This window comes from Hordeum vulgare, chromosome 7H (assembly GCF_904849725.1).
Source record: "Hordeum vulgare subsp. vulgare chromosome 7H, MorexV3_pseudomolecules_assembly, whole genome shotgun sequence".
In the NCBI taxonomy this organism is placed as follows: domain Eukaryota; kingdom Viridiplantae; phylum Streptophyta; class Magnoliopsida; order Poales; family Poaceae; genus Hordeum; species Hordeum vulgare.
The window spans coordinates 130,566,946-130,639,034 of record NC_058524.1 but is presented as its reverse complement, the minus strand read 5'-3'; positions in this window follow the sequence as shown (position 1 = coordinate 130,639,034).

The following is a 72,089-nucleotide window of genomic DNA, read 5'->3' as shown; positions in this document are numbered from 1 at the left end:
TCAATTGTGGGTCGCCGGGTGACCAAGTTTGTGAGGGTTTGGAAGTTTGCCCTGAAGACTTACCACGAGTGTTGGGCGAGGACTGTGTGTCCTTAGCTCAAGGAGAATACGGTAGGGACTGTGTGTCCCGGGACTGGGTGTCCTTTGGTTTCAATACCAAGCCGCTCCAAACCAGATGTACAACTGTCACAGCAGTTGGAACTGGGTCATCAACAACAGTCTTCACTGAGAAACGGGTTCTATCCTCAACTCTTTACTTTTCTTGTATTGTGTGTTGATGACTTTCACTGTGACTGTTTGAAGAATTTGCTGAAGACTTTCTCTGAATTTCCTCAACCCCAAATTCTTCATGATAGTTAATCTTCATCTGTATTCTGCGTGCCTACTTACTGTGCAATCTGTTTTCACATTCTTCACTCTGAAATACTGCTGTTGTGAACGTTTGCACGTCTGATCCTTTACTGTTTTCACTGTAAGTTAGTCATCAGTGAGGAATTTCCTCAAAAGGAATTTCCTCAGTGATGAAATTCTAAAAATCTCCTATTCACCCCCCTCTAGTCGATATAACGTACTTTCAGTAAACCTTGGCTAGAGTATCAAGATAAGTAAGTTTGAGCGTCTCAAAATTCTTTGTAAGAAGAATGAGCTCCTCTTCCTTAGCCTTGAGGGACACGGATAAAAGCTCACGATCCTTGGAGAGAGAAGCATGAGATTTCATAATCTTACTTTTATCATTCATCAACGCCTTGCACGAGTTCTTAGCCTTTTCCAAGGAGGCAAGATTGTTTGCATGATTATCAAGGTTTGCACCAATTTTTAACCATAGTTCATCATTTTGTGCTTCCTCATATTGGACTTTTCGCTCAAGGATTTTGTTGTTTTCCTTTTCCTCAGTGACAACGGTTTCGAGTTCCTTAATGGTATTGGTGTGTTTACTCACCATCTCCATAAGCATATGAAACATAGTGAGCTTCATTCCTTTAGGGAGCACATGAACTTATTTATTTTAGCAAGCATAGGATCATCTATATCGTCATCATCATAGTTATCCTCCGCATCAAGATACTCATCACAAGGAGTAGTCAATGAAAGGGGGGAATTTGAGCGTGGAGTTACCTTAACCTTGTCAGGAGAGTTTTGGTCCTCTCCATCTTCTATGACGTCCTTTGCCATCAAGCACTTGTGAGCGTTGCCCTTGTAGTCTTTCATATAGTTGTAGGCGACAACATCACCACTCTTGTTGACTAACCTCAAGGCGTTTTGTGAATCTTGAGCTACTCCGGAAACCCCACCAACATCTTCTAGATTGGATTCTTCATGAGCAACCATTGCTTTCCCATCTCTCCTCTTGAGCTTGGAGTTCATAGGGTTTGGCAACTTCTTCTTTGCAAAGGTCTTGGGAAACCTTGGTTTATCTTCTCTCTTCTCATAAGGGCAGTCGTTGGGGAAGTGGTTGGTTTCCTCATAGTTGTAGCATTTTCTCACCTTCTTCTGAAATCTTCCTTTGAATTTTCCTGCACTAAACTTCCTTACAAATAGGGCAATGTCTTCATATGATGGGCTCTCATCGGAGTCAATCTCATCACCATCTTAATCATCATCATCATCTTCTTCTTCTTCACTTTGCTCTTCCTCATATACATGCTTGGCCCTCAAAGCAAGATTGATCTTTGATGTTGAGGTACCATGCATGGTGATCAGTCCATTTTGTATCATGCTTTCATCTTGATATTTATCGCTTTATGGGCTGTTATTACACTTCACGGTACAATAATTATGCCTTTTCTCTCTTATTTTGCAAGGTTTACATGAAGAGGGAGAATGCCAACAGTTGGAATTCTGGCCTGAAAAAGGAGAAAGTTTGAGATACCTATTCTGCGCAACTCCAAAAGCCGTGAAAATAAACGAGGAATTATTTTGGAATTTATAAAAAATACTAGGCCGAAGAAGTACCAGAGGGGAGCCACCAGGAGGCCACAAGTCTGCTAGGCACGGCCTACCCCCCTGGCCGCGCCTAGGGGGCTTGTGGGCTCCCAGCTGTCCCTCTGGCTTCCTCTTTTGCTATAAGAAGGGTTTCGTTCCAGAAAAAATCAAGAGGAGGCTTTCGGGAGGAATTGCCGGCGCCACGAAGCGGAACTTGCGCAGAACCAATCTAGAGCTCCGGCAGGGTCGTCCTGCCGGGGAAACTTCCCTCCCGGAGGGGGAAATCTCCGCCATCGTCATCACCAACACTCCTCTCATCGGAGGGAACTCATCACCATCAACATCTTCATCAGCACCATCTCATCTCCAAACCCTAGTTCATCTCTTGTAACCAATCTCCGTCTCGCGAATCCGATTGGTACTTGTAAGGTTGCTAGTAGTGTTAATTACTCTTTGTAGTTGATGCTAGTTGGATTACTCGGTGGAAGATTATATGTTCAGATCCTTGATGCTATTCAATACCTCTCTGGTGATGAATATTATTATGCTTTGTGAGTAGTCTCTTTTGTTCCTGAGGACATGGGATAAATCATGCTATAAGTAGTCATGTGAATTTGGTATTCGTTCGATATTTTGATGTGTTGTATGTTGTTTTTCCTCTAGTGGTGTTATGCGAACGTTGACTACATAACACTTCACCATTATTTGGGCCTAGAGGAATGCATTGGGAAGTAGTAGGTAGATGATGGGTTGCTAGAGTGACAGAAGCTTAAACCCTAGTTTATGCGTTGCTTCGTAAGGGGCTGATTTGGATCCACTAGTTTAATGCTATGGTTAGACTTTCTCTTAATTCTTCTTTCGTAGTTGCAGATGCTTGCGAGAGGGGTTAATCATAAGTGGGATGTTTGTACAATTAAGGGAAGCACCCAAGCACCGGTCCACCCACATATCAAACTATCAAAGTAGCGAACGCGAATCATATGAACTTGATGAAAACTAGCTTGACAGAAATTCCCATGTGTCCTCGGGAGCACTTTACCTCCTATAAGAGTTTGTCCAGGCTTGTCCCTCGCTACAAAAGGGATTGGGCCACTTTTCTGCACCTTTCTTACTATTGTTACTTTCTACTTGCTACGAATCATCTTTCCACACAACTTTCTGTTACTGATAATTTCAGTGCTTGCAGAGAATACCTTGCTGAAAACCACTTGTCAGATCCTTCTACTCCTCGTTGGGTTCGACACTCTTACTTATCGAAAGGACTACGATAGATCCCCTACACTTGTGGGTCATCAATACTCTTTTCTGGCGCCGTTGCCGGGGAGTGAAGCGCCTTTGGTAAGTGGAATTTGGTAAGGAAACATTTATATAGTGTGCTGAAATTTATTGTCACTTGTCACTATGGAAACTAATCCTTTGAGGACCTTGCTCGGGGTATCTTCACCTCGAACGGAAGCACAAGGAGTTGCTCCTCAACCTGCTGCACCTACTGAAAATAATTGCTATGAATTTCCTTCGGGTATGCTTGAGAAACTGCAGGCTAATCCTTTTACAGGAGATGGAACATCACATCCCGACTTGCATCTAATCTATGTAGATGAAGTTTGTGGTTTATTTAAGCTTGCAGGTTTGCCCGAGGATGAGGTCAAGAAGAAGATATTTCCCTTATCTTTGAGGGATAAAGCATTGACATGGTATAGGCTATGTGATGATACTAGATCATGGCACTACAACCAATTGAAATTGGAATTTCATCAAAGGTTTTATCCTATGCATTTGGTACATCGTGATCGTAATTATATTTATAATTTTTGGCCTCGTGACAGAGAAAGTATAGCTCAATCTTGGGGGAGGCTTAAATCGATGTTATATTCATGCCCCAACCATGAGCTCTCGAGATAAATTATCATTCAGAACTTCTACGCTCGGCTTTCTCATGATAATCGCACCATGCTTGACACTTCTTATACCTGTTCTTTTATGAAGAGCGATATTGACTTCAAATGGAATTTATTGGAAACAATTAAACACAACCCTAAAGAGAAGTGGTTTAAATATCATCCTCCCTTAGAAGTCAATGTACTTAAACCCAATCCAGTTGAAGAGAAAGTCATTGCCTATAATGATCCTATTGTTCCTATTGCTTACATTGAGAGACCACCTTTTCCTGTTAGAATAAAGGATCATTCTAAAGCTTCAACTGTGATACGTAGAGGCTACATTAGAACATCTACACCCCCTGAGAAAATTAGAGTTGAACCTAGCTTTGCCTTTATCAAAGATCTCCTGTCTGACAATGTTGATGGCCATGATATTCACTTCTGTGAAGAGGCTGCTAGAATTGCTAAACCTCATGCTAGAGACAAACTTATGCCTGTTGTTGGCATGCCTGTTGTTTCTGTTAAGATAAGAGATCATTGTTATCATGGCTTATGTGACGTGGGTGCTAGTGTTAGTGCAATACCTCAATCTTTATATGATGAAATTAAAGACGAGATTGCACCTGTCGAGATGGAACCTATTGATGTCACTATTCAGCTTGCCAATAGAGATACTATCTGCCCTTTGGGAATACTATCTGCCCTTTGGGAATTGTTAGAGATGTTGAAGTCTTGTGTGGTAAAACTAAATATCCTGCTGATTTCATCGTTCTTGCTACCACACAAGATAGCTTTTGTCCCATCATATTTGGCAGACCTTTTCTCAATACTGTCAATGCTCATATTGACTGTGAGAAGTAAACTGTCACTGTTGGCTTTGTAGGTGTGTCACATGAGTTCAATTTCTCCAAGTTTGGTAGACAACCTCATGAAAAAGAGTTGTTTAGTAAGGATGAAATTATTTCTCTAGCTTCTATTGCTGTGCCTCCTACTGATCCTTTAGAGCAATATTTGCTTGAGCATCAAAATGATATGCATATGGATGAAAGGAATGAGATAGATAGAGTTATCTTTGAACAACATCCTATCCTTAAGAATAATTTGCCTGTTGAACTGCTTGGAGATCCACACCCACCAAAGGGAGATCCTGTGTTCGAGCTTAAACAGTTGTGTGATACTCTTAAGTATGGTTATCTTGATGAAAAAGAGATATATACTGTTATTATTAGTGCTAGCCTCAGAGCATGTAGAAAAGAAGTTACTAAAAACTCTGAGGAAGCACCGTGCTGCTATTGGATATACTCTTGATGATCTTAAGGGCATTAGTCCCACTCTATGCAAGCACAAGATTAAAACCGATCCTGATTCCAAACCAGTTGCCGATCATCAATGCAGATCAAATCCTAAGATGAAAGAGGTAGTAAGAAAAGAAATACTAAAGCTCCTGGAAGTAGGTATTATCTATCATGTTGCTCATAGTGATTGGGTGAGTCTGGTGCATTGCGTCCCTAAGAAGGGAGGTATTACCGTTGTCCCTAATGATAAAGATGAATTGATCCCACAGAGGATTATTACTGGATATAGGATGGTGATTGATTTCGGGAAATTGAATAAAGCCACTAGGAAAGATCATTACCCTTTGACTTTTATCGACCAAATGCTAGAAAGACTATTTAAACACACACACTTCTGGTTTCTAGATGGTTATTCTGGTTTCTCCCAAATATCAGTTGCACAATCTGATCAGGAGAAAACCACTTTCATCTGCCCTTTCGGTACCTTTGCTTACAGGCGTATGCCTTTTGGCTTATGTAATGCACCTGCTACCTGTCAAAGATGTATGGTGGCTATATTCTGTTACTTTTGTGAAAAGATTGTTCAGGTTTTCATGGATGACTTCTCCGTTTACGGGTCTTCTTTTGATGATTGCCTCAGCAACCTTGACCGAGTCTTGTAGAGATGTAAAGACACCAATCTTGTCTTGAATTGGTAGAAGTGCCACTTTATGGTTAACGAAGGCATCGTCTTAGGACATAAAATTTCTGAAAGAGGTATTGAAGTTGATAAGGCTAAGGTTGATGCGATCGAGAAAATGTCATGCCCCATAGATATCAAAGGTATAAGAAGTTTCCTTGGTCATGCTCGTTTCTATAGAAGGTTCATTAAAGACTTCTCTAAGATTTCTAGGCCTCTTACCAATCTCTTGCAAAAGGATATTCCTTTTGTTTTTGACGATGATTGTGAGGAAGCCTTCAAAATACTTAAGAAGGCTTTGATAACTGCGCCTATTGTTCAACCACCTGATTGGAACTTACCTTTTGAAATCATGTGTGATACTAGTGATTATGTTGTTGGTGCTGTTCTAGGACAAAGAGTTGATAAGAAGTTGAATGTCATTCACTATGCTAGTAAAACTCTAGACAGTGCCCAAAGAGACTATGCTACTACGGAAAAGGAATTTTTAGCAGTCGTGTTTGCATGTGAAAAGTTTAGATCTTACATAGTTGATTCCAAAGTCACTATTCACATTTATCACGCTTCTATTAAGTACCACATGGAGAAGAAAGATGCTAAACCTAGACTTATCAGATGGGTTCTCTTGCTACAAGAATTTGATTTGCATGTTGTTGATAGGAAGGGTGCTGAGAACCCCGTAGCAGATAACTTGTCTAGGTTGGAGAATGTTCTTGATGACCCACAACCTATTGATGATAGCTTTCCTTATGAGCAATTGAATGGCATCAATGCTTCATGTAGTACACCATGGTATGCTGATTATGCAAATTATATCGTTGCCAAATATATACCACCCAGTTTCACATACCAGCAAAAGAAGAAATTCTTCTTTGATTTGAGACATTACTTTTGGGATGATCCTCACCTTTATAAAGAAGGAGTAGATGGTGTTATTAGATGTTGTGTACCTGAGCATGAACAGGGACAAATCCTAAAAAAGTGTCACTCCGAGGCTTACGGAGGACACCATGCGGGAGATAGAACTGCACACAAGGTATTGCAATCAGGTTTCTATTGGCCCACTCTCGATCTTCAAGGATGCTCGTAAGTTTGTCTTGTCTTGTGACGAATGTCAAAGAATAGGTAATATCAGTAAACATCAGGAAATGCCTATGAATTATTCACTTGTCATTGAACCATTTGATGTTCGGGGTTTTGATTATATGGGACCTTTTCCAAAATCCAACGGGTATACTCATATCCTAGTTGATGTTGATTACGTTACTAAGTGGGTATAAGCTATCCCAACTAGTAGTGCTGATCACAACACCTCTATCAAGATGCTTAAAGAAGTTATTTTCCCTAGATTTGGAGTCCCTAGATATCTAATGACTGATGGTGGTTCACATTTTATTCATGGTGCTTTTAGTAAAAAGGCTTGCTAAGAATGATGTCAACCATAGAGTTGCATCTCCATATCATCCCCAGTCGAGTGGTCAAGTAGAGCTAAGCAATAGAGAGATTAAACTAATTCTGCAAAAGAATGTTAATAGGTTGCTACTGCGACAACATACCTTCCCTGGTACGGCGCCAGGAATCCTGCTGCTACGGCCACGCCTTTAGGGACTTCCTTGGCAAATATGCAAAGGATTTCCCCGCGGCCTTGGAGCCTTGCTTTAGTGTTCCCTTGAAGAGGAAAGGGTGATGTAGCACAACGGCGGTAAGTATTTCCCTCAGTTTTGAGAACCAAGGTATCGAACCAGTGGAAGATCTCGTCAAGTCACAAGTACGTGCACAAACACAAAGAGCTTGCACCCAACGCTACGAAGGGGTTGTCAATCCCTTATAGATTGTTTGCAAAGTGAGAACTGAAAGCAAAGAGTAAACAGAGCAAAGTAAAAGTGAAAGTGGAAACGATAGTTGTGAATAGACCCGGGCGCCGTAGTGTTCACAAGTGGCTTCTCTCATGAAAGCAAGTAGACGGTGGGTGAACGAATTAGTGTCGAGCAATTGATAGAACCGCGCAAATCGTGATGTTATCTAAGGCAATGATTATATCTATAGGCATCACGTCCAAAACAAGTAGACTGATACTTTCTGCATCTACTACTATTACTACACACGTCGACCGCTATCCAGCATGCATCTAGTGTATTAAGTCCAAAAGAACAGAGTAACGCCTTAAGCAAGATGACATGATGTAGATGGAAAATCTCATATCTACGATAGAAGCCCATCTTGTTACCCTTGATGGCAACAACATGATGCGTGCCTTGCTGCCCCTTCTGTCACTGGGAAAGGTCACCACACGGTATGAACCCAAAACCAAGCACTTCTCCCATTGCAAGAATCATAGATCTAGTTGGCCAAACAAAACCCAAGACTCGGAGAGACTTACAAGGATATCAAATCATGCATATAAGAAATCAGCAAAGACTCTAATATAATTCATAGATAATCTCATCACAAATACACAATTCATTGGATCTCGACAAACACACCGCCAAAGAGGATTACATCGGATAAATCTCCATGAAGATCATGGAGAACTTTGTATTGAAGATCCAAGAGAGAGAAGAAGCCATCTAGCTACTAACTATGGACCCGTAGGTCTGAAGTAGATTACTCACGAGTCATTGGAGAGGCGATGATGTTGATGTAGAAGCCCTCCAACTCCAAAGTCCCTTCCGGCAGGGCACCAGGAAGGGTCTCCAGATGAGATCTTGCGGAAACGGAAGCTTGTGGCGACGGAAAAGTGTTTTCGTGGATGCCCTGATTTTTTTCTGGATTTTAGGGAATATATAGGCGAAAGAGCTAGGACAGGGGGGCTCGAGGGAGGCCACAAGCCTGGTAGCCGCCGCCCCCCTGGTGGCGGCTACAGGGCTTGTGGCCCCCCTGTGGCTCTCCTGCCTTGGCCCTCAAGTCCCCTGATCTTCTTCCGTTCTGGAAAAATTTATTTCGGGGATTTTATTCTGTTTGGACTCCGTTCCAAAATCATATCTAAAAAGAGTCAAAAACACAGAAAAAACAGGAACTGGCACTTGGCACTGAATTAATAAGTTTGGCCCCAAAAGACATAAAAGGTACATAAAACATCCAAAGTTGACAAGATAACAGCATGAAACCATCAAAAATTATAGATACGTTTGAGACGTATCATAGGTCTAGAAAGAATTGGTCTAAGAAGCTCGATGATGCACTGTGGGCTTATAGAATTTCCTGTAAGAATCCCATGGGCATGTCTCCGTACAAAATGGTTTACCATAAAGCATGCCATTTACCTCTTGAGCTAGAGCATAAGGCTTATTGGGCAATCAAAGAGCTCAACTTTGATTTCAAACTTGCTGGTGAGAAGAGGTTATTTGATATTAGCTCACTTGATGAATGGAGAGCTCAGGCATATGAAAATGCCAAGTTGTTTAAAGAAAAGGCTAAGAGGTGGCATGATAAAAGGATACAAAAGCGTGAGTTGAATGTAGGTGATTATGTCTTGCTATATAATTCTCATTTAAGATGTTTTGCAGGCAAGCTTCTCTGTAAATGGGAAGGTCCTTCGATTGTTGAGGAAGTATATCGTTCTGGTGCCATCAAGATGAACAACACAGAAGGTAATTTTTCGAGAGTGGTGAATGGGCAAAGAATCAAGCATTATATCTCAGGTACTCCTATAAATGTTGAAAGCAATATTACCAATACCATAACTCCGGAGGAGTACATAAGGGATATTTACCAGCCTGTTTCAGACTCCAAAAACAAAGAAATATGTGATTCGGTAAGTAAACAGACTCCAAAACTTTTCCAGTAGTTATTTTTCTCCGTTTTGGAATTTTTAGAAAAATAGAAAAATTTAAAGTAGTCCGGAAAGCGCACGAGGAGGCGACAAGCCTGCCAGGCGCGGGCGACCCCTGGTCGTGCCTGGGGGGCTTGTCACCACCTCGTGTGCCTCCCGAACTCCGTTTTCTTGCGTAGTACTCCTTCTGGTCAGAAAAGGTCTGACCCTCGTATCACGCAATTTTCCTCTGTTTTCGTTTCGAGTCTGTTTCTGCCGCAGATTTAGAGCAATATGTCATCTCAGGAATCTGTAGGGGAGACCTATGTGGCCGATTACCTTGCTAACGCCGAGGTCTATGGGGACTTGGATCGTTATGGTTGGACCACTGATGAGGAAGAAGATTATGATCCCAAGGGGAAGGAAGGAACAAGTTCCGATGAAGAGGAGGCTCCTCTACCCCCACCTGGAGACACACATGTGGAGTTCAAGAAGTCGAGCCTCCCCGACTAAAGGAAGAAGCCTAAGATTTTGTTTATCCCTTCTCGTCTTTTGCAGGAGAGTAAGCAAGAATTATGCCAAAGGGTGTTGAGGCTTGAACAAGAAATTAATGATCTGAAGGAGCAGAATTTTATGCTCAAGAGGAAATTAAACAAGTTCAAGACCTCTGTAACAACTCCACCACCATCACCTCCAAAGGAAAACAACTAAGCACGGGTATGGGCAATCCCCTTGGCTTGTGCCAAGCTTGGGGGAGTTGCCCCGGTATCGTATCACCATCACATCTTTTGCCTTTACCTTTTCTTAGTTCGATCCTTTTGGGTTTTATCTTCCTCTAGTAGATTAAAGTCCTTAGTGTTTTAGGCTTGAGTTTTGCTTTGTGTCACCCCCCATGTATTCGAGTTCGTGAGTCATATAATAAAGAGTGTTTTAGTTAAGGGCCTTGCTTCGTGCTATTATCTGAAAGAAAAGCATGATAAAAGAACAAAAGCATGAAAGATCATGTAATGATATTTTGGGAAGTGATGCCTTCACATATAAAAATAATGTTGATTGAAAATTGTTGTGGGTGGACAAACGTAGACCTTGGTCATTGTTGCAATTAATAGGAAGTAATAAAGAAGGAGAGGTTCACATATAAATATATCATCTTGGACACCATCTATGATTGTGCACACTCATTAAACTATTACATGCTTAAAAGTAGATGTTGGACAAGGAAGACAACATAATGAATTATGTTCGCTTGGTTCCGAACAATGATTATATGACTAGAGATCCTTAGCATGTGACGATTGCTTCCACCTCATATCAGCCAAAAGTTCCGCACTAAGTATAGATACTACTTGTGCATCCATAAACCCTCAACCCAGTTTTGCCTTGAGAGTCCACCATACCTACCTATGGATTGAATAAGATCCCTCAAGTAAGTTGTCATCGGTGCAAGCAATAAAAATTGCTCCCTAAATATGTATGATTTATTAGTGTGTGGAAAATAAGCTTTGTACGAACCTATGATGAGGAAGACATAAAACCGACAGACTGCATAATAAAGTTCTTTATCACATGAGGCAATATAAAGTGACGTTCCTTCACACTAAGAGGACACACATCCAAACCTCAAAAGCGCATGACAACCTCTCCTTCCCTCTGCGAAGGGCCTATCTTGTACCTTTAGTTTTTGTCCTTAAAGGTGTCATGGTGATCAACACCAATTCCTTATCTCGCATTTATCTTGGCTAACGTCATATGCTAGGGAAAGATCTATATTCATATGTCAACTTGGAAGTAAGTATTCATGGATTATTATTGTTGACATTACTCGTGAGGTAAGTAGTTGGGAGGCAAAACTATAAGCCCTTATCTTTCTCTGTATCCAACTGAAACTTTGATCTCATGAGTACCCTGTGAGTTGTAGCAATTGTAGAAGACGAAAGGATGATTGAGTATGTGGATTTGCTTTACAAGCTCTTATTTGACTCTTTCCGATGTTATGATAAATTCCAATTGCTTCAATGACTAAAGGCTATCGGTTGTTAATTCTCATTAAGCTTCTTGATCCTTACTTTACTTTGTGAAGGAAATATCACTTTAGCATGAGAGATTATATGATGATATTGCTGTTCTGATTATGATCATGATGCCTGCGTGTCCGTATCTTGTTTTGTCGACACCTCTATCTCTAAACATGTGGGCATATTTATTGATCTCGGCTTTCGATTGAGGACAAGCGAGGTCTAAGCTTGGGGGAGTTGATACGTCCATTTTGCATCATGCTTTCATGTTGATATTTATCGCTTTATGGGCTGTTATTACACTTCATGGTACAATACTTATGCCTTTTCTCTCTTATTTTGCAAGATTTACATGAAGAGGGAGAATGCTGGCAACTGAAATTCTGGCCTGAAAAAGGAGCAAGTTTGAGGTACCTATTCTGCGCAACTCCAAAAGCCATGCAAATCAACAAGGAATTATTTTGGAATTTATAAAAAATACTGGGCCGAGGAAGTACCAGAGGGGAGCCACCAGGAGGCCACCAGCCTGCTAGGCGCGGCCTACCCCCTGGCCGCGCCTAGGGGGCTTGTGGGCTCCCAGTTGTCCCTCTGGCTCCCCTCTTTTGCTATAAGAAGGGTTTCATTCCAGAAAAAAATCAAGAGGAGGCTTTCGGGAGGAGTCGCCGCTGCCACGAGGTGGAACTTGAGTAGAACCAATCTAGAGCTCCGGCAGGGTCGTCCTGCCGAGGAAACTTCTCTCCCGGAGGGGGAAATCATCGCCATCGTCATCACCAACACTCCTCTCATCGGAGTGGACTCATCACCATCAACATCTTCATCAGCACCATCTCACCTCCAAACCCTAGTTCATCTCTTGTAACCAATCTCCGTCTCGCGACTCCGATTGGTACTTGTAAGGTTGCTAGTAGTGTTAATTACTCTTTGTAGTTGATGCTAGTTGGATTACTCGGTGGAAGATTATATGTTCAGATCCTTTATGCTATGCAATACCTCTCTGGGCATGAATATTATTATGCTTTGTGAGTAGTCACTTTTGTTCCTGAGGACATGGGATAAGTCATGTTATAAGTAGTCATGTGAATTTGGTATTCGTTCAATATTTTGATGCGTTGTATGTTGTTTTTCCTCTAGTGGTGTTATGTGAACGTCGACTACATAACACTTCACCATTATTTGGGCCTAGAGGAAGGCATTGGGAAGTAGTAAGTAGATGATGGGTTGCTAGAGTGACAGAAGCTTATACCCTAGTTTATGCGTTGCTTCGTAAGGGGCTGATTTGGATCCACTAGTTTAATGCTATGGTTAGACTTTCTCTTAATTCTTCTTTCGTAGTTGCGGATGCTTGCGAGAGGGGTTAATCATAAGTGGGATGTTTGTACAATTAAGGTCAGCACCCAAGCACCGGTCCACCCACATATCAAACTATCAAAGTAGCGAACGCGAATCATATGAACTTGATGAAAACTAGCTTGATAGAAATTCCCATGTGTCCTCGGGAGCGCTTTACCTCCTATAAGAGTTTGTCCAGGCTTGTCGCTTGCTACAAAAGGGATTGGGCCACTTTGTTCTACCTTTGTTACTATTGTTACTTGCTACTTGCTACGAATCATCTTTCCACACAACTTTCTGTTACCGATAATTCCAGTGCTTGCAGAGAATACCTTGCTCAAAACCACTTGTCAGATCCTTCTGCTCCTCGTTGGGTACAACACTCTTACTCATCGAAAGGACTATGATAGATCCTCTACACTTGTGGGTCATCACATGGCAAGATGTTTTGTAGCATTTGCCTTTGACTCTTCAAATAGTTGGAAAGTGGATATGATGTCATATGGAGTCATTTCCTTGAACCCATGATGTTGTATTATATCCCACACCATTTGGTGATGATATGGAGCAAGGGCATGAAATAGTTTGTCCACGAGAAATCTCTTGGTCAAGTTGAATCCATCTTGTGTCTTGTTACAGTCACAAGACTCAATGTCGGCGGTGAGAGTCATGATCCGCTCTAGAAGCTGCTTGGGGGATTCACCCTTTTCCATACAAAAGTTTTGCAATATCCCCTTGGCAATTTCATACAGAGCAAGCTGGAGGGTCGAGGTACCGGTCTTGGTCCTTACAATGATGTCCCATAATTCCTTGGCACTTGTGATGTGTATGTAAGGTCTCCATTCCTTATCATTCATTCCTTCTCTTATACACATGATTGCGGTGTCGTTGAGATGATTGTCATAAGTTTCTCTTGGAGTGAGATTTTTTTGCTTGAAACGATGGTATCCATGCTCCAGAATGTCCAGCATTTCATCATTGGCGTACCTAAGATGATCCTGCATACCAACTCTCCACAAAGAAAAATCGGAACTGTCGTCAAGCAAACGAGGTTTTCCTCCATGATTGTACTTAGGTTTCTCAACTTGAGGTCTAGCATAAAGCCACGGAACACTCGTTTGGTCATTGCCAGGAGGTTGTTGGCGAGGTGATGAAATAGGCACATTTGGCCTTGAGGCCCCACCACTTGGAGGTGATGCCATCATCATAGATAATGTGGCCAACCTCATTTGTACCAAGGCCTCAAGAGAAGCATCATGCTTCTCCTTTTGCTTAGCAAGGCCCGTTCCACATCCTCAGAAGTGAAAGACTTGACTTCCATGGAAGTCGTGCCCTTATCATTTGGATCTGCAACAAGGGCAGTCCCATCGGGGTTCATCTCGCTCTAGGGCGGTTAAGCCATAAGAATAGAACACGAGGATCTGATACGAATTGAAAGGGATCGAGATGGACCTAGGTGGTGAATAGGTTCAGTTACAAATTTTAACGGTTATTTGCAATTTTAGGCAATAATACGGGTTATGAAAATGAGCCTAACAATTGCAAGGGTGAAGGTTAGGATTTGTGTACCAAGCACGAAAACAAGTAGGATATGATAAAGCACAAGTAAGTAAACAACGACTAGTAACAAGTAGGAAGTTAGGGCTAGGGATAACCGCAACTCCGAGAGACAAGGATGTATGCCGATGTTCACTTCCTTGGAGGGAATCTACGTCACCGTTTAGAGAAGTGTGTGTTACCACGAAGGCACACCAACTCCACGAAGGCTCACCATATTCTCTCCTTGAGACAACACCACAAAGGCATTTCTCAACCACTAGTGGTAAGCCTTTGAGGTGGCATCCAAACCCTCACAAACTTTCCAGTGGAAATCACAACGGTTTGATTCCTCTCCAAAGAACTCCTTCCGCCTAGGAGTCTCCAACCTCGAAGAGTAACAAGATCACGGGGACTACTCAAAACTTGCTCAAATCACAAATAGCTTGGGTCGAGAGGAGGAGAGGAAGACGATCTATCTTCTGATTGGAACAACACTCAAGGGAACTCATAGATGCTCTTGGGATCTAAGATTTGGTGTAATAAAATGGGAGTGAGAGAGAAATATGTTCTTGGAGTGTTTCAGCTATGTTGGACAGCTCCCACTCGAGGTGGGAGAAGACTGTATATAGTGGCGATAGAAAAGTGGCCGTTGGAGCCACTTATGTTGTGCAGTTGTGGGACGTCCGGCAGTGTACGGTCGTCCGAACAGCCATGAGAGGTCGGACGTCCGACACTGGTCGGTCGTCCGAAGATGCAGAACGTATGAGGTTACCACAATATTTGGTGGAGAGGTGATCAGCATACGTTCCTCCGGAGAACGTCGGTCGTCCGGAGACATAGAAGGTATTAGCACAACCTTAGGTGAAAAAGTGAACAACACACGAACATCTGAAAGGCATCGGCCGTTCGGGGCACGGTTGTCGAAAAATGGTCGGAAGTCCAACATTTTGAATCTATTGGGTGGCAACGGAATTCCTACCGTACCCGGACGTTCGGCCCTTGGACGACCGAAGGGGCCGGAAGTCCGAGGGTTTGACTGTATTGGCTGGCTCCGGTTCCCGGATGGTGTCGTCCATCCGGTGTCCGGACGTTCGAGAAACACCGGACGACCGAACAGGAACAGACCAACAACAATGAGATAGAGATATAGGAATTTCTAATAGTTTTGAGGAAGTTTCTTGCGAGACCCAGTGAACCCATCTTAATAGTGTGGGGTCCCTATACTCAAGAAAGATAAATAAAATGATAGACCACTTCGTCTTGTTTCTTCGTTCTTGAGCATCCTGGACAAATTAGTCATTTTCCATACAGAAACTCTCATGGGAGCAAAACCTGAGATACACTCGATTAAGATGATTAGTTTCCTATATGTGTGTTGTCAACAACATCAAAATATGATTAAGGTCATGATTGCACTTTAAAAGGGGGGTGAATAGGCGCTTTAAAATAATTATGGTTTAGGTTTGAACAAATGCGGAATAAAACTAACGTTTAATTTGTCAAGCACAAAACCTAAAACATTAGGCTTACCTATGTGCACCAACAACTTATGCTCAGCAAGAAAAACAACTAGGTGATAGCAATATATGTAACAATAAACAATAGAGCTATCACAAAGTAAAATGCATAAGAAAAGGGCTCGGGAAAGATATAACCGAGGCACACGGAGACGACGATGTATCCCGAAGTTCACACGCTTGCGGATGCTAATCTCCGTTTGGAGCGTTGTGGAGGCACAATGCTCCCCAAGATGCCACTAAGGCCACCGTAATCTCCTCACACCCTCGCACAATGAAAGATGCCGTGATTCCACTAAGGGACCCTTGAGGGCGGTTACCGAACCCGTAGAAACAAGTTTGGGGCAATCTCAACAAGTTAATTGGAGGCTCTCAATAATACCATGAAGCTTCACCACAATGGCATATGGCTTCGAGGTGTCCTCAAATGCTCGGGGCAATCTCCACAACTTAATTGGAGAAACCGACGCTTGCCCGGAGCTTTACACCACAATGATTGAGATCCGAGGCACCACCAAGCTTCTAAGATGCCAAAGCATCCATGAAGAACAATCTCTAGGGTACCAAGTACCAGAGGGTAATAAGCTACTCCAACTTCACTTCCACGTATCACCGTGGAGAACTCAAACATATGCTCCAAATGCAATGGCAAGGGCACACGGAGTGCCCAAATCCTTCACTCCCAAATCCCACCACAACAACTACTGCTATGGTGGAAAATGAGCGGAAGAAGAAAGAGGAGCACCAAGAAATCCAGGAACTAGATCCAAGGGGTTCCCCTCACATAGAGGAGAAAGTGAATGGTGGAAATGTGGACCTAGATCTCCTCTCTCTTTTCCCTCAAAAGGGAGCAAGAATCATTGGAGGGATTGAGAGTTAGCAAGCTCTAAGAAGGTTAGCAATGGGGGGAAAACGAGCTCAAGAGATGGGGAACCATAGGTTCCCACAAATCTTCCCGTTATGTGCAGAAATACACACGGGCGGTACAACGGGTGATGCGGGCGGTACAACTGGCTTATGTAATATAGCGGTACAACCGCCCAACCACCGCCCAAGAACCACACCAAGAGAACTTAGTCCGGCGGTAGTGCGGTACATGACCGGTACAACCTCTCCAAACACTGGTTGTACCAGTCAACCTGTACAACCTCTATTTGGGGCCGTACGACCTCTAAGTGAAAAACAGGTAAGACAAAAGCAGCCATAACTTTTGCATACGACCTCCGAATTGAGAAAACTCAAGCTTGTTGGATACAGACGACAAGTACTATCCAAACAACGAATGGTTGTAGCAAGAAGAGGTATTAGGAAAATGCCAATGATATAGATATGTGAAACCTCTATGAATGAAGAACTGACAAAAACTCCAACAACGAAAACATCATAGAAGATGGACATGAACACCGATTTCGATGAACTCAAGATTGTCATAAAGATGACCATAAGCTCTACAACTCACAAAAAGAACCACCAAACAAGAACCAAGAAAGATGATGCACAGATGCAAATGGTTTGGGATCTCAACGAACGATACGATCAAGCTACTCACTTGAGAGCTCCCCTTGACAGTACATAAATCTATCCTAAAATACAAAACCTATCAAGGAAAAACCTATACCTTGTGCATCGTTCACTTGAGCTAGATGATGCCTATGTTGTCCTCCTCAAGATGGACCACCTTCCTTGATTGCGCTGGCTTGATGAACACTTGTAAACTGCTCCCCCATACTGCATTATGAGTGAGTCATTCTTAAGCACATCTTCACAAGTCCATTGGCACCACAATGGACGGCAAGCTTCAAGCATGATATCTTCATGATGTTCCACTTGAACTTGCACACATCAAACTTGATGTCGATCACCACTTGACGTCGTCCTCCATGGGTTGTATGAGGTCTTCCTCTTGACGCAAGCCCATGGAAACACACCTAGCCCCACATAGAACTCTCACGAGGACCATGGGTTAGTACACAAAAGCTTAATGGACAATGCTTACCATACCATGGGATCACTTGATCCCTCTCGGTACATCTTGTATGCTTTGTGTGTTGATCATCTTGATTTACTCTTAGTCTTAGTCTTGATCAACCTTGTGCCTTTATGACCACTCTTTGTATAGTACCTTGAATACCACGTTCATCATATAAACTCCTTGAAACCAACATATGGACTTCAAGAAGTGCCTATGGAAAAATCCTTCGAATATAACTCAATGCAACCATTAGTCCATAGGGATTGCCATCAATTACCAAAACCACATACAGAGAAATATGCTCTAACAATCTCCCCATCTTGGTAATTGATGATAATCACTACAAGAGAGTTTATATAAGGAAATAAGCACAACCAAGTGCACACATACAAAGCAATAATGCATGCATACAAGATGCAAATGCTTAAGCAATAAAAGCAAACCCCTCTAAACATCTCCAAACTAAACTCTCTAAACTTCTCGCCCATTGGCATCCATTGCCAAAATGGACGAAAAGTTTAGAAAGCCAATATAATAGGTCGTCCTCCAAAAACTGTGTACTTCTCAACAACTTAGTGGAAAGAAATACACATATACAATGATAAGTAGTTGGAGGAAAACGAACTATATCGAGGGCCCAAAGATTGAAAAAAGGATCGTATGACACAAAGACATACAAAAGAGAGAAGCAAGCAATCAAAAGATACCAATAGAAACAATCAATCACATGGTCCTTCGAACCACATGAATAAAAGATATTATGATATGGGCAAAGGAGTGTTTTATCAAAACTAGAGAAGCTCCCCATGATTTGTGTACAATTAGATTTTATTTTCATACAAGTGCACAAAATAGGATCGTTGCTCCCCCAAAATCAATAAAAACACACAACAAGTGCAAGAATGTAGATAAGACAATAAGCATATCACTTGCATAAAACAAATGGTTGAGCAACATGTAAAAGAGGCAACTTAAGAATAGGCCCAACCAGAATGATGTCTGTGAGCCATGGCAAAGCACTTGAAAAGACTAAGATAAGGATGAGCATTACTCATCATCATAGTCTTAATGAAATGACAAACAAAGTGCAAGACATATCCTTCCCACACACAAGATATCCAAAAGGAAGTCATGAATATACCAATAAGATGTTTGCTTGGAAGCATAGCACATGTCTAATATTTTCTTACTATACATAAATGAACTTCCAACATACGAACATCGAAGACATCACAACTAGCAATAAGACATCATCGTTGGGATGCTTTGAGAAAGGAAACTAGTACCACAAGAATGAACCAAGAAATGCATGCCATGATGCAACCCACAAAAGGTTGAATACAAGAAATGTATGCATGAAGTAGATACTTGTTACCGGGATAGCATATGAGTTGATGTAAAGGATAATGATTCATCGATCATCCTAGCTTGGCTCCAATAAGTCCATGGTGTCAACACCTTCCTTGTAGGTGAGACGAGCATCCACTGCATCTCCAATTGTTCCTGGAACAATACCACAAACAATATGGTGCCCAAACTCATTGGGACCAAAGAGTTAGAGAACCAACAATACATAGGAGAAACTCATAAATATGTGCATATAGATATGAAATTGAATTTCATGCACACTTTAGCCAATTTATGACAAGGTGGAGTTTCCCCTATATATTGGGTCAAGGAAACAAAGCATGAAAAAGAAACTATATACACTAAATATGCATGCTCAAGGCTTTAAAAAATCAGATCAACACATAGTTGATAAGACACCAAAAGACAAGGTATCAAGTGAGAATAAAATACCAAACGAAAAATTATCACTTGAAGGATATAAATTAAAAGATACATCAAGGAATGTGATATCCATTGACACATGAGAAATAAAAGGATATCTAGTTCCCAAAAGAGAGCAAGGTTCCTTACAAACCAAACCCTCGACAAATTTTTCATGATGGCACAAAGCATCATAAATAGCAAGACTTGCCTCCCATCAACACACTCTTGATGGGGATCAAAATCCCCAAAGAGATGTGCACTATATAGAGTTTGTATTTGAATAGGAAATGCAGAAGATGGGATCATCACTTTCTCTATATCTATAGAAGCACTAAACATGTTCAAAAAGATCCACAAGAGGCAAGGAAGACAAACGATACACAAAATTCAATGTAAAGATGATTAGCAATTTCTACCACATGAAGGGAATACCAATTGTCAAAGGACAAAAAGTATTTTGGAATAATTCTCATTGGTAGGCTAGAAATTTATCTAACATCATCTTTACACCAAAATGTAAGTGCATCTAGTGCCCCTTACTGATTTTGGTGGTTTGAAGACTTATAGGTTAAGTATCTAATGTGTTTGTAAGTGTACACAGGATCTATAAGTCATTGAGGAGTTTGAGATATTTGAAGAATATCGACCCCTAAAAATATATGTCTTCAGTTGAAGAAATTGGTCTGAAGCTAAAGAAATGAATCGCGAAGAATTTGCGATGAAATTGATATTCCTCATGAAGATGTTGATATTGAGAAGATCGGTGGTTCCTGAAGAAAACCGTTCTGAAGAAATTGAAGCATGAAGATTTATGTTTTCTGTTTTTACTTTCTTCGCATTTGATGAATAGGAACACCGTACTGTTAAAGGGGGTCAAAGTAACGCTATGGAATGAATTTCCTCATGATGCTCAACCCAAGCCAAATCCTACCAAAAGCCTCAAGTGAGAAATATGACTGACATGAGGACTCTCACAGTTGAGGGTCCCGACCGTTTCGATAGCCACGCCAAGTCACTGGTCTTATCCACTCCAACGGTCATATTATTTAAGGGCATTAATGTCAAATCATGTCGGGATGCTCCCAGGCTATAAATAGCCGCCCCCCACAACCACTAGCTGGTTGGCTGCTCCGTTAGAAACTGACACTTGTCACAAGAGCAACCCAAATTCCTCAGAGCTTTCGAGAGTAAATCATCAGTGAGGAAATCCACCCACCGAAACCACAAACCAAACCTAGTGATTGAGCATCACTGAAGAAGTTGTTCCTGTGTGGGACTGAAGACTTTTACCTTTGAGGACTGTGCATTCTCCAGACGGTTAGGCGTCATGGTCTAGAGCAATCCAGCAGTCAATTGTGGATCGCCGGGTGACCGGGTTTGTGAGGGTTTGGAAGTCTGCCTTGAAGACTTACCACGAGTGTTGGGTGAGGACTGTGTGTCCTTAGCTCAAGGAGAATACGGTAGGGACTGTGTGTCCCGGGACTGGGTGTTCTTTGGTTTCAATACCAAGCCGCTCCAAACCAGATGTACAACTGTCATAGCAGTTGGAACTGGGTCATCAACAATAGTCTTCACCAAGAATCGGGTTCTAATTCCTCAACCCTCTACTTTCTCTATATTATGTGTTGATGACTTTCACTGTGACTGTTTGAAGAATTTGCTGAAGACTTTCTCTGAATTTCCTCAACCTCAAATTCTTCACTTGAGTTAATCATCATATGTATTCTGCGTGCCTGCTTACTGTGCAATCTGTTTTCACATTCTTCACTATGTAATACTGCTTTTGTGAAAGTTTGCACGTCTGATCCGTAACCGTTTCCGCTGTAAGTTAGTCATCAGTGAGGAATTTCCTCAAACGGAATTTCCTCAGTGATGAAATTCTAAAAATCTCCTATACACCCCCCCTCTAGTCGATATAACGCACTTTCAATTGGTATCAGAGCAAGGTACTCCCTTGTTCTGTGTGATTTTGGTTTAACCACCTGGAGTTTTAGTTATGTCGACTGCAGGCATGTTTAAGGTGACTGCAGCATGTCCTACCTACGAGGGAAAGAACTTTCCCTTCTGGAAGAACAAAATGCAAATGCATATACAAGCTATAGACAATGATCTCTGGTATATTGTGGAAAATGGTGTCCCCATCATTTCTGCTAGTGTCACTGCAGCTGATGTGAAGAAATTCAAGCAACTTGATTCTCAAGCGAAGAACATCATCTGTGGTCATCTGAGCCCTGGCCAATTTGGAAGAGTAAGTGCCTTAGGCTCTGCAACACTGATCTGGGAGAGACTGTGCAAGGTAAATGAAGGAGTATCAACCCAACGTGACTCTCGTGTTGATATTCTTCGCAATCTCTTCAATCGCTTCAAGAGACATGACAATGAAAGCTGCCAAGACACCTTTGATCGCCTCACTGACATATCAAATGAACTGCAAGCACTGGGAGCTCGAGACATCACTGATCACGAAGTTGTGAAGAAGCTGCTGAGATCTTTGGATTCTTCATTCGACACTTTAGTTCTGATGATCCAAGAGAGACCAGACTACAAGATGCTAGATCCTGCTGATATCCTTGAAAGGCTAAATACTCATGAATTCCAGCTAGAAGAAAAGAGAGATCTATATGGACAAAGCTATTCCAGACCACGTGCACTGAAGGCAAGAGCAATTTCCTCATCTGAAGAAGAAGACACAGATGACAGCAGTTGTGACCCTGAAGAATTTGGTCAGGAACTTGCAATGCTTGTGAGGAAATTCCAGAGATTTACACGACGAGGCCAGTTCGGTAAATCATCAAGAAGAGACATGAGGAAATCAGAATCTGCATCTCATGACTACAAGAAACGGACCTGTCACAAGTGCAAGAAATCAGGTCATTACATTGCTGATTGTCCTCGCTGGGGAAAGGAATCAAAGAAGAAGAAATACAAGGATGACAGTTCTGATGACTCAAAGAAGAAGAAGAAATCTTCAAAATCCTCATCTTCAAAGTCCTCCTCACACAAGAAGACCAGCTTTAGAAAGGCTCGGGCACTTATTGGCAAGGAAATGGATTCCGAGGCAGAATCAGAAGAATGTGATGATGAAGAAGGCTCTGGAGAAGATTCAGAATTTGGACAGGCTAGTCTTGCACTAGCAACCAATTTCGTCAGCAAGTCAATCTTCAATCTTGAAGAAAATGAGTGCACCATCCATACTGATGACTATGCTGATGACTTCGCTCCAACCTATTGCTTCATGGAAAAAGGTTCAAAGGTATCACATAATGCCTCCTCATCTAATTCAAGTGACTGTGAACATGATGATTACAAAAAACCCAGTTACAGTAAACTTGCCATCATTGCCACTAAACAACAAACTGCTCTAGAAAAGCTTCAAAAACTGCTAGACAAGAGTGATGATCTGTTGAATGATGAAATGAATCTTAATCAAATCCTCGCCGATGACATGAAAAATCTTCAGTCTAGATTTGATATTCATCAGGATCGTTATGATACACTCCTCACTGATCATGAGAAGCTTTCCTACGAATTTCTTCAAAGGAAGCTTGATCTTGAGAAGCTGAGGATGTCTTATGATGATCTTCGTATGGAAAATGATTCATTACTAGCTCAACAGATGAGCGCTAGTCAAGTTGAATTTATTCCTCCATGTCTTAAATGCATTGATCGTGAAACTGCTAATTCTTCACCAGAATCTTCAAATGCTACCATTGCTACAAATACTTCAACTGCACCTATTGTGTCTAATTCCTCACTTGAGGAAAACACAAATGTCACTGATGAAAATGCAGGGTTGAAGGAATTGTACGTGACAGGGATGTACAAAAGCCTCAAAGGACATCTAATCCTTTGTGATGTGCTCAGAAAGCAGATCTTGAACATGAACCTGAGGAAAGAAGGAATTGCCTTTGAGAGGAAATTGAATTCTGATGGATCTTATTGGAAACCTGAGCAGTATCCCAAAACCTCATGGGTTGCTGCTACTGGGCCTCCTTTTGATCCATCTAATCTAACTGGCTTCTCATATGAATTATCCTATTCCTCGGATGAGTCATTTGATTCCAACTATAAACTGTTCAAAGATCAATCCGGTGAAATATTTGCTCGATATGTTGGAACTAACTGCAGGAATGGCCCTCCTCTGAGGAAAATCTGGGTTCCCAAAGGTTGTCTTGAAAATCTTCAAGTAAATGTCCTCATGACATCACCTCTGAAGAATGTGAACCCCAGATCAAATTCCTCAGGAGGACCAAAGTCTTCAAGAGGATCAAAATCCTCAACTGGTCAAAACTATGCTCATACCCGTGCTTATGCGTCTAACATGCAGGGAAACTACAAGGAATATGATTATGAGCTCTATTCTTCAAGTCATTATGTTCATAAATCCTCAAACCAGTTCTCTGCATACTCATATGAGTACTTTAACCCCCCTACTGTTAAGAGAGGTGCATTAGCGTCAATGCCACCTTTTTCATATGGTGCTCGCAGGATGATGAACGTTTTGCCACCCCTTCAAATGTGGGTGGTGAAAAAATCAAACTAATCACTTCTGCAGGTCAGGTCTCCAGATGAAAATCATCATCTGAAGAATTTGCTGGAGACCTGAGGAAATGCTTGATAGGACGCAAGCTAATGATTGATGAAATAGAAATATTTCACACGTCCTTACATTTCTGTTATGATGAAATTAGTATCATATTCTTCAAATTTGAAGCATATGAGATGGTAAGCTGTACTAATTCATCTGCAGGATGACAAACCCAAAAATACTGAGTGGGTTCTCGATAGTGGCTGCACACATCACATGACTGGTGATAAAAGCCTACTGATGAATATGCCACTAACTCCATCACCTCTGAAGCAAATCACATATGCTGATAAAGGTAAAAGCAAGGTATTGGGACTTAGCAAAGTAGCTATTTCCAAGGATAGGCATATGGACAAAGTGATGCTTGTTGAATCCCTTGGTTTTAACCTCATGTCAGTCTCGATGCTTTGTGATCTTGATATGATTGTTATCTTTGGTAGATATAGATGTGTAGTCATCATGGAATTTGACAGATCCAAAGTCTTCGAAGGTGTAAGAAGAGAGGATTTGTACATTGTTGACTTCTCTACAGGTCCTCAACCAGCCACTTGCTTACTAGCAAAAACCTCAGAAGGATGGCTGTGGCACAGAAGACTAGGTCATGCAGGCATGAGGAATTTGCACACACTTGCAAAGAAGAAGCATGTCATTGGCATCGAATCAGTCAAATTCCTCAAAGATCATCTCTGCGGTGCTTGTGAATCTGGGAAAATGACCAGATCCAAGCATCCCTCCAAAACCATCATGACCATATGGATTGCTTCATATGGATTTATTTGGACCTACACACTATGCAACACTAACCAATGCAGCATCTCTATATGGCTTTGTCATAGTTGATGATTATTCCAGATACACTTGGGTGCATATCATAGTGTATAAAACTGAAGTGCAGGAAATCTTCAAACGATTTTCTTCAAGGGCATCAACGAAATTGATTCCCAGGGCCAACATTCTTATATGGTGGGCAACGCCACCGCCCAATGTGAAATTCCTCAAGTTGATTTTCTTCAAATGATCAAATTCCTCACAATGCATTTTTCTTCAAAACAGTTATTCTTCATTGTGATGATCTATTGCAAAATCTTCAAAAACACTTGATGACTTTCATTTGCCTAGGTAGACTGTGATTTCTAGTCCTCAACACCATTCACTTATTGCTATTTCTTCAAGTTGATGTTTCTGCTAAGTGAATGTGATCGGACCCTATTTTCCCTCTATGCTATACTTATCCAGTCTATTCAATTCTTCATATGCGTTCTACTTAAAACTTTGTTCAAAATCCTCACTGCATCCTTGTCAGCTGATGATTTTGTAACGAAAATCCTCAAATCTCCGAAAAAATTGTTTTCTTCAAAGGAACAGTAACTGAACCCCCACTTCCCACAATTGGATAGCCACGATCTCCACTATCTCCACCGCATCGTACGGGAGCTACACGTGTCCTGCGGAGACGTAGAGGCAAGGGCTATTCGGTCTGAAACTTTCGCGCCAAACAGTAACTTTCGAGCTATAAATATGTCCTTAACCCCCTCGGTATCATCTTCTTCGCCTCATCGCTCTCCTGCCACAGCACACCGAACCCTAGCGCCACCGCTGGTAGTCTTGTCGCCGGCAAGGAAGAGCTTCACTGCCTCAACCTTCTCGCCGCCAGGATCACGCCGGAGTCGGAACATCTACGTCCGCCGCCGCCGTAGACGTCCTCTGCTGCCAAGTTAGGGTGCATTGGACACTTGACCGAAGAGCATCTCCAACACAACCTTTTTTGTGTTCTTCGTTCACACCTTCCAGGGTAATTATATCCCATTTTTACAACAGATTAGATCTAAAATTTTACCTCTCCCTTGTGAAATCTGTTTTTCCTCAAGATACGATGCGCACATGATTCCTCAAACACTATCCATCTCCACAATCATTGATGAACTAGCTAAGCATCTAAGATTTTCACGAGATTCCTCAATTGTGCGAATTTTCGGATCTGTACAACTCTGAAACCCAAGAACAGGATGCTTAAGCAAATTCCTCAACCACTGGTTATATTCCTCAAACTGTCAAACTTTTTCATTTTCTTCAAATCTGAGAACGCATATGACCTCTCCAAATTCCTCGCAACTATACTCTGTTCACAGGTACACATGTCAGCTGATGAATCTCTCGGTTCTCATCACATTAACTCATTTGCAGCGTTTCTGGAAGAAACTCTTCAAGGCTCATCAGAATCCTCAAGAGTTCAAAATCCTCAAAAAGTTCCTCGTCTGAAGAAAATGGAGGAAGAAAGGAAACAGAAGGGAGGAAAGAAACTGGAGCAGAACACAGTTGTTGATATTCTTGATGACATATACCTGGACTATTGCACGCCTGATGATGAACCTGAGACTATGCCTAAAAGGAAGATTAGGCTGCAGAAAATTGAACGCAGATGGGCAAAGGAGTGGAAGGAGTACAGGTTTGTGACTCCAAAATATGCGAAGAAATTCGCTTTGAAGCCTCATGGCAGAAGGGCCCCACTTGAGGATCATCAAGTAGCTCATCCCTCAAGTCTTATGACACTTGATGACTACCCAGATGAAAAAGAAAGGCATCTGGCCAAGCTCAAGAAGCAAGCAGAAACAGCAGTGACGAAATTTCATGAATCCTCAGCTGCTGCCTCCGGTGCTGCTCATTCCTCAGCAACAGAAACCTCAGGCTCCGAGATTCCTCAACCAAAGTCTGTGCCAACAAAGCCAAAAGCTTCAAAACCCCAAGAGAAGTTTGCACAGACTTCTGTCACCAAACCCTCAGCTCCAAAACCCTCGGTTCCAAAACCGTCCACACCAAAACCATCAGCGCCAAAACCCTCAGCACCAATCGCATCTACACCAAAGTCCTCAGCTCCACCTCCAAAGCCAGTACAGAAGAAAGTCGTGAAGACTACGACTACCAGCTCTAGCTCCTCACTCCCAGCTGCAACTAGCTCGGAGACAAAGTCTTCTACACCTCTTTTAAAGACTTTGACAACAACTGAACCTACACCTCTGCCCAGCCCCAGCAAAATCATCACAGTCCCGTCTGCATTAGAGGGAAGTGAAGAATATGATGATGAAACTCTGGAAGCCATCATCAGGAACAAGCAAGAAAGGGTAGCACAAGCATCAGGCAGTGCTATTCCTCTGGCGATGGACCCCAAGGTCCTCCTCGACTTCATCAATGTGTGGTATGAAGACCCAAACACACCCATTGATGATTTGAAACTTCCTCCTGGTGTCAGCCACATGGTGGCTACCTTCATAAATGAAGCCAAGTGGAAGGAACAGAAGGCCAAGCAGGCAAAAATTGCAAAGGCCAGAAAGGAGAAATTCCTCAGGCAAATTGTTCTCAAGCTGACGCCTTAAGCATTGGTGTCCACCCAGGCAGAGCTGCAAGTCTTGACTCACAAGTGTGAGAAACTGTCAGATCGCACAAGCATAAAACGCAATTTCATCAAGCTAGCCACTAGTGCTGTTGATGACTACAACAAACGTCACCCCCCACCAGCACCGACTCCTCAGCCCCTGGTTGAACAGCCAGAAGATGCATCTCCTGTTGAGGAGGAAATTCCTCAAGCTGAGGAACAACACCAAGAGCGCCGTGCTGATGAGCCGGCCATTGAAGAAATCATCACTGAGACCGCTCCTGATGAAACTGCTACTAATCCAGCTGCTTCACCAAAGCAGGCTGATGACTCTGTTCCAGCTGGTCCCTCACTGCCAGTTGAAGAATCTGTTGAGAAATCACCTTCACCAAAAACTTCAAAGGTGAAGAAGTTCATCCCGTCTGCATCAGACGCGAAAAAGACAAGGGCTGCTGAGAAGGAAGCGAAGAAGAGAAAAGCTTCCTCAGCAGAAGAAAAGATTGAGGCAAAACGCCTCAAGGAAACTGAAGAATCTGCCCCACTGGACCCGGTGCCTCTTAATGTTGCACCTTCATATGAAATGGTCGTCATTGGTGACCACACTACAAGGGAAGATGAGGAAATGAAGGATGCTGACTCTGAGGAGCATACTGATGAGTAAATACAAATTGATGACAGTCCTCAACCTCATATTCCTCAGAGAGAGACTACTCAAGCTTCAGGTGCAGCAGCTGATGAATCTGCTTCTGCCACAAAGTCAGCTGATGAAAATCAAGCTGAAGAAAATGTCCAGTCTGAGCAGGCTCCTCCCACTGAACAGGCTGACCAAACTCCTCAAGCTGAGAAGGATGAAGAAATTCCTCAGCCTGATGCCCAGCCAGAACAAGAAATTCCTCATCCTAAGGAAACTGCTGAAGAAAATGTTCCCGCCCCTGACAATGAATTCATTGTGCTTAACCCAGAGACTGCCATGGTTGTTTGCCATTCTCAAAGCGGCCAAAGTTTCAGAAAGAGAATTTCTTTGAGGAACGCATGTATTTCATCGGAGAGAATCCTTATGACAAGCCTCAAATGAGGCATCTGAAGTTTTGGACAAGGACTCAGATGAACTACTATGCTTCTGTGCTTTGTGGCCGCAACAAGATATTCTAGCACATGCACATTCCTCATGATGAACTTGAAGAGATTCCCTGCGTGGAACCAGTCCTCAGTGTACTACATGATGCAGGTTTCCTCCCTATGTGCTCCACATATCAGATTGGAATAGTGACCTAATTCTTTAGTTCTATTCAACTCTGCACATCTCGGGCAATGCTGATGACATCAACACTTGGGTGTTCGACTGGATGACCCAAAATACTCACTACAAGGCTCCAGCGTCTGAACTCCTCAGAGAACTGCCCGTACCAATTCCTTCAGAAGGGGCAGTGAAGCTTTATGGTGAGCGTGAGCTGCCAAATGGAATGATGGAAGTCCTCATGAAGCCTTTGGCTGCAGGAAAACCCTCAAGAACCACATTCCTCGTCCATGAGCTCAAGTACACACCCCGGTCTGTCTACCGCATTCTCTGTAGTGTGCTAGCGCCAATCAAAGGCCATGATGATGACGAAGATGTCGTCGGCCTCATGAAGAATATCCTCTTCAACACCATTCACGGTATCCCCATGAATATCCATGATTTCTTCTTGAGGACTTTGGCTGACAATGCAACGTGCCCATATGATCACAAAATTTATGCACCATGGATCATGAGATTCCTCAGGACAAGGACAGGCATCAACTTTCACGCAGATTTCCAGAACCATGTTGGTTATATGCCTCCTATCCGGGTCAACAAGAAGACTTTCGAGCCCATTGAGGGAAAAGGAAAGTCTGTAATTGATGAAGGAAGCAGGCCTCTTGATGGTCAATTTAAAGAACCAGATGCATATTCCTCATGGGACAACACTGAGACTCGTCCGCCAAGCCCAGTTCCTCCTCGTGTGCTAAACACCAGAGAGCTTCTTCTCAGTCTTCATCAGAAGGTGGATCACAACCACAAATGGGTCAAACGCCAGTTTGGTGCCATTGTGAAAACCCTCATTGAGACACAGAACAGTGTGAAGCTTAATCATCACTATCTGCATGAGGTTTTTGATCGCACCTGGGCTACCCTTGCACATCTGAAGACCTAGACTGAGCTTGAAGAATTGAACTTTGAGCAGGACTTTGACTGGTCGTGGCCTCCCAAGAAGAAGTTCAGGCCCATTCCAGTGCCAGATCTTGAAGACAGCTCCTTCTCATCCTTCCGCACCGCCGAATCTGATGAGGAACAACCTGACACCGCAACAGGCCCAAGGAATAAGACTACACCCAAGAAGCGCCAAGGATCTTCATCAACTGTCAAGAAATGAAGTCTTCACGGGCGTTAGTCCTCAGTTTGTCCCTTTTTGTCACTTGATGACAAAGGGGGAGAAATTTGAGAGTTAGTCTTCAAACGGGAGTTATTTTTGGGGCTTATGAACTATATTTAAGTTACAAACTCTTGGCTCTTCTGAAGTTTTTATGTAATGAGTTGTAACTTAAGCCCGATGGTACTCTGACGTTTTTTTAACGTTTTTCTTCGCATGCTTATTCCTCAAGTTCTAATGCACGCATGCTGGAATTCGTCAGATACCATTTGCCATCATGCATCCTCATTTTTTTTTCATATGATATGTTATATGTATGCATGATTTACAAAATTCAGGGGGAGATCTCCATGATATAAATCATCAATGTGCATATGCTATAAAAGCAAAATCCTCAAGGTATGCACATCTTCAAGGGGAGTCTCTGTGAATCTTGTCTTCAAATTCCTCAATTAAGCATTTACACTTCACATGTTTATTCCATGTTGAAGACTTAACCTAATTGTCATCAACCACCAAAAAGGGGGAGATTGTAAGTACATCTAGTGCCCCGTAGTGATTTTGGTGGTTTGAAGACTTATACGTTAAGTATCTAATGTGTTTATAAGTGTACACAGGATCTATAAGTCATTGAGGAGTTTGAGATATTTGAAGAATATCGACCCCTAAAAATATATGTCTTCAATTGAAGAAATTGGTCTGAAGCTGAAGAAATGAAGCGCGAAGAATTTGCGATGAAATTGATATTCCTCATGAAGATATTGATATTGAGAAGATCGGTGGTTCCTGAAGAAAATCGTTCTGAAGAAATTGAAGCATGAAGATTTATGTTTTCTGTTTTTACTTTCTTCGCATTTGATGAATAGGAACACCGTACTGTTAAAGGGGGTCAAAGTAACGCTATGGAATGAATTTCCTCATGATCCTCAACCCAAGCCAAATCCTACCAAAAGCCTCAAGTGAGGAATATGAGTGACATGAGGACTCTCACAGTTGAGGATCCCGACCGTTTCGATAGCCATGCCAAGTCACTGGTCTTATCCACTCCAACGGTCATATTATTTAAGGGCATTAATGTCAAATCATGTCGGGATGCTCCCAGGCTATAAATAGCCGCCCCCCACAACCACTAGCTGGTTGGCTGCTCCGTTAGAAACTGACACTTGTCATAAGAGCAACCCAAATTCCTCAGAGCTTTCAAGAGTAAATCATCAGTGAGGAAATCCACCCACCGAAACCACAAACCAAACCTAGTGATTGAGCATCACTGAAGAAGTTGTTCCTGTGTGGGACTGAAGCCTTTTACCTTTGAGGACTGTGCATTCTCCAAACGGTTAGGCGTCGTGGTCTAGAGCAATCCAGCAGTCAATTGTGGATCCCCGGGTGACCGAGTTTGTGAGGGTTTGGAAGTCTGCCCTGAAGACTTACAACGAGTGTTGGGCGAGGACTGTGTGTCCTTAGCTCAAGGAGAATACGGTAGGGACTGTGTGTCCCGGGACTTGGTGTCCTTTGGTTTCAATACCAAGCCGCTCCAAACCAGATGTACAACTGTCAAAGTAGTTGGAACTGGGTCATCAACAACAGTCTTCACCAAGAATCGGGTTCTAATTCCTCAACCCTTTACTTTCTGTGTATTATGTGTTGATGACTTTCACTGTGACTGTTTGAAGAATTTGCTGAAGACTTTCTCTGAATTTCCTCAACCCCAAATTCTTCACTTGAGTTAATAATCATCTGTATTCTACGTGCCTGCTTACTGTGCAATCTGTTTTCACATTCTTCACTTTGTAATACCCTCTTTTGTGAAAGTTTGCACGTCTGATCCGTAACCGTTTCCGTTGTAAGTTAGTCATCAGTGAGGAATTTCCTCAAAAGGAATTTCCTCAGTGATGAAATTCTAAAAATCTCCTATTCACCCCCCCTCTAGTCGATATAACGCACTTTCACAAAACACACAAGAAAATGACACTTGTGGAGCTAACATGCCACTTAGGAACAAGATAATTTATCATATCAACACTAAGTGGCAATATCTCAAACATACACATTTTCTAGGCTTGTAATATGCACATAGCATATTACTCCCCCATAATGTGATAACCCAACATTATTAACAAGTGGCAGATAAAAACTGACAAGAGATAATTAGTGGACCATTTGGAATTTGAATTTCTCATGAGTAAGACATACCACTCACAAGGTATTCTTCATGTACACACATATTTTGGATCGTGAAGTGCACAAAGCACATCACCCCCCCCAAATGGGATAATCCATTAATCTCTCAAAAGAGCAAACAAACATACAACAATATGCAAAAAAGTCTCAACACAAGACTCACGTGTACATGATGTGCAAACCAATATACACATACTTGATTACTCAAGATACGCAAGTTGGAAGCACAACATACACAAGCACATGCAAGGTACAAAACCACAACATGCAAAGGGTCAAGTAACTAACGATGTAACCAATTTAAGCACAAGTTACCGTAAGGAGGCACACTGGATATAAGGAAGAAACTCGATAATCCAAATGACTTTGCTTGAGATAATATGAATGATGAAGATCCCTTAATTCTTCATAATTTAGCAAAGTATCCAATGCCCTCCAACATAACCTATTGATCAAGTTTGAGCTTGTGGGTTCCCAACTAAGTTGGGTCCTAAGGGGTTAGTCACAATAGGCTTGGCTACCCAAATGGTTTCTTTCATGACACCACTTCAAGTACCAACAAACTTGGCAAACACATTGCCAACCTTATCCTTCCCAAGAGAATAGATATCATCAATAATCATTGGGTTGGATAAGTTACCTCTCATGCGAGAAGAAGCGAAGTGACCCTTCTCACGACATAAGTAGCAACATATACCATTTACTTTCTTCCCAATTGATTTCTCAACCTGAGGAGTGTTGGCTTGGGTCTACTTGGGAAGAGTCCTTTCTTCAACTTGTAGTTGAGTATGTGATTGAACTTTTGTCTGCTTGCCTTGTTTATTGTTACTTTGGGGCTTCTTCTTTAATGGGCAAGATCTAACATGGTGCCCTTCAATTTTGCACTCAATCTTGCTTGAATTATTGACTTGTTCTTGGCCCTTCTCCTTGAAGCTTTTGGACTTCTTCTTGTTGTTGGAGTTGAATCCAAGTCCACCTTTGTCATTTGGGGATTTTTGCCCACACAAGGTATTGTTGATTGTGTACATCCCTTCATGACTCTTTTCCAAGTCTTTCTTTAAGGAAGTGACTTGGGTCTTGAGCTCTTCGATTTCCTCTACATGGTTAGTATCAACACAAGTACTAGAGGAAGTATAAGCATCATTTTCGAGCAACAAGGCAAGGAAAGTAATTCATCACAAGATGTAGCAACATTATGAGTAGATGAATTACGAGGACTAGCACACATCAATACATCATTTTGACTAGAAGTAGTGCTAATGTCCACATGAGGCTCACTTGATGTTACCTTGGTAGTAATAGCCTCATGAGTTAATTTTAGCACATTATGGGATACTAGAAGATCCTCATGAGAGCTTGTGAGCATTACATGACTGTCATGGGTATAAGTCTGACAGTAGAAGTACGTGGTACGAAAGTATATGTGCAGAGCCTTAGCTATGGCGAGGATGTATGAGTTCAGGCCCCTCTATGGTGGAGGTAAAAGCCCTACGTTTCAGAGCTCTTGGGAGCTTTGTGTCGAGTGTATTGAGGGATTACAACAAGTGCCAATCCCTGTACCCGTGGTGAAGGGCGGCTTATATAGAGTGCGCTGCCCTTCATAATGGTCTGGTGGACAGGGGTGGAGTAGTGGCGAGTAAACGCTGGCGTTACTGGTAACGTAAGCCTTAAATGCTAGTTATGGTGTATGAAAATGTATGACCGTTGCCCTCCTGGGAGGTTACGATGTACTGAGAGGATTCAAGTCGGTACGTTAGATATGTTGTGAGTGGATCGTCGCCGACTTGATGATGGGGGCGTCCTTAGTTCAGTCGGAACAGTCTAAGGGCCTTGTCCTATGAAGGGTAGTCCTTGGGTATGACCTATAGGGCAGACCTATGACCCTACCCTGGGACTATAACCCCATCATTAGTCCCCGAATGGATCGAGGCTGGAACGATGAAGTGATGTCCGGAGTTTGGAGCCGACTGGTATTGAGGTGATCTTAGCGTTGTCTGCCTCGATCCATTTTATCTTTGCGGCTAGTGATCCGAGTGAATATGCAAGCGAAACGAACCGTGAGGGACCGGTTGCTTCCGCGGAATCTTTCGACGTGACCGGTCATACTGACAGCGCCGGATTTTCCGGGATTCACAAATTTCGGTTGCCGCGCGCTCAGCGGGGATGACGTCATCGCCATTGAGTAGATTTTGCCTCCTCGATTACCGCACCGTGATCTTCTCCACTAATCTTGTAGCGGCCGATTGGGAAGATAAGATCTTGGTCCCACCTGTAGGTGACTCAGTCGGAGGCCTTTTAAAGCCTTCCTGGCGGACCTTCCTGTTGTGCTGCTCGTCTTCCTCCCATTGATCTCGCCCCCCCCCCCCCCCCCGGAACCCCCTGCACACCTCTAGCCACCCCCTTCCCCTCCTCCTCTGCGGATCCGTCGCCCTCGCCATGACGAAGGGGCAGACCAGCAAGCTCGAGGCGAAGAAGAAGAAGAAGGGGCGGCCTCCACTCAGCAGCGGAAGCGGGCGTTGCCGGCGGGCTGGATCCAGGGGGACTTCCTCCCCTCCACGGTGAGGGAGACCGACGTGCGGGAGCTAGTGGAGCATGGCATGGTCGTTAATAAGTCTTGGAGGCTGCCGGAAGGCGAGATGGAGCCGGCGCCGAGGGAGGGGGAGCGCGTCCTGCTGCTCAGCCACGTGGCCAAAGGTTTCTCCCTGCCTCCCCATCCTTTCTTCCGAGGTATTATGAACTACTTCGGGGCACAACTCCATCACTTTTCGCCGAATGCGATAGCTCATCTTTCCGCATTCATCTCCCTCTGCGAGTGTTTCATAGGATGTCCTCCCCACTGGGGGCTCTTCAAATATGTTTTCTCTGCTAGATCTCAAACGTTTAAGAAACTTAGCCAGTCTGATGATAAGACACAGATCCTCCAGCTCTGTGGGGGTTTAGGATTTCAGAAGAAAACGAAAAGTAGTTATCCCTCCCTTCAGCTATCCGAGTCGGTTAGGAACTGGCAATCGTCATGGTTCTATTGCCAGGGCATTGCCTGCTCGAATGCTCCGAGTGGGTTACCACCCTTTAGTTTAGACCGTTCGGGCCCTCCCAGGAAGCTAGCGCTCTCCAAGGGAGAAAAAACCCAGATCCAGCCTTTGATCGACGCGCTGGTAACTGTCGTCCGGAACGAAGTCACCGGCATGGACCTCTCAGAGACTTTTCTCGGTCGACGCATCCAGCCGCTCCAGGCCCGAGACCATGCAATGTGGCATTACAGGGGGCCTTCGGATACCACTCGGTCCCATCCTGAAGACGTGAGCGAGGAGACCATGGGTGCGTGGGTCCGCAGCATCACGGGCACATGTGATAACCCCGTGGGAGCTCGGCGGGTGAAGGCCTTCCGCGCCCAAAATCCTCCTCCGAATGAGGTGAGTACATGTTGTCGAGTGCTTTTAACCTTCTCAGTTTTATTGCTTTTCTTGTCTCGCCGACTGACGTTGCCGACTGTGTTTTGTGCAGGAGTGGACGAACTGGCATTCTGCAGTCTCAGGTGGGGATCCGGTCGAGGAAGAAGAAGGCAACATGGAGGGTAGCGCGGGTAGTGCCGTGTACGTCTCTGATAGTAGGGAGACGGAGGAGGAAACAGAAGAGGGGGAGGAGGAGAGTGAAGAGCAGAGCTCGTCACCCTCACCACCAGAACGCCGAACCAAGCACTGTCATGACCCCGCTATTCCGCCAGCTCCTCCCATGGCCCCGAGTGCTCGGAGTGTGAAGAGAACCAGGGGTTCTTTTGCCGAGCCCGTGGATCAGCCGTCCAAGGTGGCTAAACCCAGCGGGTCTAAACCTCGGAAAGCTTTGCCCCGGATGAGGATCGCTGTTCCGGTCGCCTCAGCGTAAGTATCTTTGCTCTTCCATCTTCCTTCAGTATCCGATTGGACCCTTCTTTTTGGGAATTCATGTTTACCCGTCGAATGGATTTCACTCAACAGAGCTGCTACCTCCGCCACCTCTCTGCCGCGTGAGGGTGACGATCCCATGGACACTGATAACGCCGCCACGTCCCAGCAAGGTACGTTGTCACGACTCCAAGAGCTGTATTACCATTTCGCGAGTGCTGTCTTTTATCTTGATCTTTTTCTGTATTTTTATTTTGTTTAGTCAGGCTTCCTTCGGAGGTGATCCATCTGGACGACGACGACGAAAGGGGGTCGGAACCAGCTTTGGCGCCTGTCCCTGGGGTTATCCGACCTGCTGCCAGCCCCGCCATGAGCGTGCCGCCGACTGAGACGGTGGCCTTCATGGCGGAACCGGCTGGAGCAGAGCTCGGGATGCCCAGGGAGTTTGGGATGCCTAGGGCGCCTTCTGCCACGCCGGGTCCATCGACTGTTCGCTATGATGCCCGACGCCTCCCGGAAGATCAAGTAGGAGCCGCCAAGGATGCCATGGTACAAGTGGAGTTGATGGTGGGCGAAGCCAAGGGAGCATATGACTCCGTTGCGTCCCTGTACAAGAAGAGCTTGGAGCTTCGGGATGATATCCGAGTAAGTGCGCTAGTAAGTGCTTACATTCCTCTTGGTGCCCACTGGGGGTTTTGACGAGATACTCGGATACAGTAGGTTAATTTTTCCAGTGGGTTCACTCCGAGTGAACCCAGTGGGTGTAGTCCCCGAGACTTCTGCCGAGTGTTTGCACCGGCAGTTGTCTTTATATGTATTTTCCATAATCTCTACAGATCAGAACTGATCTGCCCGAATGGTACCAGTGGCGGCACGCTGAGTGCACCCACTGGGTGTAGTCCTCGAGAGTAGTGTTACTCGGGTCGAGTAATAGTAGTCTCATAGTGTTGTTGGTTTGCTATGGAGCTCAATGGGACTGACCTGTTCGAGCTTCATACCAGTGGAGTCACTCTCAGTGAACCCACTGGGTGTAGTCCCCAAGACCGCCGTCGATTGCTTGCATCGCCAGGGGTCTGAAGAATCTTGAGTTTTGATTGTTTTGTCATATGTGTCGAGACTTTTTCCTTGTTAAATCTGGCTGATCCTCCCTTTGTGTCTCTTTGACAGAATACTTGTGAAGTGGGATCGGCCTATACTGCTCTGATGGCCGAGAAGACTCAACTTGCTGCCGGCTTGGAGGTAGCTGCGAACGATATGGCTGGCATGAAGAAGGCTCTCGCTGAACGAGAAAAATCTTTGGAGGATTCTCGGGAGACTAACAAGGCACTGCTAGCCGAGTTAGAAAATATGAAGAAGGAGAGATCTGAATGGATGGGCCAGCTGAAGTCAATGAACGCTCGGTGCAAAGCGCAGGAGAAATACGTCGGCGACTAGGCGAAGAAGATGGTCGCACTGCTTGGTGGTAAGTTGCTTGCCGAGTGCTCTTTGACATTGGAGTTCACTCCGCGCTTATTTTCTCCCTGTCTTTTCTTTGCAGATTTCTATCAGGACGCTGAAGCCGAGACCGCCGAAATTGAACGGGCGCTTGGGCAACCGAATGTTCTAGTCGGTGATGAAGCTAACCGGGACATGTTCTGACTGAATTCCCGCCTTAACAAGGTGGGTCCTTTCGTTGGTCGCCTGAGAGAAGTTGTCGGCCGAATTGACAAAGAGCTGTGGCCTGAAGATGACTCCCGGAATGAGATAGAGGGGTTGATGACTTGATTGGAGGATGTTCCAAGCAGAGTGCAGGCATGGAAGAAGTCTGCCGCTCGGTGTGGCGCAGACGTGGCGCTGTCTCTGGTCCGAGTGCATTGTAAGGAAGCCCGTGAAGACAAGCTCAACACGTTGCAGGTCGCCAACACCAAGAAGCTTCGATTTGAAGACTTCATGGAGACCTTCCTCGACACGGCCACTCGGATTGCAGATGGAATCGAGCTCGACACCTTCGTGGAGCCTGCCAGCCCTGGCGATGCTTGATTGACTTTATGCTGAACGCGCATTTACCTCGGTATGTCGAGTGGAGTTTGTATTAAACTTTGGCCACTTCTGTTGGCCGGTACATTCGTGGCTCAGTGTGGATAAACTTGATTCACACCGAGCCAACTGATCGTTGAACTCAAATTGAATTCGAACCGGATCTTTTGCTCTTCTTTCGCTGAGTTTTTTTTGACACGATTTTGGCTCGTGGTTTTTGTTTAGGCGACTCAGCTAAGCCTCCGAGTGTAACTTGTGTGCCCACTCGGAGGAAGCTCTTTACTTAGGCAACTCTGGTTCGCAGCTAAGTCCCCGAGTGTTACTTTGGTGCACACTCGGAGTTAGTTGTTTACTTAGGCGATTCTGGGCCGCACCTAAGTCCTCGAGTGTGACTTTTGGTGCACACTCGGAGCAAGTTGTTTACTTAGGCGACTATGGGTCGTAGCTAAGTCCCCGAGTGTTACTTTTTGTGCACACTCGGAGCAAGTTGTTTACTTAGGCAACTCTGGGTCACAGCTAAGTCCCCGAGTGTGAGTTTTGGTGCACACTCGGAACAAGTAGTTTACTTAGACGACTCTGGGTCGCAGCTAAGTTCCCGAGTGTGACTTTTGGTGGACACTCGGAGCAAGTTGTTTACTTAGGCGACTCTAGGTCGCAGCTAAGTCCCCGAGTGTGACTTTTGGTGCACACTCGGAGCAAGTTGTTTACTTAGGCGACTCTGGGTCGCAGCTAAGTCCCCGAGTGTGACTTTTGGTGCACACTCGGAGCGAGTTGTTTACTTAGGCGACTCTGGGTCGCAGCTAAGTCCCCGAGTGTGACTTTTGGTGCACACTAGGAGCAAGTTGTTTACTTAGGCGACTCTGGGTCGCAGCTAACTCCCCGAGTGTGACTTTTGGTGTACACTCGGAGCGAGTTGTCTACTTAGGGGACTCTGGTTCGCAGCGAAGTCCCTGAGTGTGACTTTTGGTGCACACTCGGAGCGAGTTGTTTACTTAGGCGACTCTGGGTCGCAGCTAAGTCCCCGAGTGTAACTTTTGGTGCACACTCGGAGCGAGTTGTTTACTTAGGCGACTCTGGGTCGCAGCTAAGTCCCCGAGTGTGACTTTTAGTGCACACTAGGAGCAAGTTGTTTACTTAGGCGACTCTGGGTCGCAGCTAAGTCCCCAAGTGTGACTTTTGGTGCACACTCGGAGCGAGTTGTTTACTTAGGCGACTCTGGGTCGCAGCTAAGTCCCCGAGTGTGACTTTTGGTGCACACTCGGAGCAAGTTGTTTACTTAGGCGACGCTGGGTCGCAGCTAAGTCCCCGAGTGTTACTTTTGGTGCACACTCGGAGCGAGTTGTTTACTTAGGCGACTCTGCGTCACAGCTAAGTCCCCGAGTGTGACTTTTGGTGCACACTCGGAGCGAGTTGTTTACTTAGGCGACTCTGGGTCGCAGCTCAGTCCCCGAGTGTGACTTTTGGTGCACACTCGGAGCGAGTTGTTTACTTAGGCGACTCTGGGTCGCAGTTAAGTCCCTGAGTGTGACTTTTGGTGCACACTCGGAGCGAGTTGTTTACTTAGGCGACTCTGGGTCGCATCTAAGTCCCCGAGTGTAACTTTTGGTGCACACTTGGAGCGAGTTGTTTACTTAGGCGACTTTGGGTCGCAGCTAAGTCCCCGAGTGTGACTTTTGGTGCACACTCGGAGCAAGTTGTTTACTTAGGCGACTCTGGGTCGCAGCTAAGTCCCCGAGTGTGACTTTTGGTGCACACTCGGAGCGAGTTGTTTACTTAGGCGACTCTGGGTCGCAGCTAAGTCCCCGAGTGTGACTTTTCGTGCACACTCTGAGCAAGTTGTTTACTTAGCCGACTCTGGGTCGCAGCTAAGTCCCCGAGTGTGACTTTTGGTGCACACTCGGAGCAAGTTGTTTACTTAGGCGACTCTGGGTTGCAGCTAAGACCCCGAGTGTGACTTTTGGTGCACACTCGGAGCAAGTTTTTTACTTAGGCGACTCTGGGTCGCAGCTAAGTCCACGAGTGTGACTTTTGGTGCACACTCGGAGCGAGTTGTTTACTTAGGCGACTCTGGGTCGCAGCTAATTCCCCGAGTGTGACTTTTGGTGCACACTCGGAGCAAGTTGTGTACTTAGGCGACTCTGGGTCGCAGCAAATCCCCGCGTGTGACTTTTGGTGCACACTCGGAGCGACTTGTTTACTTAGGCGACCCTGGGTCGCAGCTAAGTCCCCGAGTGTGACTTTTGGTGCACACTCGTAGCAATTTGTTTACTTAGGCGACTCTGGGTCGCAGCTAAGTCCCCGAGTGTGAATTTTGGTGCACACTCGGAGCAGGTTGTTTACTTAGGTGACTCTGGGTCGCAGCTAAGTCCCCGAGTGTGACTTTTGGTGCACACTCGGAGCAAGTTGTTTACTTAGGCGACTCTGGGTCGCAGCTAAGTCCCCGAGTGTGACTTTTGGTGCACACTCCGAGCGAGTTGTTTACTTAGGCGACTCTGGGTCGCAGCTAAGTCCTCGCGTGTGACTTTTGGTGCACACTTGGAGCAAGTTGTTTACTTAGGCGACTCTGGGTCGCAGCTAAGTCCCCGAGTATGACTTTTGGTGCACACTCGGAACGAGTTCTTTACTTAGGCGACTCTGTGTCGCAGCTAAGTCCTCGAGTGTGACTTTTGGTTCACACTCGGAGCGAGTTGTTTACTTAGGCGACTCTGGGTCGCAGCTAAGTCTCCGAGTGTGACTTTTGGTGCACACTCGGAGTTAGTTGTTTAGATCGGAGTCTGCAAACGCGGAAGAATTTTGAATCGGCAAGAAATTAATCCGCTTTGTATTACTTCGATGACATTTGTTCTTTACATTGTCTCTGTCGGCGGTTATGTGTAGAAGCGCTTCAGTAGATCTCCATTCCATGCTCGCGGCTCGTTTGTCTCCCTGTCGAGGTTGTAGAGTCGATACGCTCCGTTGTTCAGCACCTTAGAAATGATGAACGGTCCTTCCCAGGCGGGAGCCAACTTGTGTGGTCTCTGTTGATCCACTCGGAGCACCAGGTTGCCTGCTTGGAACGTGCGGCTCTTGACGTGCCGCGCATGAAATCTCCGCAGATCTTGCTGATAAATTGTTGAACGGATCAATGCCATCTCGCGCTCCTCTTCTAAAAGGTCTACTCCGTCTTGCCTGGCTTGCTCTGCTTCGACTTTGGAGAAGAGTTTGACTCGTGGAGAGTTGTGAAGCAAGTCACTCGAGAGGACTGCCTCTGCTCCATAAACGAGGAAAAACGGGGATCGTCCTGTCGATCTATTCGGAGTTGTTCGGAGGCCCTAGAGCAACGAAGGCAGCTCGGTGGCCCATGCGCCTGCGGCATGTCCAACTTCCCGCAGGAGTCGAGGCTTCAACCCTTGAAGAATGAGTCCATTCGCCCGCTCCGCTTGTCCATTTGTTTGGGGGTGCGCAACGGATGCAAAATCCACTCGGATACCTTGGCCTGCGCAAAAAGCTTTGAACTCGTCCGAGTTAATGTTTGTGCCATTGTCGGTGATTATGCTATGTGGAACCCCGTATTTGGCGATGATGTCCGTAAGGGCATCAAGCTTCTTGATTGGCTTGGCTTCAATCCACTTGGTAAACTTGTCGACTGCTACCAGTAGATGGGTGAATCCTCCTTGGCCTGTTCTGAATGGTCCGACTATATCTAATCCCCACACGACGAATGGCCAAGAAAGGGGAATTGTCTTCAGCGCGGACGTTGGATTGTGGGACTTGTTTCAATAGAACTGACAACCTTCGCAATGGTCGACTATATCTTTTTCCATTTCATTCACCTGCAACAAGAAGAAACCAGCTCTGAATGCTTTGGCGACGATTGCCCTTGAGGTGGCATGATGGCCGCAGGTTCCCGAGTGAATTTCTTCCAAAATTAACCGACCCTCCTCAGGAGAGATACACCACTGAAGGACGCCTGAAACACTTTCTCTGTATAACTGGTCATCAACAACGGTGAAGGACTTCGACCTGCGAACGATCTACCTAGCTTGGACCTCGTCTTCCAGTAACTCTTGCCTCAGGATGTACGCAATGAATGGCACAGTCCATTTGGGAATGACAGCCAGAATCTCCATGATCAGGTCAACCATAGCGTGAACCTCGACTTCAGTCTGATTTGTTGAGCTCTTCGGATGTACCGGTTCCTTTGTAAAAGAATCTTCTTTTACCGAGGGGAGGTGTAGGTGCTCGAGGCAGACATCACTCCGGACAGGTCTCCATGTGGATCCAAGTTTTGCCAATTCATCTGCTGCTTGGTTTTTCAGTCGGAGAACATGGTGAAGTTCCAGACCTTCGAACTTCTTTTCGAGCTTTCTTATTGCGTTGCAGTATGCAGTCATGGTGGGGTTCCTTACATCCCACTCCTTCATTACTTGATTAACCACTAGATCTGAGTCGCCATAGACCATCTGGCGACGGACGCCGAGTGTGATGGCCATGCGCAACCCGTAAAGGAGAGCTTCATACTTTGCTTCGTTGTTGGAAGGATCAAAATGGATCTGCAGCACATACTTGAGTTTATCACCTTTCGGGGATATGAGCACTACGCCGGCGCCGGAGCCATTCAACATCTTGGACCCATCGAAGAACATGGTCCAATGACCCGAGTAGATGTGAGTCGGTTGCTATTGTTCTACCCATTCTGCAATGAAGTCAGCAAGAGCTTGAGACTTTATAGCTTTCTTGGCTTCGAACTTGATGTCGCAGTATAGCATCTCCATTGCCCACTTTGCCACTCGGCCTGATGCGTCCCGATTGTGGAGAATTTCTGACAACGGAGCATCAGATATGACAGATACCGAGTGGTCTTGGAAATAATGAGCCACCTTCTTTGAAGTCATGTAGATCCCATAAATAAGCTTCTGATAATGGGGATACCTCTGCTTGGAAGGAGTCAGGACTTCGGAAACATAATATACTGGCCGCTGAACCCTGTACACTTTGCCTTCTTCTTCGCGTTCGACTGTCAGAACGGTGCTGACGACTTGATTTGTAGCCGCGATGTACAGAAGAAGGGGTTCTTTACTGAGCGGGGGAGTAAGAACCGGCTGGGTGGAAAGCAGGGCTTTGAGGTCGTCGAATGCGGTTTGGGCTTCGTCTGTCCACTCGAAGGTATCCGACTTCTTCATGAGTCGGTACAGAGGTAACGCCTTCTCACCGAGTCGAGCGATAAACCTGCTCAAAGCCGCTAGGGAACCTGTGAGCTTTTGTACGTCATGTACTCTTACCGGCCGCTCCATTCGAACAATGGTCCCGATCTTTTCGGGGTTGACATCGATCCCTAGTTCGGAAACGAAGAAACCGAGTAACTTCCTACTGGGAACGCCGAATGAACACTTGGCTGGGTTGAGCTTGATATCGTACCTACGTAGGTTGGCGAATGTTTCTGCCAAGTCAGTCAGCAGGTTGGAACCTTTGCATGACTTGACTACGATATCGTCCATATATGCCTCCACATTTCGACCAATCTGGTCTTCGAGGCATTTTTGGATCATTCGCATAAAAGTTGCTCCTGCATTTCTCAAACCGAATGGCATAGTGATGTAACAGAAGCACCCGAATGGGGTGATGAAAGATGTTTTTAATTCATCTGGACCATACAGACGGATCTGCTGATAGCCCGAATAGGCATCAAGGAAGGATAAGCGCTCGCAACCCACAGTCGAATCAACGATTTGATCAATGCGGGGGAGCGGGAAGTGGTCTTTTTGACAGACCTTATTAAGGTGCTTGAAATCGATGCACATATGGAGAGACTTGTCCTTCTTGGGCACCATGAAAACATTAGTGAGCCACTCGGAGTGGTGTACCTTGCAAATGAAGTTGGCTGCCAGAAGTTTAGCTACCTCCTCTCCGATTGCTTTTATCTAGTGCGTGGCGGACCGACGCAGGCGTTCTCGGACGGGCCGAGCGGCAGGATCCACATGCAGTCGATGCTCAGCCAACTCCCTGGGTACACCTGGCATGTGAGCAGGCTTCCGTGCAAAAATGTCCCAGTTCTCACGGAGGAATTGGATGAGCTCGGCTTCCTATTTTGGATCAAGGGTGGTGGAGATGTTTGTTGGGGCGGTGGTGGCATCCGCCGGGTGGATGCTTACTTTCTTCATGTCTCCCGCCGACTGGAATGCGGACTCGGAAGCTGGCTTCTTTGAACGCATCAGGTCGGCGGGGTCAGCAATCTTCTTGTACTCATCCAACTCGAGTACATCCATCTGATGGTCTGCAATTATCGACCCCTACTGCAGACACTTCTCGGCCCGCTGCCGATTGCGTGTGACAGTAATCACGCCTTTGGGACCAGGCATCTTCAGCTTCAAATATACGTAACATGGACGGGCCATGAAACGTACGTATGCCGGACGGCCCAGAATGGCATGGTATGCACTCTGGAAGTCTACCACCTCGAATGTTAATTTCTCTTTGCGGAAGTTCTTGTCAGAGCCGAAAACGACATCCAACGCAATCTGGCCGAGTGATTTGGCCTTTCTTCCTCGGACGACTCCATGGAATTGCATACTGCTCTTGCTAGGTCTAGACATCGGAATGCCCATTCCCTTGAGAGTATTGGCGTACATGATATTCAAGCCGCTGCCGCCGTCCATGAGGACTTTGCGCAGCCTAACTCCTTCCACCACTGGGTCGACGACCAGAGCTTGCCTCCCTGGGGTGGGTACGTGTGCTGGGTGGTCTGACTGATCAAAAGTGATTGCAGTCTGTGACCACTTGAGGAACGTAGGAGTGGATGGGGTTGCCATGTTTACCTCCCTGTTGACCAGCTTCAGTCGACTTTTTCTTTCTACATCAGCAAAAATCATTAACGTTGCATGGACTTGAGGGAACGGATCCCCCTTGTCCTCATCATATTGCTCGGAGTCTTTTTCACTCGGTTGTCCTTCACCGAATCCTTGGATCAGGAGGCGACACTGCCGAGTGGTATGTTTCGGCAATATGACATTGCCTTTTTCATCAGTCTTCGTGTGGATCGGACACGGTTGATCTAGGATGGAATTTCCTGACTGTTTCTTCTTGGGGTGTACTGTGGTTTCCCCTTGCCTTTGGACTTAGCTTTAGTAACGTCTGCCGCCTCTGCTTGCGGAGTGGATTGGGCTTTCTGTTTCTGCTTCCGACTGTTGCTCCCATCTCCGTCAGCGACTGACTTATGCTTGCCGCTACGTATGTGGTCCTCCTCTTCACCATTCGCATAGCGCGCGACTATCTCCATCATCTTGCTCATGGAGATGTCGCCTGTCTGACCAAACTTCAGGTATAGATCTCTGTACCGAACGCCTGCCTTGAAGGCGCAGACTGCTTGGTGTTCTGTAACATTCTACACCGTGTGGTAGAGGGTTGTCCAGGGCTGGATGAAATCACGCAAGGGCTCGTTTTGCTTCTGGACACAGTGCTAAAGCTCTGTGAGACCAGCAGGGCATTTGCACGTACCCTCGAAGGTCCTGATGAAGACTCGGGACAGATCTGTCCAACTGTAAATGCTTGATGGACCTAACTGGTTTAGCCAAGCTCGAGCCGAACCGTCGAGCATCAGTGGTAGATGTTTCATGGCGACATGGTCATCTCCGCCACCGATCTGGACCGCCACTCTGTAGTCGTCTAACCAAGTTTCTGGTTTGGACTCTCCTGTGAATTTGTTGATTCTCGTCGCCAATCGAAAGTTGGGAGGGATGTCAACCGAGCGAATGGCCCGACTGAAACACTCGGGACCAGAAACAACAGTCCTGCTTCCACTCGGATGATCTCTATCGTGACCATCGTGGTGGGCTCGGCTTCTATCAACCTTCTTCTGAGTGATATGACCTCTTGCATCAGGCCTTTGATCATGCGCGTCACCGCCCGAACGATGACCATCGTAATGTCGGGCTCCGTAAGGCCCACTCCACGGAGGAGTACACGAACGGCGACGATCTTCGGGATGAGACCGAATGGAAAGCGGATTCTGACTCTGGTCCCTGGAACGATCGTTCCAGAGGCTGCCCCCTGTGCGACGCTGGTGAGAGCCGGGACTGAAAACTGACCGATGTGTGTTCGCCTGAACGGTACTGTTGTGGATCTTGTTGTGCGACTGGGAGACCGCCGAGTTTTGTTGCTGCGTCGTATGTAACAAGGCACGGATCTGCTCAATTCCTCTACCAGCCTCTGAATCAGTGGGCTGGAGAGAGTCAGCGATCCTGGCGGCTGCAGCCAAGTTGAGGATGGGTGTGCGGAACACCTCGACGTTGCTCTGGCGAGCGCGTCGACCGGAAGAATGAGGGTGTTGACGACGAGTGCCGGATGATTCTCTCATCTCACCCTTGTTCTGACCAATCCCGGAGGGACTTTCGTGGGAATCGGCCATGAGTACTTCGGCTGCAGGCCCGTGACCCTCATACTCGGAAGGTAGTTTAGTCGGAACTGACTCCAAGCACTAGGATGACCGCGGGACCACAACCGATTCGAGAACCGCCACTTGAGAGGACATGTTTTGTCGCGCTAGGGCGTGTTGCACCCAACGCTGGAGCCGCGAATGACCGGATCGCTTGTTGCGGCGCGTGACGGGGGCGAAGATCGACACCGGGGTCGATGGCTGGAGAAGAGGAACGCCGCAGGAACTGGCACGGAAGTGTGTAGCCCCGCGACTCGGAAGCATCTCGATGTCGAGGGGCGCATCCTGAAGCCATGCCGAATCGTCGGCAATGAAGGAGAGTGCACCGAAGAGGATCTCATGACCCATGCACGAATATCCGCCGGATGACATGACGAAAAGATGAAATCGCAAACTCGCGGGAAGTCGCTTAGACGCCTGCCCAACGGTGGGCGCCAACTGTCGTGGGTATAAGTCTGACAATAGAAGTACGGGGTACGAAAGTATATGGGCAGAGCCTTAGCTATCGCGAGGATGTATGAGTTCAGGCCCCTCTACGGTGGAGGTAAAAGCCCTACGTCTCAGTGCTCTTGGGAGCTTTGTGTCGAGTGTATTCAGGGATTACAGCAAGTGCCAACCCCTGTACCAGTGATGAAGGGCGGCATATATAGAGTGCGCTGCCCTTCATATATAATGGTCCGGTGGACAGGGGTGGAGTAGTGGCGAGTAAACGCTGGTGTTACTGGTAACGTAAGCCTTAAATGCTAGTTATGGTGTATGAAAACGTATGACCATTGCCCTCCTGGGAGGTTACGATGTACAGAGTGGATTCCAGTCGGTACGTTAGATATGCTCCGAGTGGATCGTCACCGACTAGATGATGGGGGCGTCCTTAGTTCAGTCGGAACTGTCTAAGGGCCTTGTCCCTGTGAAGGGTAGTCCTTGGGTAGGACCTATAGGGCAGACCTATGACCCTACCCTGGGACTATAACCCCATCAATGACCTTCTTGCAATTTCCCATAATTGCTAGATAGCAACTCAAGTTGTGCCCTTATCTCAACATTCTCCTTTAATATGGATGCTTGATATGTCTCCAACGTATCTATAGTTTTTGATTGTTCCATGCTATTATATTATCTATTTTGGATGTTTTATATGCATTAATATGCTATTTTATACTCCCTCCGTTGCTTGATATAAGGTGTATAGATTTTTAAGAAAAAGATTCAAAATATAAGGTATTTTGCGTTGCACCATTCATTTGGATATTTTTTAGGGATCTGATTACATTTCCTTACATCAGGCAAGCTCCTCTATCTTCTGATGTCAATTAGTCACGAGTAATCTCATCCAAAACTTGTGAAATTTTCCCTCCACATGCATTCTTTAATTTCCATGCCAAAAACTATACACCCTATATTTAGGAACGGAGGGAGTATTACTTTGGGACTAACCTATTAATCTCGAGCATAGTGCAAGTTTTGTTTTTTCCATTGTTTTTGGGTATTGCAGATAAGGAATATTAAACAGAGTCCAAGTGGAATAAAATCTCCGAAATGATTTTTCTGGACCACAAGAAACCTGTCACACTTGGAGAAGGGGGCAGGACACCTGCCCGGAGGCCACACGCCGGTAGAGCGCGACCTAGGGGGCGCCCCTGGCTTGTGGGTCCCCTACAGGTCTCCTAACCGTAATTCTTGTCCTATAAATTCCCAAATATTCCCCCATTATCAGAGCGACACCAAAAAAATACTTTTCTGCCGCCGGAAGCCTCTATTTCCGTGAGATCCAATCTGGGAGCCTTTTCTGGTAATCTGCTAGAGGGGGATTCGATCATGGAGGTCATCTACATCAACTCCATTGCCTCTCCGATGATGCGTGAGTACCTTACCATAGACCTCTTTGTTCTTCAATACCATGTTCTTCATGATCTTCATGAAGATCTATCCGATGTAATACTCTTTTGCGGTGTGTTTGTCGAGATCCGATGAATTGTGGGTTTATGTTCATATTATCTATGAATATTATTTGAATATTCTCTGAATTCTTATATGCATGATTTCAAATCTTTGCAAGTCTCTTCGAGTTATTTTTTTGGTTTGGCCAACTATATTGGTAATTCTTGCAATGGGAGAAGTGCTTAGTTTTGGGTTCAATCTTGCGGTGTCCCCATCCGGTGACAAAGTAGGGGTAGCGAGACACGTATTGCATTCTTCCCATCGAGGATAAAAAAGATGGGGTTTTCATCATATTGCTTGAGTTTATCCCTCTACATCATGTCATATTACTTAATGCGTTACTCTGTTCTTCATCAACATAATACTGTAGATGTAGGCAGGAGTCGGTCGATGTGTGGAGTAATAGTAGTAGATGCAAAATCATTTCGGTCTACTAGAAACGGTCGTGATGCCTATATGCATAATCATTGCCTTAGATATCTTCATAATTATTATCTTTTCTATCAATTGCTCAAGAGTAATTTGTTCACCCACCGTATTCTTTTCCTTCATGAGAGAAGCCTCTAGTGAAACTTATGGCCCCCGGGTCTAATTTTTGTATTATATTTTCAGACCTATAAACCAAAAATACCAAAAATGTATTGTTGCCATTTATTTACTTTTTTCTATCAATTTTTTATATCTATTTCTATCAGATCTCATCCTTGCAAATAATCATGAAGGGATTCACAACCCCTTTGTTGCGTTGGGTGCAAGTGTTTGATTGTTTGTGTAGGTTCTAAGATTGGAGCCTTGCTTGTTCCTCCTACTGAATTAATACCTTGGTTCACAACAAACAGAGGGAAATACTTATGTACTTTGCTGCATCACCCTTTCCTCTTCAAGGGAAAACCAACGCAAGCTCAAAAAGTAGCAAGAAGGATTTCTGGCGCCGTTGCCGGGAAGCATACATAGCAAGATCAAGCTTACCAAGTACCCATCACAAACTCATCTCTTGCATTTACTTTATTTTCCTTTTGCCTCTCGTTTTCCTCTCCCCCACTTCTAAAACAATTTTCAGAAAATACCAAAAAGATTTGCCTTTTTATTCGCCCTACTTCCTTTCGTCTATCCATTTGCTTTTCGGTTGCTTGGGTGTTAGATCTCTTAAACTCATGGCTCGCCTTGCTACTATCGCTAGTACTCCCGAGAATGAAGTTCTCAATTCTAAGCAAAGGCAGGGAGAAAACTCTAAAGATGCTTGGTATAGAATTTGCAATGCTCAAAATAGATCTATTCGTAAGCAATCTACTACCGTTCTCCTTCACAATTTTTTATGTTGGTGTCTCTCCTTTTAATAGATATGTTTTGGATACCATTATGGGAGGAAATTTCTTGGGTAGCCATACCTTTGATTTTTATAATGCTACGACGAATTTGGTAGGTCCACCCCCACTCATGGTTAATGAAACAATCTTAACTTTGGAACATGTGATGCGAAGGCTTGATACTATTGAAAATAGAGTTTCTACCATAGAGCTCATCGAAAACTTGGATAAAAAATATTCATAATCACATACTCAATATGAATCCAAGGTAGGAGTTACTTTTAAAAACCTTAGGGAAAAGGAACCCATAGTTAATGAAAAACTGGATCAAGATTCTTCTAGAATTGGAAAGCTAGAGGACATTATTACCAACTTGGGTTCCGCTTTTGCCTTTATTCAAACTACTCCAAAATATTATCCTCCTAAAACTACCAAGTTTGTTTATGTTCCTAAAAATAAAGGAGAATCCTCTAGAAAAGGGGATGAAGATCTTAAGATGATAAGTGTTCACCCTAGCTTCGATATTATTAGGGAACCTATTTTTACATGTGAATTTTTGGATTTCTCGCTTAGGAGTATGATTATTGATAAAACCAAATAATCTCCTAGGTTTTACAAGTGTACAATTGAGTAATTGCATACCAAAGATGACGACACCTAGATCTATTGCATTATGCCTAGCTAGGGGCGTTAAACAATAGCGCTTGTTGGGAGGCAACCCAATTTTATTTTTATGTTTTTGTTTTTTCTTCTGTTTTTGAGTGATGCACATAGTATTACCTCTGTAATAATTGTTTTTTCTTGTTTTAGTTAGTGATTGAGCCAAGTAAGAACTTTCGGATGGTCTATGGTGTTTGCAATTTGATTTTGCTGAAAAATCAGAAACTTTCGCCCTCAGTCCAGAAATTTTTTAAATTCACTCGAACGTGATTTTGATCTGAAGTTTTTATACAAGATTGATATACAAATTTCTCGTATGTTCCTAATTTTTCAGAAGTTTTGGAGTTACAGAAGTATTCAAAGTATATATATTGCTACAGACTGTTTTGTTTTTGACACAGTCTGTTTTATTTGTGTTGCTTGCTTATTTCGATGTATCTATGGGTTGTATCGGGGGGTATGTACCATGGATAAGTTGGAATACAGTAAATATTACACCAATATGAATAAATAAGTTCACAACAGTACCTAAAGTGGTGATATATTTTTCTTATACTAACGGATCTCATGAGTTTTTTGTTGAGTTTTGTGTTGTGAAGTTTTCAAGTTTTGGGTAAAGATTTGATAGACTATGGAATAAGGAGTGGAAAGAGCCTCAGCTTGGGGATGCCCAAGGTACCCCAAGTCATATTAAAGGATACCAAAGAGCTTAAGCTTGGGGGTGCCCCGGAAGGCATCCCCTCTTTCGTCTTCAATCCATCGGTAAATTTACTTGAGGCTATATTTTTATTCACGACATGATATGTGTTTTGCTTGGAGCGTCTTGCATGATATGAGTATTTAATTTTTAGTTTGCCACAATCATCTTTGATGCACACATTTTTGAGAGACATACTGAATCGTGAATTTATTAGAATACTCTTTGTGCTTCACTTATATCTTTTGAGCTAGGCAATGTTGCTCTAGTGCCTCACTTATGTCTTTTAGAGCATGGTGGTGTTTTATTTTATAGAAATTATTGAGCTCTCGTACCTCACTTATATTATTTTGAGAGTATTTAAACAGCATGGTAATTGGTTTAGGTTATGAATTTAGTCGTAATATAATGGGCATCCAAGAGGGATATAATAAAAACTTTCATATTAAGTGCATTGAATATGAGGAGAAGATTGATTCCTTCCATATAGTTTTGAAATATGAAGATGGTAATATGAGAGTCATGCTAGTAAGTAATTTTGAATTGTAAGAAATACTTGTGTTAAAGTTTTTGATTCCCGTAGCATGCACGTATGGTGAACCGTTATGTAATGAAGTCGGAGCATGATTTGTTTAATGATTGTCAACCTTTGTGTGAGAGTCGGGATCCGCGATGGTTAACTCCTTCCCACCCTTCCCCTAGGATCATGAGTCTAATACATTGCTTCAATAACTAATAAACTTTTGAAATAAGTATGTGAGTTCTTTATGACTAATGTTGAGTCCATGGATTATACGCACTCTCACCCCCTCTCTAGTACCGCACAATTTTCGTCGGTGCATTAAACCCACCTTCCTCAAAACAGCCACCATATATTTTTCTCAAAACAGCCATCATACCTACCTATTATGGCATATCCATACCCATTTCGAGATATATTGCCATGCAACTTCCACCGTTCCATTTTTTATGACACGCACCATCATTGTCATATTGCCTTGCATGATCATAAGATAGCTAGCATGATGTTTTAATTTATGTCATTGCTACGCTAGATCATTGCGCATCCAGGTACACCGCCAGAGGCATGCATATAGAGTCAAGTTTTGTTCTAGGAATTGAGTTGTATTTTTATGAGTTGTAAGTAAATAGAAGTGTGATGATTTGCATTATTAGAGCATTGTCCCATGTGAGAGAAAAGGATGATGGAAAGCTATGATTCCCTCACAAGTTGTGATGAGTATCCGGGCTTTACAAAAAAAAAGAGGCCACTGAAGCCCATAAAAAATAAAAGAGGCCAAAGATGCCCACAAAAAAAGAAAAAAGAAAGAAATGAGAGAAAGAGAGAAGGGACAATGCTACTATCTTTTTCCACACTTGTGCTTCAGAGTAGCACCATGATCTTCATCATAGATAGTCTCCTATTTTGTCACTTTCATATATTATTGGGAATTTTTCATTATAGAACTTGGCTTGTATACTCCAATGATGGGATTCCTCAAGTTTCCTTAGGTCTTCGTTTCCAAGTGAATTGGATGCACACCCAATTAGTTTCTTTTTGAGCTTTCATACACTTATAGCTCTAGTGCATCCGTTGCATGGCAATCCCTACTCACTCACATTGATATCTATTGATGGGCATCTCCATAGACCGTTGATACGCCTAGTTGATGTGAGACTATCTTCTCCTTTTTCCGTTTGCAACATCCACCATATTCTATTCCGCCTATAGTGCTATATCCATGGCTCACGCTCATGTATTGCGTGAGAGTTGAAAATGTTTGAGAACATAAAAAGTCTGAAACAATTGCGTGAATTTCATCGGGGTTGTGCATGATTTAAATACTTTGTGTGGTGAAGATGGAGCACAGCGAGACTATATGATTTTGTAGGGATAACTTTCTAAGGCCATGATATTTCGAAAGGACACAATTGCCTTGTTAGTATGCTTGAAATATTACTGTTTTTATGTCAATATTTGACTTTTGTTTTGAATCTTATGGATCTGAATATTCCTGCCACAATAAAGAATATTACATGGATAAATATGTTAGGTAGCATTACACGTGAGAAATTCTGTTTTTATCACTTACCTACTCAAGGACGAGAAGGAATTAAGATTGGGGATGCTTGATACATCTCCAACGTATCTATAATTTTTTATTGTTCCATGCTATTATATTATCTGTTTTGGATGTTTTATATGCATTAATATGCTATTTTATTTTATTTTTTGGACTAACCTATTAATCTAGAGCCTAGTGCCACTTTCAGTTTTTTCCTTGTTTTTTGGGTATTGCAGATAAGGAATATTAAATGGAGTCCAAACAGAATAAAATCTCAGGAATGATTTTTTCTGGACCAGAAGAAACCTACAAGACTTGGAGAAGGGGGCAGGACACCTGTCAGGAGGCCACAAGCCTGCAGGGCGCGACCTAGGGGGGTGGTGCCCCTGGCTTGTGGGTCCCCTGTAGGTCTCCTAACCCTAATTCTTGTCCTATATATACCCAAATATCCCCCCATTATCAGAGCGACACCAAAAATAATAATTTTCCACCGCCGGAAGTCTCTCTTTCCATTAGATCCAATTTGGGATCCTTTTCCGGTAATCTGCCGGAGGGGATTCGATCATGGAGGGCATCTACATCAACTCCGTTGCCTCTCTGATGATGCGTGAGTACTTTACTACAGACCTACGGGTCCATAGCTAGTAGCTAGATGGCTTCTTCTCTGTCTTTGTTCTTCAATATCATGTTCTTCATGATCTTCATGAAGATCTATCCGAAGTAATACTATTTTGCAGTGTGTTAGTCGAGATCCGATGAATTGTGGGTTTATGTTCAGATTATCTATGAATATTATTTGAATCTTCTCTGAATTCTTATATGCATGATTTCATATCTTTGCAAGTCTCCTCAAGTTATTGGTCTGGTTTGGCCAACTAGATTGGTAATTCTTGCAATGGGAGAAGTACTTAGTTTTGGGTTCAATCTTGCGGTGTCCTCACCCAGTGACAAAGTAGGGGTAGCGAGGCACGTATTGCATTGTTGCCATCGAGGATAAAAAGATGGGGTTTTCATCATATTCATTGAGTTTACCCCTCTACGTCATGTCATCTTACTTAACGCATTAGTCTATTCTTCATGAACTTAATACTCTAGATGCAGGTAGGAGTCGGTCGATGTGTGGAGTAATAGTAGTAGATGCAGAATCGTTTCGGTCTACTTGACACGGACGTGATGCCTATATGCATAATAATTGCCTTGGATATCTTCATAATTATTCGCTTTTCAATCAATTGCTCGACAGTAATTTGTTCACCCATCATATTATTTTCCTTCATGAGAGAAGCCTCTAGTGAAACCTATGGCCCCCGGGTCTATTTTCCATATTATATTTTTTATCTATAAACCAAAACTACCAAAATTATAATCCTGCCATTTATTTACTTTTATTTACTTATGTTCTATCAATCTTTTATATCTATCTCTATCATATCTCATCCTTGAAAATAACCGTGAAGGGATTGACAACCCCTTTGTTGCGTTGGGTGAAGTGTTTGATTGTTTGTGTAGGTGCTATGAGTGGGGCCTTGCTTGTTCCTCCTACTGGATTGATACCTTGGTTCTCAAAAAACTGAGGGAAATACTTATCTGCTTTGCTGCATCACCCTTTCCTCTTCAAGGTAAAACAAACGCAAGCTCAAGAAGTAGCAATGCTTCACAAGAAAGAGAGTTAGTAGAACAAGCATCATCATTAACAACAAGAGGAGAAGGCAACTTGGCAAGCTCTTTAGCATAAGAAGCTTCAAGTTGAGCATGAGACTCGGTGCGTTCTATGAGCGAACTCTTAATATCCCTTGAGCCATATTTGAGGTGCTCATAGTCCTCAAGGAGTTTAGCATGTGAAACTTCAAGCTTATCATTTTTAGTTCTGAAATCATTAGCCACCCGAGACCTCTATCATGGGATTCCTTTAATCTAGATAATTCTAGAGCAAAGGTCTCCTCAAGAGATTCCTTGGTAGTTTGTTCATTTTCAAGTGCTTGTTACAGCTCCACGATCTCATCGGCGTAATCACCCACATGACCTTCCATTGTCTCAATGGTGATTTCATGCTCCTCGAGATGAGCTTCCAACTCATCAATGTATTTATTACTCTCGGTGGAAATAGGCATGATTTCCATGAAGTTGGAACAATCAAGTTTATTCTTATAAAGAGATTTAAAAATCATCTCCCCTTAATTTTTAAGGATGCAATATTATAACTCTCTTCATCGTTATCATCATCATCATCATCAAGAGATATATTGGGATTCAAGGTAGGAGCTACCTTTGAAGACTTAGCCATAAGGCAAAATTAAGAAATAATACATGATGATGTAGGAGCCCTAGAAGCATCATTCAAGGCCACATCTTGTTCCATGGAGTGATGGATTTCCTCTACATTGTTAGCACAACAACTCAAGGAAATAGATACATTTTTTATGATGGCAACAAGATATAGAAAGCATATTATAATGAGATTTAGTCAAGCTATTTTTACATGATATGCAAGGACTATCAACACAAGCATGTAAAATATTTAGAGTGCTCGAAGTGCTAACGCCCAAAAATGAAGCATTGCAATAATATAGTGATGAAGGATCATCAACAATAAGCCCACTATCATTATTGCAATGATCACCACTACTCACCATATCATTACCTTGTGGCAATCCACATGTAGGTGAAGTAGATGAAGTTGAGAAGACCACATGACCGGAGCTGGAGGGAGAACTGTCATTCCTACAAATATTGGACACACCATATTTATCTTGAAGCTTTGTCCACAACTCATGAGCATCCCGGAATGGCATGAGTTGAAATATAACTACATTGCTCAAAGCATCAAAAAGCACATTACAAGCTTGAACATTGAGATAAGAGTTTTTCTCATCCTTTGAAGATATATTTTGAGAATCCTTTGGAGGAGAAAAACCCATATCTACAATTTGCTCTAAATTGGGTCCATGACCCTAAAGAGATTAAGCATGTGAATTACCCAAACATCAAAAATTGTGCCATCGAAACTATGATTGTCACAGAATCCTAATCCCCTAGTCGACATCCTTACTCTCTAGGTGGTTAAAACTAATAATGAGAGACCTAGATCTGATACCAATTGAAAGGATGTGGATCTCGCCTAGAGGGAGGTGAATAGGCGCTTTAAAATAATTACGGTTTAGGCTTGAACAAATGCGGAATAAAACTAACGTTTAATTTGTCAAGCACAAAACCAAAAACACTAGGCTCACCTATGTTCACCAACAACTTATGCTAAGCAAGATAAACAACTAGGTGATAGCAAGATATATAACAATAAACAATATAGCTATCACAAAGTAAAGTGCATAAGTAAAGGGCTCGAGTAAGAGATAACCGAGGCATGTGGAGACGATGATGTATCCCGAAGTTCACACCCATGCGGATGCTAATCTGCGTTTGGAGTGTTGTGGAGACACAATGATCCCCAAGATGACACTAAGGCCACCGTAATCTCATCACGCCCTCGCACAATGCAAGATGTCGTGATCCATTAAGGGACCCTTGAGGGCGGTCACCGAACCCGTACAAACAAGGTTGGGCCAATCTCCACAACTTAATTGAGGCTCCCAACAACACCATGAAGCTTCACCACAATGGCATATGGCTTCAAGGTGACCTCAAATGCTCGGGGCAATCTCCACAACTTAATTGGAGACCCCGACGCTAGCTAGGAGCTTTACACGACAATGATTGAGCTTCGAGGCACCACCAAGCTTCTAGGATGCCAAAGCATCCACGAGAACAATCTCTAGGATGCCAAATACCAGAGGGTAATAAGCTACTCAAACTTCACTTCCATGTATCACCGTGGAGAACTCAAACCTATGCACCAAATGCAATGTCAAGGGCACACGGAGTGCCCAAGTACTTCACTCCCAAATCCCACCACAACAACTAATGCTATGGTGGAAAATGAGAGGAAGAACAAAGAGGAACACCAAGAACTCCAAGAACTAAATCCAAGGGGTACCCCTCACATAGAGGAGAAAGTGATTGGTGGAAATGTGGATCTAGATCTCCTCTCTCTTTTCCCTCAAAAAGGAGAAAGAATCATTGGAGGGATTGAGAGTTAGCAAGCTCTAAGAAGGTCAGCAATGGGGGGAAAACGAGATCAAGACATGCGGAACCATTCGGGAAGAAGACCCCCCGAAATAGGTCCCCACAAATCTGCCCGTTATGTGCAGAAATACACACGGGTGGTACAACCCGTGATGCGGACGGTACAACCGGTTTATGTAATATAGCGGTACAACCGCCCAACCACCGCCCAAGAACCGCACTAAAACAGAACCTAGTCCGGTGGTAATTGATACGTCTCCATCGTATCTACTTTTCCAAACTCTTTTTCCCTTGTTTTGGACTCTAATTTGCATGATTTGAATGGAACTAACCCGGACTTATGCTGTTTTCTGCAGAATTGCCATGGTGTTGTTTTTGTGGAGAAATGAAAGTACTCGGAATGTCCTGAAAATTTACGGAGAATATTTCTGGAAAATACGAAAAATACCTGCGCAAAGATCCACCGGAGGGGGTGAGCTAGTGGGCCACAAGCCCAGTGACCGAGGCCACCCCCCAGGCCGCGCCGTCAGGGCTTGTGGGGCCCATGAGATCTGCCGCCTCCAAACTCAGCTCTATATATTCCCTTTCATCCTGGAAAAAATCAAGAGAGAAGATTTCATCACGTTTCATGATCCAGAGGCGCCGCCATATCCCGTTCTTGCCCTGGAGGGCAGATCTGGAGTCCGTTTTGGGCTACGGATCAAGGAGATCGTCGCCATCGTCATCATCAACCTTCTTCCCTCTCCAATTCCATGAAGCTCTTCATCGTTCGTGAGTAATCTATTCGTAGGCTCACTGGGCGGTGATGAGTAGGATGAGATCTATCATGTAATCGAGTTAGTTTTGACGGGGATTGATACCTAGTATCCACTATGTTCTGAGATTGATGTTGCTACTACTTTGCTATGCTTAATGCTTGTCACTAGGGCCCGAGTGCCATGATTTCAGATCTGAAATTATTATGTTGTCACCAATATATGTGTGTTTTAGATCCGATCTTGCAAGTTGTAGTTACCTACTATGTGTTATGATCTGTCAACCCCGGAGTGACAATAACCGGAACCACTCCCAGTGATGACCATAGTTTGAGGAGTTCATGTGTTCACCAAGTGCTAATGCGTTGGTCTGGTTCTTTATTAAAAGGAGAACCTTAATATCCAGTAGTATCCATTTGGACCCCGCTGCCACGGGAGGGATGGACAATAGATGTCATGCAAGTTCTTTTCCCTAAGCTTGTATGACTACACACGGAATGCATGCCTACATCATATTGACGAACGGGAGCTAGTCCTATATCTCTCCATGTTATAACTGTTGCATGATGAATGTCATCCAATGAATCACCCATCCATTGCCTACGAGTTTGTCCCACTGCTGCTGTTACCTGCTTTGCTCTGCTGCTGTTACTACTGTTGCTGCTACTGTTACTTGGTTTGTCCCGCTGCTACTGCCACTACTGTTGGTACTACTGTTACTTGTTGTTGCTGCTACTTGCTACTGTTGCTACTTGCTACTGCTGTCACTACTGTTGTTCCTTGCCACTCATGTTACTCGTTACAATGCTGCTACCTGCTACAATACTTTTCTCGCGCCATTGATACTTCAGTTGGGAATAATCTGCCTTGTCAACAGATCATTTCTGGCACCGTTGCTATCATACTACTTTGCTGCTTATATCCTGCTTGCAGATAATAATCTTTCAGGTGTGGTTGAGATGACGCCTCAACTGCTAATACTGGAGAATATCCTTTCATTCCCATCGTGTCGAACCAACAAATTTGGGTTGAATACTCTACCCTCAAAAACTGCCGCGATCCCACACGCTGGTGGGCCATTGCAAGACAATTGCTAATTGTTGAGCAACTGGAAGCAACACTTTTCTGGCCCTGTTGCCAGGGAGGCATCAAGTTAGGAATAGTTGCACGTCAACAGTAGTGCGGTACATGACCGGTACAACCTCTGGACCAATTTTGGAGCCGTACAACCGCTTCAAACACCGCTTGTACCAGTCAACAGGTACATCCTTATTTGGACAAACATCCCACTTATGATTAACCCCTCTTGCAAGCATCCGCAACTACGAAAGAAGAATTAAGTCAAAGTCTAACGATAGCATTAAACTAGTGGATCCAAATCAGCCCCTTACGAAGCAACGCATAAACTAGGGTTTAAGCTTGTGTCACTCTAGCAACCCATCATCTACTTATTACTTCCCAATGGCTTCCTCTAGGCCCAAATAATGGTGAAGTGTTATGTAGTCGACGTTCACATAACACCACTAGAGGAAAGACAACATACAACGCATCAAAATATCGAATGAATACCAAATTCACATGACTACTTATAGCAAGACTTATCCCATGTCCTTAGGAATAAAAGCGACTACTCACAAAGCATAATTATGTTCATGACCAGAGAGGTATTGAATAGCATTAGAGATCTGAACATATGATCTTCCACCGAGTAATCTGTAACGACTAAGATCCGGTCCTTTCCTATTTGGGGGGGCGATGCCCCAAAAGGGAAAGAAGCGCATCTAAGCGTTTCGCAAGCGAGATAAACATAACACATACATAATTTAAGATTGACAAATGGGGCATGCATTTGCCATCTCACATAGATAATATCAGAGTTACATCCACACATATATTCAGACAAGGTAGTTCCGCTACGGACTACATAACACAAGGAAAAGACTATGCTATCCCGCATGCTTGCCCACGATCACGACCACGACCTCAGTCTTCTGGATAGTTCACGTACAGGTGGTCGTTCTCCTCATCGTACTGCCACGCCAACCGCGTGCCATCTGGATCACCTGCGTCGGGCGTACCTGTACCTATTGCGGTCTTGTAGTAAATGGTGAGCCACGGGGACTCAGCAATCGATGACCTTGGTACCGAAACTAGTCAAGTTATTAGGTGAGGAAGGTTCAGTGTTTAGGTTGCAGCATCCTAAGCATTTATGGTGGCTAACTTACGAAGATCAAAGTTATAGGTGTGGTGGTCTACGCGTGCGGTCGAGGACTAGGTGATCACTAAGTGATCCTGAACACCTACTTACGTCAAACATAACCCCAGCATGTTCCCGATCGAAGAGAGATCTTCGAAGGGGACAGTCACGGTTACGCACACAGTTGGCAGTTTTAATAGAGTTAGTTCAAGTTGTCTATAACCGGATGTTTACAAATTATCCAAGTTGCCACATAACCGCGGGCACGGCTTTTTGAAAGATTAAACCCTGTACGGGTGCTCCAACTAGTCCATAACAAACGGCCACGGGGCGCAAAGTAATCCTCTATCACGAATCTCGTGATCTCGTCGGTCCTTAGAGGAAAACCTCAACTCTGGGGAGAACCAAAGCTTCACCAGGATTCCTATACGTAAGATATATCTCTAAGGTAAGACAATACTAGTAGGACCTCCCGACGTGTCGACGACCCCGAAAAGAGCCGCGTATCTCAGTCTCAGGACACGACGGATGAGCTACGCGCACGATGGCCTGATAGAAATCACTCAAGTTGTCCTGAGTTGGCCCTGCACAGTGCTCTAGTTTGGACCAACACTCATGAGGAGCACTGGCCCGGGTTGTTGATTATATCCTCGGGGTAGCTATTCCCAATGCAAATTATTATTAGGTGATTATCAAATTAAAACCAATGTTGGGTCCTGCCGGACAAGTCTTAACACTACACGATTTATCAAGGGGGTCCCATAACAACCCCGAACGTCTTAGGAGCGAGCAGTTATGGAACAAGCACCGGTAGCCAAAACTAAGGCGGCAATAACGGAACAAATCACCCGGCAAAAGGCTAGGCCTTCCGTCATTTACCAAGTATATAGGTACATTAATTAAATAGCAGTTTAATCATAATGATATCAAATACTCATGTTATCACATGAGACAGCTGGCACCTGCAACTAGCAAAGCTATCATTAGAAGCTGAGCAAGCCTACTTAGCCATACAACATTAGCTAGGAGGGGAAGGTGTTTGGGTTTCATGGCAATATCAGGAGGCAATTATATCAAGTGCTAGGCAGCGAGCATATATCGAAGGAAACGTTATTCTAAGCATAACAAAGCTAGATACGGTATCAAGGTCACGGTCATCTTGCCTGCGATGTCTTCAGCTTGGAACTGCTCTTGTTCGTCCTGCACGTACTCTCCAGAATCCACGTACTCCCTCTCCGATCCCGGTGCTACCCAAGATAAAAATAACAGCCAATGAACACCAACACAACATGATGCAACAAACACATGATGCATGAGATGAGAGTGAAACATGCATCTCTATTCTAGTCACTTGCATATGCATGAGAAGAGAAGATAAACTTCTGGACAGAACTTCACACTAAGCTATCTTGACATGCATGAGGATGACATGAACAGGTGCATCACGAGAAAACGATGCAAAAGCATATAAAGAACGTTGAGAACGGAGCTACGGATCAACTGGAAACTACGAAACCAGATATGGAGTCCTACGGATCAATTCCACCACAAGCACACTCCAATGGCACTCTTTTGGTATTCCCAGGTTTCCACTTGATCAAAGAAACAAATATAGGTGGGGTGGTGCAAAGAAACTCACCACACCACCAACAATACTAAGACAAGCTTCAAAACAACTAAAACATGCAATCTGTCCTAAACAGCATCATAGCAGTTTGTAAGCAACATGCAAAGCACCTACAACAACCCAAATGTGCCAAACAAGATATGTGGCAAAAGCTATTCAAAATCTCTACAAGCCTGAGCAAGCAGATAATACAAAGGATTCACACACAGGAAGATCTACATGTGCTAACTTGGACAAAAATAACAGATTTCAGGGACTTAGTGAAAATCTCAGATATTCACCAGCTGCTTATGCTCTGAAGCATTTTGACAGCCTCCAAAATGATATCTACAGGAAGTGAAAGTGCATGAAATTTAACAGAGAGCTAGACAAACACAAAAGCTCCAACTCTCTAGTTGATTGCAAGGGCTGATTCCCAACACATGAGCTTTTGCAACCGCAACAACAAGGGAAGAAAATAACATCACTTTCTTAGACATAGTGAAAATCATAGATTTTCACCAAGCTGACGATTTCAGCCACATGTCAACTTTGACAAGGCACAACTTGCACATACAAACTCCTAAGCATAAAACAAAACTACCATGTTGTAGAGGGGTTCACCCACTACTGCCACATCAAGGATTCATCCTCATAGGCTCAATACACCACTTACTATAGGGACCTAAACATGGCATTAAATCAGAAAATGACATTTCCAGAAAGTGCCCCAAAGTGAAATCTGATTCCACCAATGGATTCCTTGGAATATTCTACCCCCAAAACATATATAATATCTAGGTACTTGCATACAACATGTAGGCACCAAGTTGAAAGGAAAAACAACATAGAATCATGTAGTCTCAAATAGTGACATATCACATGTGGTACTTACTATTTCATCATCCACACATGCACAAGCTCACACCCACAACTCCAATGGTGACATGAGGGGTTAGCCTCATGCACATGAGCCTTACACATCACCACACACACACATGCCTAACCACATACACACATGCATAACCACACACAATTGCATACACTCTCAAGCTAACACTAACACACACTCACACACCCTAGGGGTTCAAAGGTACTCCCCATGCTCACTAAGGCAAAAGCCATGCCTTGGTCATGTGTGTTTCATACACACACATGCACCTCACTACACTTACACACATGCACCCACATGGATACATACACACACATACAACCTCACATCTACATCAATCTCCCTAAGCATAAAAGGGGAATAAATACACTGATTAACCCCAGGCAAAGCACTCACTAGCTTCTACAATAAAGAAGGAAAATAAATAATGAAAACAAAGCAGAAGAAAAAGAAAACATAAAAGGGGATGACCCTGGGATCCAACCCAGGTCCCCCTGGAACACAACCAGCTCCACACCACTGCGCTAGGCTATTCCCTTTGACAGGGAGGAGGAAGGAAACAGGGTAAACTACCCCGTCGCGCTACTGTACCACACAAATCAAAAACCAAAAAGGGGCGCTGTGGGGGCTCGAACCCACGACCCTCGCGCTCGGCAAAACTTCCCCCTAGCACTTCACTACTCGCTCGGATCTTAACAGAGAGGGGGCGTCGCTCTTTTGAGCATTCCCCTCTGAACCTACCATAGACCACGGCGGCCGGAACAGGGGACGGTCACTGCCGGTGCTACGCTACCAATTGAACTACGGACACTCGCGGGGAGGAAGAGGGACTCGTGGCGGATCCATTTCACACCTAAGATCTATGAGAGGACCACTGCGGCGACCTATCCACGTTCATGGTGGCGCCAGCGACAAAGAGGAACCCCGGCGCGCATCTACGTCTCTAGGCGAGATCTACTGACAGGGGAACGGGAGGAGACCGACTGCTCACCCACTTGCCGAGGAGGATGCGCTTGATGGAGAGGAAGAAGGGGTCTACGAGGAAGAAGACGTCGCGGAAGCAGTCGTCGGAGCAGAGGGGGAAGAAGGGGTCGTCGTCGACGTCGAGGAAGCAGAGGCGATCGGCGTCTCCTAGCTACGGGAACGGACTCCCCTGGTACTCTGCGTGCTCCTGGATCGATTGGAGAGGAAGAAGAGGTACTGCATCGACGGCGGCGACCTCAACAGGGGTCGGCCATGGCGGAGGAGGAGCTCGGGCCGCCTCCTGTCGATGCCAGGGAGAGGGAGGAGGAAGATGGAAAGGAGGTGGCGGCGGCTAGGAGGAACCCTAGAGGCCCAGACGTCGAGGGGGCTTTATAGGAGGAGGAGGAGGAGGCGAGGCACGCGCTGCCAGCGCCCATGTGCGGTGAGGAGGAGCATCGGTGGAAAGGGGAACGAGAGAGAGAGGCTAACGCGTGATGTCGGTGCCTCGCTGGAAAGGAGGTGGAAGACGGACGCGGGAGTTGGGCTGTCGCACGGGAGGGAGATAAGAAGCCGGGCCGGCGAGGGGAGGAGGCCCACTCGGCTGGCGCCAAATAACAGAAAAGGATCCCCCTAGGAATTCCCATTTTAAAACAAAACAAAAACAAAAAAAATGCACAATGCAAAAATCAGTTGACCCAAAAATAAAAATAAAATGTCCCCTCACATAAGTGAATGATGCCACATTTAATAAAAAAGAAAAGGGGATTTATTGAGCAACTAAAATAATCACCAAACAGATTTATCAAATCTGTTTTGAAGTTTTTAACACAAAGAAATAAAGTTTCCCAAACCCCTCTTTCACATCTCCACACTCACAAAAATAAGCACTAAAAGGCCAACATTTTAAATCAGAAAAGGAGCAAGTAAAACATGAGCTCAAAGAATTAAAGAAGAAGGGTTTTGTTGAAACCTAGTTTTTGGAAGAACAAGCAAAGTTGAAACCTAAGCTTTGCACACCACTTCACACACCCATCACAATCACACATAATGATCAACACAACAACACACAAGGATGGCATGAATGATATGGATGCATGATGCAAATGGGAAGACAAGGCATGAGCACATGAAATAACACATGAAATGATAACTCCATAGAATGACATCATGGACCCACACATGGCAAGGTTCCAAATATGGCAATGTTACAATTAGGACATTACAAACTCTCCCACACTACAAGAAGATCTCGTCCCGAGATCTAGGACTGAAAGAACTTTGGGAATTCGGAACGGAGGTGATCCTCGCGTTCCCAAGTGGCCTCTTTATCGGAATGATGTGACCACTTCACCTTGAGAAACTTGATTGACTTGTTGCGTGTCTTGCGCTCAGTCGTCTCGATAACTGCAACTGGATGTTCACGATAGGATAGGTCGGGTTGAAGGTCGATATCTTGGAGATCAACTGTGCGCTCGGGAGTCTTGAAGCATCTCCCTAAGCATAAAAGGGCAATATCAGGAGGCAATTATATCAAGTGGTAGGCAGCGAGCATATATCGAAGGAAACATGATTCTAAGCATAACAAAGCTAGATACGGTATCAAGGTCACGGTCATCTTGCCTGTGATGTCTTCAGCTTGGAACTGCTCTTGTTCGTCCTGCACGTACTCTCCAGAATCCACGTACTCGCTCTCCGATCCCGGTGATACCCAATATAAAAAATAACAGCCAATGAACACCAACACAACATGATGCAAGAAACACATGATCCATGAGATGAGAGTGAAACACGCATCTCTATTCTAGTCACTTGCATATGCATGAGAAGAGAAGATAAACTTCTGGACATAACTTCACATAATCCAACTAGCATCAACTACAAAGAGTAATTAACACTACTAGCAACCTTACAAGTACCAATCGGAGTCGCGAGACGGAGATTGGATACAAGAGAGGAACTAGTGTTTGTAGATGAGATGGTGCGGATGAAGATGTTGATGGTGATGAGTCCCCTCCGATGAGAGGAGTGTTGGTGATGACGATGGCGGCGATTTCCCCCTCCGGGAGGGAATTTTCCCCAGCAGGACGGCCTTGTCGGAGCTCTAGATTGGTTCTTCTCAAGTTCCGCCTTGTGGCGGCGACGTCTCCTCCCGAAAGCCTCCCCTTGATTTTTTCTGGAATGAAACCCTCCTTATAGAGAAAGATGGAAGCCAAAGGGGCAATAGGGGGCCCACAAGCCACCTAGGCGCGGCCAGGGGGGTAGTCCGCGCCTGGCAGGCTTGTGGCCTCCTGGTGGCTCCCCTCTAGTTAAACATGAGAATGGTTATTAAAAAACCGGGTGTAACGGTTCGGTTCTTACTTTGGGTTAGATTGGTTCAGGTTTTATTGGGCTGAGATTTTTTTAGTTTGGTTTTGGTTTGGGTATGTGGAGAAACCAGTTTGGGTATAGTTGGTTATGGGTTTAAACGGTTTGGTTATTAGCGGTTATAAACTATGGGTCCAAACTGGTTTCTAGGCATTGGTTATATGCAATAATCAACTACGACCGAGAATGAGTATCTTTGATCCGCGTGCATGTTGTAATGCACTATGTAATTATGTATTATGGGGAAAGAGCAGATGAAAATCGGAAGTGTTTTCTTGTGCTTTCGCTAAGCAATTTGGTTTTAATACACTTGTTAGTGAGCTTATCGGCCATGGGCATGTTCTTTTTCCCTTACTGTGTGTTGACTGTATCTCAAGGATTACTTTGTTTCTAAACTGTCGTAGATGCACTTATGCCTTTTCTATCTTATTTGTTTCTTAACATGTCAATTTGTGCAATCATATGTACATTAAAGCAAACCCATGGTTATGTACTCGGTTTAAACCCATGGTTATGTTTTGGGTTTAAATTGGTTTGGGTGGAAAAAATAGTGGGTTTGGTTTTGGTTGGGCTAAAAATGACACTAAATGGGTATGGTTCAAGTATGGTTTTGTGAGATAAATGAATGGGTATAGTTCAAGTATGGTTCAAGTATGAAACCATTATCAGGTTTACCTCTGGTACTTCTTTAGCCCTGTATTTTTTATAAAATCCAAAATAATTCCTCATTGATTTTCATGGCTTTTGGAGTTGGCAGAATAGGTATCTCAAACCTGCTCCTTTTTCAGACCAGAATTCCAGCTGCCGGCATTCTCCCTCTTCATGTAAACCTTATAAAATAAGAGAGAAAAGGCATAAGTATTGTACCGCGAAGTGTAATAACAGCCCATAAAGGGATAAATATCAACATAAAAGCATGATGCAAAATGGACGTATCAAAGAGCATCATGGAATTGGCGATGAAGGATGGTTGGTGATGACGACGGTGATGATTTCCCCTCTCCGGAGCCCAGAACAGACTCCAGATCTGCCCTCAGAGGAAGAACAGGTGTGGTGGCGGCTCTGTATCGTGAAACGTGATGAACTCTTCTCTCTGATTTTTTTCGGGCACGGGGGCGGGCCTCCTGGGCTTGTGAGCTCCTGGCTCCGTGTCTCCAGGTGATTCTTGCGCCGGTATTTTTCATATATTCCACAAAAAATCCTCGTAGATTTCCATGTCATTCCAAGAACTTTTATTTCTGCGCAAAAACAACACCATGGCAATTGTGTTGAAAACAGTGTTAGTCAGGGTTAGTTCCATTCAAATCATGCAAATTAGAGTCCAAAACAAGGGCAAAAGAGTTTGAAAAAGTAGATACTGTTGGAAATATGCCCTAGAGGCAATAATAAATTAGTTATTATTATATTTCTTAGTTCATGATAATCGTTTATTATCCATGCTATAATTGTATTGATTGGAAACACAATACGTGTGTGGATACATAGACAAAACACTGCCCCTAGTAAGCCTCTAGTTGACTAGCTCGTTGATCAAAGATGGTCAAGGTTTCCTGGCCATAGGTAAGTGTTGTCACTTGATAACGGGATCACATCATTAGGAGAATCATGTGATGGACTAGACCCAAACTAATAGACGTAGCATGTTGATCGTGTCATTTTGTTGCTACTGTTTTCTGCGTGTCAAGTATTTATTCCTATGACCATGAGATCATATAACTCACTGACACCGGAGGAATGCTTTGTGTGTATCAAACGTCGCAACGTAACTGGGTGACTATAAAGATGCTCTACAGGTATCTCCGAAGGTGTTAGTTGAGTTAGTATGGATCAAGACTGGGATTTGTCACTCCGTGTGACGGAGAGGTATCTCGGGGCCCACTCGGTAATACAACATCACACACAAGCCTTGCAAGCAATGTAACTTAGTGTAAGTTGCGGGATCTTGTATTACGGAACGAGTAAAGAGACTTGCCGGTAAACGAGATTGAAATAGGTATGCGGATACTGACGATCGAATCTCGGGCAAGTAACATACCGAAGGACAAAGGGAATGACATACGGGATTATATGAATCCTTGGCACTGAGGTTCAAACGATAAGATCTTCGTAGAATATGTAGGATCCAATATGGGCATCCAGGTCCCGCTATTGGATATTGACCGAGGAGTCTCTCGGGTCATGTCTACATAGTTCTCGAACCCGCAGGGTCTGCACACTTAAGGTTCGACGTTGTTTTATGCGTATTTGAGTTATATGGTTGGTTACCGAATGTTGTTTGGAGTCCCGGATGAGATCACGGACGTCACGAGGGTTTCCGGAATGGTCCGGAAACGAAGATTGATATATAGGATGACCTCATTTGGTTACCGGAAGGTTTTCGTGCATTACCGGAAAAGTTTCGGGCTCATCGGTAGTGTACCGGGAGTGCCGGGAGGGGTGCCGGGGACCATCGGGAGGGGTGTCACGCCCCAAGGGGTCTCATGGGCTATGGGAAGAGATAAACCAGCCCCTAGTGGGCTGGAATAAGTTCCCACTAAAGCCCATAAGGTTTGAGAAGGAAAAAACACAAGGTGGAAAGAGTTTCCAAGTGGGAAGGTGGAATCCTACTCCAAGTAGGATTGGAGTAGGACTCCTCCACCTCCAATTTCGGCCAAACCTTTAGGTTTTGAGGCTGCCTCCTCCCCTCCCTCCCACCTATATATACGGAGGTTTTAGGGCTGATTTGAGACGACTTTCTCACGGCTGCCCGACCACATACCTCCATAGTTTTTCCTCTAGATCGCGTTTCTGCGGATCTCGGGCGGAGCCCTGCTGAGACAAGGTCATCACCAACCTTCGGAGCGCCGTCACGCTGCCGGAGAACTCTTCTACCTCTCCGTCTCTCTTGCTGGATCAAGAAGGCCGAGATCATCGTCGAGATGTACGTGTGCTGAACGCGGAGGTGCCGTCCGTTCGGTACTAGATCGTGGGACTGATCGCGGGATTGTTCGCGGGGCGGATCGAGGGACGTGAGGACGTTCCACTACATCAACCGCGTTCTCTAACGCTTCTGCTGTACAATCTACAAGGGTACGTAGATCACTCATCCCCTCTCGTAGATGGACATCACCATGATAGGTCTTCGTGCGCGTAGGAAAATTTTTGTTTCCCATGCGACGTTCCCCAACAGATACGGTGGAGACGTATTTGCTCCCCCAAGCTTAAAGCCTTGCTTGTCCTCAAGCAATTCAGTTGACAAACTGAAAGAGAAAAGAAAAACTTTTACGAACTCTGTTTGACCTTGCTGTTGTAATTATGTCTAACTCATATTCAGATTTTCACCAAGATCATAAGCTAACCACATAAGCAATGACATTTAGGTCTCATGATGTACTCATATCAATGGCATAATCGACTAGCGAGCAATAATAATAAGTTTCAAACGTCAACACTTCAATCGAAATAATCATGAAACAATATGAACATATGGTATCTCAATAGCCCTTTCTGAGACCGCAAAACATAAATGCAGAGCACCTTCAAAGACCAAGGGCTGACTGAACATTGTAATTCATGGCAAAGAAGATCCAGTCACACTCATACTCAATATCAATTAAAAGCAAAGCATAAAAACGACGGAGGTGCTCTATAACCGGTGCCTTTTGATAAGGAGAGGATGACTCAACAGAAACATAAGTATATAGGCCCTTCGCAGAGGGAAGCATTTATTTGCAGAGGTGTCAGAGCTCAAGCTTTCAAAACAAAGATAAATAATTTTGAGTGGTATGCTCTCATTGTCAACGCGATGACCAAGAGTTTTCACCATCTTCCATGCTACACATACTATAGGCAGTTCCCAAACAGAAAAGTAAAGTTTTGACTCCCCCTCCATCAATCAATCACAGTCCACGACTAGCCGAATCCTCGGGTGCCGTCCATACCAACAACAATCCAGGGGGAGTTTTGTTTGCAATTATATTTTCGATTTGAGCATGGAACTGGGCATTCCAATTATCGGCCCCTTTCTCGTGAGTGATAGTGAATAAACATGTATCGAGGATAACAGGCCTAGCATGGAAGATACTGACCGCCCCTTGTCATCCCTTGAGCGGTTCGGGCATACAAAACAGATTATTACTTGAAGATTTAGAGAGTGGCAAATGCAAATTTACTAGAAACGGCAGGTAGATACCGCATATAGGTAGGTATGATGGACGCATATGGAACAACTTTGGATTTATGGAAGTGGATGCACAAGCAGTATTCCCGCTTAGTACAGGTGAAGGCTAGCAAAATACTGGGAAGCGACCAACTAGAGAGCGACAAGAGTCATCAATATGCATTGAAATTAACCAACATTGAGTGCAAGCATGAGTAGGTATTAAATCACCATAAACATGAATATCATAGAGGCTATGTTGATTTTGTTTCAACTACATGCGTGAACATGTGCCAAGTCAAGCCACTTGAATCATTCAAAGGAGGATACCATCCTATCATACTACATCATAATCATCTTGAAATTCTTGTTGGCATCCAAGACAAACCATTATAAGCTCCTAGCTAATTAAGCATGGCATCAGAAACTATGATCTCTAAGTTGTCATTGTAAACATGTTTCTATCATAACAAAGTTGAATTAGGAACGATGAGCTAGTCAGATTTACAAAAAACAAAATAGGTCGAGTTCATACCAGCTTTTCCAGGCTTAGTCACTTCATCATATATCATCATTATTGCCTTTCACTTGCACGACCGAATGATGCGAATAATAATGAGAGTGTTCGTGCATTGGACTAAGCTGGAATCTGCAAGCAAACACAGAGGAGAAGACAAAGTAATATGGCTCTTTGACAGACAAACGGATAAGCATGTGAGAGCCACTAAACATTTTAACCATGGTCTTCTACCTTGACCCAAAGAAAAAGAAAACTATTTACACGGGAAAGCTCCCAACAAACAAAAGAAGAATGGGAAATCTTTTTGGGTTTTCTCTTTTAATACCCCTAAGCAAGCAGAAAACTAAACTTACAACTAATTTTTTTTGTTTTTATCAAATCAAACAAACACACGAGAAGAAAGCGAGAAAAAGAAATAAACTAGCATGGATGATACAATGGCAAGGTGTGAACACCGACTATCAAGGTGAAAGTGTCAGCAAGAATATAAAGTCAGTGAGAAACACGTACTCCCCCAAGCTTAGGCTTTTGGCCTAAGTTGGTTTACTCCCAGGGAGGGAAGTAACCGTCTCCGGGGTACTCCGGAGTGTACTGAGGGTGCCACTGCTGGGTGAGCTCCTCTGGCTCCCACTGATAAACTGGCGTCTGGTACTCGACTGGTAGCTCAGGCACGGGCGCTTGTGGTGGCACTATACCCCAATATGCGTAGATGCCCGAGGGCATAATAATGTACCTGCCTAGATGAAGATTGAACAAAGAAGGAGCAGGCAAAGTAATAGTCTCACAATTACCCTGGCTAAATACCAAGTTATAAATCATCCTCTTATTTATATCTTTATCAAGAAAGTCATGGCGAACCATGCTATCATAATCTAAATATCTCTCAGGAAGAAGCATCTCTTCTTCCTCGTGCAGTATAATAAGTATCTCAAAATGTCTTGCAAGACGGATAGCATAGATACCTCCATAAACAGCGCCTTTAGTACGGTTCGTGTTCAACCGTTGAGCCACTATAGCACCCAAGCTATAAGTTTTATCATTATAAAGAGCTTCGCGCAAAACCGCAAGATCTGGGGAGCAGTCTAATAGGTATCTCAAAATGTCTAGCAAGACGGGTAGCATAGATACCTCCATAAACAACGCCTTTAGTACGGTTCGTGTTCAACCGTTGAGCCACTATAGCGCCCAAGCTATAAGGTTTATCGTTATAAAGAGCTTCGCGCAAAACCGCAAGATCTGGGGAGCTAATAGCCCCAGCTTTTCCACGGCCAATCAAACATTTTCCCACAAATAATGAAAGACCCCGAAGCACGGGAAAATGTACGCTAGCAACTCTAGTGCAAGATGCTCATCTCTCCTCTCCTACAACAATAGTATCAATGAAAGCCTCCAAGTCCCAT